This window comes from Babylonia areolata, chromosome 27 (assembly GCF_041734735.1).
Source record: "Babylonia areolata isolate BAREFJ2019XMU chromosome 27, ASM4173473v1, whole genome shotgun sequence".
NCBI lineage: Eukaryota > Metazoa > Mollusca > Gastropoda > Neogastropoda > Buccinidae > Babylonia > Babylonia areolata.
The window spans coordinates 11547604-11615103 of NC_134902.1; the positions used below are offsets into that span (position 1 = coordinate 11547604).

At 45.4% G+C, this 67500-nt stretch overlaps 1 protein-coding gene across 1 annotated transcript; it reads right to left on the minus strand.

Annotated features, from left to right (window-relative positions):
• Nucleotides 1-17127: 17127 nt before the first annotated feature.
• LOC143301496 (uncharacterized) lies at nucleotides 17128-51596 on the minus strand. Its single transcript, XM_076615818.1, has 5 exons — nucleotides 50382-51596; nucleotides 33121-33366; nucleotides 25602-25762; nucleotides 23569-23700; nucleotides 17128-21737 (listed from the first exon to the last, which is right to left on the minus strand). The coding sequence occupies exons 1-5, from the start codon at nucleotides 50935-50937 to the stop codon at nucleotides 21426-21428; spliced, it is 1407 nt and encodes a 468-aa protein (XP_076471933.1). The 5' UTR covers nucleotides 50938-51596; the 3' UTR covers nucleotides 17128-21425.
• Nucleotides 51597-67500: the final 15904 nt, after the last annotated feature.

Genomic DNA, 67500 nt, shown 5'->3' on the forward strand with positions numbered 1-67500 from the left:
GATCACCACTACAACCCTCCCAGGGGAAGATTGCACAAGCTGTAACTTTGGCATTTCTGAAAGGGTTCAACAGCAGATGTGGTCTGGTGTGTGGGGGTCATCCCGCACGCTTTTGACACATCATTGAAAGTGAAACTGACACAATGTTCACAATTCATCAGCAACAAAGCAACTTTAAATGTATGAAGCACAGTGAACCGACTGTGCTCCAAGGAGATGAGAAGTCCCGATCCTGGGTTTTCACCACCCCAGCTACAGGAACTTATTTGCGTTCTGGTCTGTCAAATGATAAACAACGACAGTGGTCTCTGGCAAACATTCTGCTAGAAAACCCCACACTATAAGGAAAACAAACGAACTTGAAAAGAGAATGAAAAAGGAACGGGCAGCATTTGACTGTGCCGACGATCTTCACCCAGGTTTAGCTTCCCGGTCTGCACGTGGAGAACCTGATTATTTTGTCCACAGTTTCTCAGCCTGCGGGACCTCAGTAACGAAAGGCTGGTACCCAGACCACCTCACAAGTTCGAGTGGAGGGGGGGGGGTGGAGAAAAATCTCTGTCCTTGCTAGAATCGAACCCAGGACATTCGCTTCCTCGCCTGGCACTCTGCCAGAGGCCCACCGCTCCACTTGTCAGAAGAAAGAACTACACTCACCACTGGAAGCTGACAGTAAAGACAATAAAGAACGTCCATTGAGACGGCGATCAGGATAGGTGCTCCGTTATTGTCAGCTGTCCACAAGGTTCTGCGAATTGTGACATTCTTACGAATAATATGTGCACCGGCAGAAGCACGATTAACACACACACACACACACACACACACACACACACACACACACACACTTTGCACCGGCAGAAGCGCGATTAAGACACACGCGCGCACACACACACACACACACATGTGCGCCTTTTGTGTTCACAAACAAAATAAGACAACAATAGAAGGGATGGGGACATAGTACTGGAAGATGCACAACCAACCTGTCAACCAACCAACCAGCCTGTCAGCCAACTAACCAACCAGCCACTAACCACTGAACCAGCCTGACCATAGAGTCAAGAACATAACCAGCCAATCTGCCCACACGCTGACCAGTTGATAGAGGCTTTTAACAATCATTCAACAACATACTTGTCGAGACAAAAGAACACAACCTCAAGCCACTGAAGTCATGTACCTTTGTCTCATTGACAGCAACAAAAGGTGTTTGTTCTTTCATGCGTCTCTCTCTCTCTTCCTCTCTCTCTCTCTCTGTATGTGCAGGGATTCTCTCTCTCTCTCTTTCTCCCATTCTCTCTCTATCTCTCACTCTCTCCCTCCCTCTCTCTCTCGCTCTCTCCCTCTCTCTCTCTCTCTCTCTGTATGTGCAGGGATTCGTGAAGGAAATGTGCCCGCTGTGTTGTGTTACTTGCTTGTGTGTATTTAGCTTGATGTATTGCTGTTTTATCTTTAATCGAGCATTTGTCATGTTGCGAGTGTGTTGGACTTGGCTGTTGGTTTAGATATTGTGAATGGTGAGTGACGAGCCTGTGGATGCACAATTTAATTTCCCAATGGATGAATAGAGGTGTATTGTATTGTATTGTATTGTATTGTGTGTGTGTTGATAGTTTCCTGATCAAGCGAGCAAAGCGATCAACAAGTAATGACAAGCAACCCTTGATTTGCAGTCCCTGGTTCGCAGCTGCTTCAAGGAGATAGACTCCGAGGCTCTGAGGTTGTGTACAGAGATGAGGCACCGCCAGTGCTTCCCGCCCTGCAGTCTGCAGGCCGTCAGACCCCTGCCCGTGCCGCTGTCCAGCCGAAGCTCCCCCGGGGCCAGCCCCGTGGACCATCAGCGCTGCTTCACCCCCCACCCTGCCCACTACCCCCGCTACCCGTACCGCCCCCCCACCACTGGCGGTCAGACCCTGCCTCTCCCCACACCACCAGCCTTCTCTATCTCTCTCTCTCCTCTGTATGTGTGTGTGTATATATATATAGGGGAGGGGTATAGGTTTCATAAAGTTTGTCTGTGTCATGTTTGTCAATCTGTCTGCTCGTGATGGAAAGCAGTGCACGCTTGCATTTCAAACTGGACCGAGCTCGGTTCTGACACTCATGACCACTTGAGACGTCTGTAATGTTTCAGTACAGGTCCATTGTTGAATTGATAACTGACAGCAAACAGCAGCCGTGAAGCAGTACTGTTGTTACACAGAAAGACCTCAGCGTCAGGTCAGTGTGTAAACTTCATACAGAAGAGGAGGTGACAGGGGTCAACGGGAAACATTTTCATACTTTTCTGAAACATGGAAGTGAATCTGAATACATCTTGAATTGATGGTAAAGGTCATTTTGGTAACATTCCCACTCTCTGAAACCTGATAATAAACCGAAATGAATTGACAGACATTCTATGTGTTTTATGTCGTCTGAACTGGAAAAACTTGCACAGTTATGTTGTTTTCTTTCCACATCCCATCCGCTTCAACACTCTATATTTTGGAGTTGTTCTTACTTTCCTGACAAAAGAACATGCACTACTATAATATCTATACAGGATCTGTTGATTCTACAGGCTAGGATATCATTTTCACGTAAATTTTGCATCCTTTCTTGTTTACGATATCCATAGATCAAGTTATAACTTTGCTTAAGGATATATCATTCACATAATTGTTGTTACTTCCTGTTTGACATTATCCACAAATCAAAACAAAACAGTTTTTGAGGACAGTTTGTTCAAATAAGAGCCGTATACTGCAAATGGTTTATATACTCGGGTGTCATATGCGATACTCACACATAAAACAGTATTTTTAGGATGATGTGGTCACAAAAGAGCTGTGTAGGTGGAATGGTTGATGTTTGGGTGTCATATCCAATACACACAAATGAAAACACGATATTTTTTTAGGATGGTTTGGTCAGATGAGAGCTGTGCAAGTGGAATGGATGATGTTTGGGTCATGAGCAGTGTGTTGTTTCAGGGTGGCCGTTCCGTGAAAACAAAACCAGCGCTCTTCGTCAGCGGCTGCAGAAGGAGAAAATCGAAGCGTTGACACCGTTGCCTTTTGTCATTTACAGACGGCCCCCGTCTCCTGCCATACTGAAGGAAGGTATGAATTATATGCACATACACACACACACGCGCGCGCGCGCACACACACACACATACACACGAATCGCTTGTTCCCAGCTCGCCTACGCGCACTCAGTTGCTGGTGTGTGTTTGAGAGAGAGAGAGACAGACAGACAGACACAGAGAGGTTGGATTGGCGAAACGGGTAGGCGATACAGGACAAAGAGATAAACTCTCAAGATGCCACTGATGGTAGCAAGACGAGCAAAGAATAGGCGAAACGGGAATATGTGAATCGGACCCGCTCAGGGGTTTGGAATGTGGCCTAAAGAGGACGGAGAGAACACTAGTGAAGATGACCACTTTTGGTCTGGTTCTTTGAAGGCGGCTCTCACGGTTTATGTCTTAAGAGCTGTGCTTTGGGTTTTGAAGAGTGTGGAGTCACTGTGTTGATGTGACACTGAACACCGCTATCATATGTTTCAGTATGCTGGCAGACTGTTCAGTGTTTTGGGAGACGCGTGTATCACTGAACACAGCCATACTGCCATGTCGATGTGCTGGCGCCAGGTCTACCGATTGAGGCACAGACAGATGCTCATCACTCAACAACACCGTGGAGTCAGTCTAGTATGCTGGTAGACAGATATAATTTATATATATGATGGAGTCTTCAGTCGGTCCGACGGATGAGGAGGCAGGCAGGCTTATCTGTCGGTGTGTGTCCTCATATGGGAGAAGAGGCCGATTCTGGATGCGCAGCACTTCCCACAGGTGTTGCAAGGGAAAACGTCTCCAGAAGCTGAGCCCTGCTTCCTCCGCTCACGCTTCTCCTGGCCAGCGTTCTCTTGTTTTCAAATGTCTTTATGCCACTAGAGCATAGCATCCTCCAGTGAGAGCGGTCAAGGGCATCAGTTTCCCAGGAAGCGAATTCTATGTCACAGGCTTTGAGGTTTGTCTTCAAGGTGTCCTTGAAGCGCTTGCAGGGTCTTCCAAGTTCACGGTGGCCTTCCTTCAGCTGGCCATACAAAAGGATCTTCGGGATCCTGCTGTCTGTCATGCGGACAACGTGTCCTGTCCAGCGTAGCTGGCACTGGATCATCAGGCTTTCGATGCTGGGCAGGCTGCTTCTCTATAGGACCTAGAGGTTGGAGACCCTGTCTTGCCACTTTATGCCGAGGATCTTTCGTAGGCATCTCTGGTGAAACTGCTCAAGTTGTTGAATGTGACGGCGATACGTTGTCCATGTTTCACAGCAGTACAACAAAGTGGTCAGCTCTGTAGGTTTTCATCTTGGTGCTGAGCCTGATGCCTTTGTTGTTCCACAGCCTGTTGCTGAGTCTGCCAAAGGCGGAGCTGGCCTTGGCGATGCGCAGCGTCACTTCTGCATCAAGGGCTCCGTTGCCGCATAGGGTGCTGTCAGGTAGCAAAACATGTCGACTGACTTGATCTCTGTGTCAATGATCTTGATTGCAAGTGGCGGGGGAGGGAGCGGGGGGCACTGCCGTTCTGTAAACTAGTACATGGACTCGGTCGTGTTGAGGCTGATGGTGAGTCCAAAGCACCTGCAGGAGGTTGAGAACCTGTCCATAATGAACTGCTTGTCCTCATGGGTGTGTGCAGCAAGCACGCAGTTATCAGCGAAGAGGAACTCTCTCATCAGTGCCTCGAACACCCTGGACCTGGCGTGGAGTCGCCGCAAGTTGAAAAGTTTGCCATCTGTGCGAAACTGAACGTAGATGCCCCGGTCACAGTCTTGGAAAGCGTCAATCAGCATGGCAGAGAAGAGAATGGAGAACAGTGTGAGTGCCAGGACGCAGCCCTGCTTCACTCCATTTACCACAGGGAACGGACCCGACATGTCAGTATTTTCCTGTACTCTCGCCTGCATGCCATCGTGGAAAGACGCAATCAGCTGGATTAGGCTGTGTGGGCAGCCAAACGTTAGGAGGATCTTCCACAGACCATGGCGGTTCACCGTGTCGAAGGCCTTAGTCAGGTCTACAAAGACCATGTGGAGCTCCTTGTTCTGCTTACGGCACTTCTCTTGCATCTGGCGTACGGCAAACACCATGTCACATGTTCCCCTGCCTATATATATATATATATGTATTTATATGCATTTCCACGCGTATTTCATTTTACACAGAAGGACCCACCAGACATTAATATCTAACAACCTGTCTATCCAGTGATACACACACCTGATGTTTACTACTTCTGTTCTCGTCATATTTTGTATTTGTTGTGTGTCATACAGGCAGGTATTGCCTATCATCACCATCATTCTCTTATCATTATTATCATTATCATTATTTTTGTTAATATCATTAAAGGCTATTTCTACAACGCGTAACCACGGAGCTGTACGCGCTTTACATTGACTAAGAAGATTAAACGATACATATATAATCGATAAAAAGAAAAAGCAACGCTTGGCGCGTGCGCGCGCACGCACATACACGCACACACACAAAATCCCGTCTGTACGCACATACATACATACACACACACGCTCGCGCGCGCGCGCGCGCGCACGCACGCACCACATACACAATTCCGTCCCGTCTGCACACACACACACACACACACACACACACACACACACACACAGAACTGCTGCGGTGTTCCGACAGGCCACCCGCCCGTGCAGGAGAACAAGGCGAACAGGCTGAGAGCGGAGATGCTGAGGGCGAAGGTTGAGGGCGTGTCCCCCTCCTCGCCCCCTGGCAACGCCCCTTCACCATCCCCAGCCCTTGGGAAGGAAGACCAGGGCGCCAGGACAGGTAAACACAACGTGGAACGGGATGGATATATTTCTATTTCTCTTTTTTGTCACAACACATTTCTCTGTTTGAAATTCGGGCTGCTCTCCCCAGGGAGAGCGCGTCGCTACACTGAGAGCGCCACCCCTTTTTTTTGTATATATATTTTTTTACTGTGTGCAGTTTTATTAGTTTTTCCGATCGAAGTGGATTTATCTACTGAATTTTGCCAGGGACAACACTTTTGTTGCCGTGGGTTCTTTTACGTGTGCTAAGTGCATGCTGCACACGGGACCTCGGTTTATCGTCTCATCCGAATGACTAGCGTCCAGACCACCACTCAAGGTCTAGTGGACGGGGAGAAAATATTGGCGACTGAGCCGTGATTCAGTATCCAGGAGGCAGAGAAGAAAAAATCTGCCTCGCTACCGGCCTGTACTCCACCAATTACAGAGCCGAAGCAGAAGCCTTGAAAACAGCAGCAGCCCACATCGAGGTCAGCCACAACGTTGTCTTCCTGATCGACGCCCTGTCCATCTTGCAGGCCCTTTGGTCCAACAGAGATCCAGAACTCAACGATCTGTCCTCTCTCGCCTCCCTCTGCACAAGTCACACAGTCACCCTGCGGTGGATTCCCTCCCACTGCAGCGTGCTTGGCAACGAGACTGCTGACTCCCTGGCAAAGGAAGGCACTACGAAAGAGCAGATGGACAGGTCTACCAGCTACTCTGAATCCAGGACCACCATTAACGCCAAGCTGCAGAACAAGTGGAAGCAGCAGCATCCACGCCACAGCAGAGCAGACCCGTACTACCCGCTGACTCGTCGAGAGCAGGTAGCCACAGCCGCCTGAAACACCACCTATACACGAAACTCCGTATCGGCGACACAGAGCATTTCCCCTTCAGAACAGGCAGCCAGACAACAGAACATCTGCTGCAGTCCTGCCCGTTCCACCAAGCGCTCCGAGAGAAAACCTGGCCCGACCCAATCCCAGCGGCCCGGAAGCTCTACGGAGGACTGGAGGACCCGCGACGTACTGCCGCCTTCGTCGAGGAGACGGGGGAATCCATCTGTTAAATGACGAGCGAGACAACAACAGCCGTGATTCGAACTAGCGCACTCAGATTCTCTCGCTTCCAAGGTGGACGCGTTACCTCTGGGCCATCACTCAGGCAGAGTCCTCAAATGTCGTATAAAACCCCTATGGCTTATATATCTTAGAGACTATCTGTTGGTAAAAGGATCTCGTCATGACTACAAAAAAACAAAGGAATTATGTAACATCTCTCCTGCGAGCAGAGAAAAAGAAATACTTTAGAGAATTAATTGATCAAAAGAAAGATAGCAAATCTAATTGGAAAGCTATTAATCAGCTTACAAATAAAAATACGAATACTTCTTCATATCCCATGAATGATATATCTGCTGATACATTAAATTATTATTTCTCTACCGTTGCACATCAGATAATAAGTAATGATAAATCGAAAGACAATGATTTAGAGATTCTAAAATCTTTTTGTAATGAAAAGAATATTGACTCCGAAATGGTAATTACTCCTGTTAGTGTCCACGAAGTATTAATTGCTTTAAAACGATTGAAGCAGACAGCAACGCGTGGTATCGATGGATTAGATGGTAAAATTCTTAAATTAGCTGCTCCTATTATAGCTGAAACCCTCACATACATCTACAATCTTTGCATAACCAAAAACACTTTCCCGGTTAGTTTTAAGCAAGCAAAAATAATACCCTTGTACGAATCAGGAAACCCTGATGAACCTTCTAATTACCGCCCTATTTCTATTCTGTCAGTGCTTTCAAAACCATTAGAGCAACATATCTCTAAATGTCTTCTATCTCATCTAAACAAATACAGTCTCTTACATCCTAATCAATCCGGATTCAGAGCCAAACACTCTTGTCATACGGCATTGGTGAAACTTACTGAGAGATGGCTTTCTAACATGAACAGGAAAAAATTCACTGGAGTTCTTTGTGTCGATTTTGCTAAAGCATTCGACGTTATTGATCATGAGCTTCTCCTCAAGAAACTTGCAGTATATAATCTTATCTTCTGATGCTCTGAAGCTTGTTTCATCATTTCTGTTTAAGAGACAACAAGGGGTATACCTAAATAACAATATGTCTACTTTTTTACCAACCGAATTCGGGGTACCACAAGGATTTGTACTTGGTCCTTTATTTTTCTCATTGTACATCAACGACTTACCTTTATTCACAAAATCATCATGCAAACTGTTTGCCGATGACACTACCATCGATACTTATCAGACAGATCCACTTGTAGTATGCAACAATTTGCAGGAAAATATTAACATTATTATTCACTGGTCACAGTTGAATCATTTGTCCCTTCATCCGAAAAAAACTAAATTAATGATGGTTTGTACCAGACAAAAACGTCAAAATTTAACCACCAATTTACCTCCCATCTATATCAACAATGAAAAAATTGAAGAAGTGTCAAATCATAAGCTACTGGGAGTAACCATTGACAATAACGTATCCTGGTCAGCACACATTCAAACCCTTACAAAAAATATAGCTTCTAAAACTTACCAACTTAAAAAGATTAAGAACTTTTTAAACACACATGCTCGAAAGATCTTCTTTTATTCTTACATTCAATCATCCATTGATTATGCTTCTACTCTTTGGGATTTGGCTAGTTACAATATGATGAAATCTTTAGTTAGTGTCTATAAACGCGCCATCAAGCTTGTCTTAAACAAGTCTACTTCACTAACAGATGCTGACTACAAATCTCTCAACATTCTCCAGTTTAAGTCCAAACTGCCGTTTAATAAAGGAATTTTTATGCATAAAATTTTTCACGGAAATGCTCCAATATCTATTAGAAATATGTTCACTTTCAACGAGTTTAGGCATTCTCACAAAATCGATCTTCCCTTACCAGCAATTACATTATATAAATCAAGTCTTTTGTACTCAGGAAGTTGGTTATGGAACAGACTTCCTCCATATTTAAAACATGAAGCAAATTTTAAAAGATTCAAAACAGTATACCACGAATTTCTGATAAATAACTCAAATCTTATAACATTTTTTCCTGACATGTACTGATTCAACCCGTGTCAAATACCAAGTTTTCCGATTCTCCATATGCTTCTCTGTATTATTTTCAGCATAAATCTTTTTTCTTTTTCTTTTTTAATTATTATTATTACTTTTTTTTTTTTTTTTTAAGCGTATATGCACCGTATATGTAAAATGAACAAATATAGGAACAATCCCGCCTCTCTCTCTCTCTCTCTCTCTCGTCGCTCTCCCTGCCTGTCTATTTGTATGTCTGTCTGTATATCTTTGTCTGCCTCTTTCCATCTAGCTGTGTAACTGTCTTCTTTTCTTCTTCTCGTATTTCCGTGATTTTTCTCTTGCTTTTTCACTTTTCCCTCTTTTTTTCTGTTTTCGTTTTGCTGTTGTTTGTGTATTTGCTTTCGAGGGCTGGATGAAAAAAAGCATGTATGCTTGATCTATTACCCTCAGAAAATAAAAATCATTCATTCATTCAAGGCGATGGACTTTGATTCAGTGTTTACCAGTGATCAGGGTTCGAAGCCCCGTTTTGGCATGGTGCTGCTGTGTCCTTGGCAAAGGCACGTGACTCCGATTTTCCTTCCAGAGTGTGAACGGGCACCTGGCTTTGGTCGGGAAAGGTTAAAACGTCGGAAAGACATGACTCGGGGCCCGCCATCTTGTGCCGAGCTGTAGATACGGTGGATGTTAATTCACTGCCCCGATGGTCGTTACAGTTTATGGGACTTTTGCCGCTAACTGTACCCCTGACTTCTGTTTAGCTGGATGGATATAATCATAATGTGATGTCAGCTTACTGACAAGATCATGTATGCATTTGGGTGGATAGATCTTGCAGATAGTCGATGTAGTAAATTGATTGGATATCATATTCACACACTTATTGAATTCATCAATCAAGATACAATAAGCCGGTCAGTCGGAAAATCGATTACATATTTTACCCACCTCACAGACTGACGTATTGAATGACCGACAGATTGACATGGGACTGACTGACTGTGTGACTGACTGACTGGTGTGTGACTGACTGACTGTGTGACTGACTGTACGACTGTCTGACTGTGTGACTGACAGTGTGACTGTGTGACTGACTGACTGTGTGACTGACTCACTGTGTGACTGACTGACTGACTGTGTGACTGACTCACTGTGTGACTGACTCACTGTGTGACTGACTGACTGACTGTGTGACTGACTGACTGTGTGACTGACTGACTGACTATGCGACTGACTGACTGTGTGACTGACTGACTGAGTGACTGACTATGTGACTTACTGACGGTGTGACTGACTGACTGTGTGACCGACTGGCTGAGTGACTGACTGTGTGACTGACTGACTAACTGTGTGACTGACTGAGTGATTGACTGACTGTGTGACTGACTGACTGCGTGACTGACTGGCTGAGTGACTGACTGTGTGACTGACTGACTGCGTGACTGACTGGCTGAGTGACTGACTGTGTGACTGACTGACTGACTGTGTGACTGACTGATTGACTGTGTGACTGACTGACTGACTGACTGTGTGACTGACTGATTGACTGTGTGACTGACTGACTGCGTGACTGACTGGCTGAGTGACTGACTGTGTGACTGACTGACTAACTGTGTGACTGACTGACTAACTGTGTGACTGACTCATTGACTGTGTGACTGACTGAGTGATTGACTGACTGTGTGACTGACTGACTGCGTGACTGACTGCGTGACTGACTGACTGTGTGACTGACTGACTGACTGTGAGTGACTGTGTGAGTGACTGACCGACTGACTGTGTGACTGTGTGACTGACCTACTGACTGACTGTGTGACTGACTTTGTGAATGACTGTGTAACTTACTGACTGTGTGACTGACTGACTGCGTGACTGACTGTGTGACTGACTGACTGACTGTGTTACTGACTTTGTGAGTGACTGTGTGACTGGCTGACTGTGAATGACTGGCTGTGACTGACTGATTGTGTGACTTACTGACTGTGTGAGTGACTGTGTGAGTGACTGTGTGATTGACTGTGTGATTGAGTGACTAACTGAGTGACTGACTGACTGTGTGACTGACTGACTGCGTGACTGACTGCCTGACTGCGTGACTGACTGTGTGACTGAGTGACTGACTGCGTGACTGACTGTGTGACTGACTGACTGCGTGACTGACTGTGTGACTGACTGACTGTGTGACTGACTGACTCTGTGACTGACTGACTGACTGACTGTGTGACTGACTGTGTGACTGACTGACTGTGTGACTGACTGACTGACTGTGTGAGTGACTGCGTGAGTGACTGTGTGATTGACTGACCGACTGACTGACTGTGTGACCGACTGACCGACTGACTGTGTGACTGCGTGACTGACTGTGTCACTGACCTACTGACTGACTGACTGACTGTGTGACTGACCGAACGACCGACTGACTGACTGTGTGACTGACTTTGTGACTGACTGACCGACTGACTGTGTGACTGACTGCGTGCCTGAGTGACTGACTGACTGACTGCGTGACTGACTGACCGTCTGTGTGAGTGACTGACCGTCTGACCGACTGACTGACCGAACGACCGACTTACCGACTGACTGTCTGACTGACTGACTGACTTTGTGACTGACTGTGTGACTGGCCTACTGACTGACCGACCGACTGACTGACTGTGTGACTGACTTTGTGACTTTGTGACTGACTGACTGTGTGACTGACTGCGTGCCTGAGTGACTGACTGACTGACTGCGTGACTGACTGACTGTGTGAGTGACTGACCGACTGACTGACTGACTGTGTGACTGTCTGACTGACTGACTGACTGACTGACTGACTGTGTGACTGACCGACTGACTGACTGTGTGACTGACCGACTGACTGACTTTGTGAATGACTGAGTGACTGACCTACTGACTGACTGACCGACTGACTGACTATGTGACTGACCGACTGACTGACTGTGTGACTGACTTTGTGACTGACTGACTGACTGACTGTGTGACTGACTGCGTGCCTGAGTGACTGACTGACTGACTGCGTGACTGACTGTGTGAGTGACTGACCGTCTGACCGACTGACTGACCGAACGACCGACTGACTGTGTGACTGTCTGACTGACCGACTGACTGTGTGACTGACCGACTGACTGACTGACTGACTGACTGTGTGACTGACTGTGTGACTGACCGACTGACTGACTGACTGACTGACTGTGTGACTGACTGTGTGACTGACCGACTGACTGACTTTGTGAATGACTGTGTGACTGACTGACTGACTGACTGTGTGACTGACTATAAGACTGACTGACTGTGTGACTGACTGTGTGACTGACTGACTGATTGTGTTACTGACATTGTGAGTGACTGTGTGACTGACTGATTGTGTGACTTACTGACTGTGTGACTGACTGTCTGACCGTGTGACTGACTGACTAAGTGACTGACTGTGTGAGTGACTGACTGTGTGAATTACTGACCGTGTGACTGTGTGACTAACTGACTGTGTGAGTGACTGTGTGAGTGAGTGATTGACTGTGTGACTAACTGACTGTGTGAGTGACTGACTGACTGTGTGACTGACTGTGTGAGTGATTGACTGACTGTGCCACTGACTGTGTGAGTGGTTGACTGACTGTATGAGTGACTGATTGACTGTGTGACTGACTATGTGACTGACTGACTGACTTAATGAATGATGTTCTTTTTCCGGAGGGTAATGGATCAAACATACATCACTTTTTTCATCCTGCCGTCGAAAACAAACAAAAAGAAAGAATACGAAAAGTAGAGAGAGAAAAAAGGAAATAAAAGGAAAATTTATTGATGAGTTGATTGACGACATACTGTACTAGTAAACTGATGGATGAACTAATTTTGTATTGACAACCAGCTGATAGTAAAAATTTACCTTCACAGAAAAACAAGTAGAAATGTACAATGTATAAAGTATGAACTAGTTGATTGAGCTTCAGGTTAAAGTCAGTGTCACGGGTCTTGTTGGTGTAAAAGCTACTTTTTCTTAGAGACTAAAATCGGTATAGGCTTCCAGTAGAATCTCCGTACACCTGAGGTGTCAAAACTGGTTGTGGTGGAGAGTAAACAGTCAGTCAGTGAGACAGACAGACGCACAGACAGACAGACAGACGACGGGGTCCATCAAACAGTCCACATGGAATGCTTGAGTTTCCTGAATGTTCTCTGAATCCTCTGCTATCCACAGAGAACCAAAGCCAGAACCAAAACCAAAGCGCTCTGGTGCCATGCCCCCGTTCCTCTTCCTCACGGACCAGGAGGACTGCCTGCAGGAACCAGATCGTTTTGGACACACTGACCCCCATGCTGCCATCCTCTACCGTTGGAAGTCTACCCCCTCTCTCCTTCGTGCCGCACCGCCCTGGCAAGGCTGGCACGGGCAACAAGCAAACCAACAGGCACGGAACCAAGCAACCGTCAGACTGCAAGTTTATCCTTGCACCCCCGAAAAACAATCGGAATGTGAAAGAGTCGAAGAAGGCGAAGGAAGTTGCTTTCAGGCGTGGCAGTTTGTCTGTACCTGTCGTGCGTTCAGAGGCCGCGGGCAGAAGGGAGGCAGACACCTGCAGGATGAAGACAGAAATAACCAGCAAGGACCTTCACCCGGAGCAGGACGATCAGGACAGGGCCTCTGCCATAAAGGGTGGATCTGAGGCAGCACTGAGCCAGCGTGTCAGGTCACCGACATTGGACAGCAACAGTCCCCCATCAGAGCGCTTGTCCGCCACCTGTGCTCCACCACCAGAACCAGCAAAAGAAGCATGGACAGCTAAAGAGAGCGCGGGTCAGAGTAGATCTGACGCGGACGTGTCCATGGGGCATGGGGTCCAGACTCTGTTCAGCCTGAGCACCTGGAGGTCGTTCAGCCACATGGACTCCCTGTGGACTGCAGGGCGGCACCAGGCTGAAGCCGATGCTGCAGAAGACGCCGTGCCCACGTCACAGGACGACAACCCCTCCAGCTCTGAGATGACCACAGTGATGCTGCACGGGGTCCAAATGGGTGACGACAGCACTGACGTGCTGGACAGTGGCAGCGCCAACTGTGCTGTGGATGAGGTGCCGGTCACAGACAGGTCCCTGAAGGACAGCGATGGTCAATCTGAACAAGCCTGCCCTGGACAGGACACTGACCCCACGTCCTGATGTCCCTGCATCCTCTGGACAGTTTGGTCTTTGGTTATGCATGCTTCTCAGTTCTGCTTGTGACGTTTTACTTTATCCTTGGGGTCCAAGAAACCAGACGAGTGTTAACACAGAAAAAAAGATAAGGAAAATAAAACTAATGAGGGCGGTGTCTGCTGTCTCGTGGCACAGGCTCAGTGTACTGACTGTCCTCAGCACAGACTTTTCTGCCTCACCAGTGACTCACCCACACAGCAGGCAGCATGGAACACGTGAAGCCTGAAACCTTTCAGTGCCCAAGGTTTGTGATGGACCATGCCCGCTCTCAATGTCAGAAACCGGGAAGTCTTTCAGAGCAGTAGTTGACTGGTTCAGTTTCTATTCCTGGAACATTTCATTTGTTCTGGCTGTATTATCGTCCATTCACATACTCATTTTTAAAACCGTGTTTCTACTTCTGGAATCACTTAGCTGTCTTCATCCCGGCCTTCTGCTGGATGATGTCGGTACACCAGCTTGTTTTGCTTTGTGTTTTGTCAGGACTAGATTTCAATCCTATGCCTTCCTTGTTTATCTGTGTGCTTTCTTGTGCAGTATGGCAGCCTCATGACACAGAATGAAAAACCTCATTGACACCTCAGAACAGTACTGGTCTTTCTACCATTACTATATACATCTTCCCGTGAAGATGACGACAATAATGAGCATATGCGTTTGTCCCAAACGGACATATACTAAATATTTGCTATTAATTTAGGAAACGAACATTTCGAACAACCCGAGTGGTGTGGTCACCACAGGTAACGGTGACGGCATGACAAACGACACATGTACAAGAGTGAATCTGTTTCACACCTCTTAATCTGTACCATTGTAAAAGAGCGAAGGTGATCAAGCAATGGCGGCTAAATTTTATCACAGTGTTCTTCATAGCATTTTGTAGTAGACCAAATTCACCAACTGTTGAAAACAGCTCTTGTTATCACCCAGTCGCAAGATGAGCCCGAATGACACAGGCTGCAGCTCCTACTGCACCATGGAAGGCAGGGAAACTCACAAGAGGCCAGACGTGTGCCCCATGGCAGGCGACATTGATAAATGACATTCCCACAAAATGTCAGCATTGACTGCTTGGATGATACAGTCAGAAAATGGCGGAAGGGAAGGCTGGGGCAGGTTGTGAGACAAAAGTGATCTTTGCCTATCAAACTATAGTGAACGCATCACAAAGAAAAAAAGATTCGAAGGGAAATCTTTTTCTTCTTCTTTTTTTATAATTTGCAAACAAGACACACATGAAAACACGCAGTACATTTGACACCAATTCACTATCCAACCTGGGGCAGGTTGAGACACTCCAGACAGGTTAATAAACTGAACGGGGTAGGTTGAGACAGTCCGTGACAGGTTGAGACAGTCCGTGACAGGTTGATAAATTGAACGGGGCAGGTTGAGACAGTCCGTGGCAAGTTGAGACAGTCCGTGACAGGTTGATAAATTAATTGAACGGGGCAGGTTGAGACAGTCCGTGACAGGTTGATAAATTAATTGAACGGGGCAGGTTGAGACAGTCCGTGACAGGTTGATAAATTAATTGAACGGGGCAGGTTGAGACAGTCCGTGGCAGGTTGATAAACTGAACGGGGCAGGTTGAGACAGTCCGTGGCAGGTTGATAAATTGAACGGGGCAGGTTGAGACAGTCCGTGCCAGGTTGATAAATTGAACGGGGCAGGTTGAGACAGTCCGTGGCAGGTTGATAAGTTGAACGGGGCAGGTTGAGACAGTCCGTGGCAGGTTCTCAACCTGCAGTGTCTCACACTCAACGGTGCAGGTTGAGACATGGAATATCGGTCTTCTTCGAACGTTGATATTTAGTGATACTGTCTTAAAAATTGTTTTTAAACAAACTCATCTTTGAAACAAATGTACAGTTAGAGGCCAGAGGAAGTCAACCAGACTGAGGCAGGCTGAGACAGCACCTTGAGGCACGTTGGAACACGGAGAATTTTCAAGATGATTAAGTCAATAACTGACAAAAAAGAGAATGACATTGTAGTGTTCTGGTGAAATACTTTATCATGCAACGAATGATAAGAAAAGATCCAAAACGCAAGCGGTCATCAAAGCAGTGTTGGATATGATGGCTAGCTGCTTTGTTGAGAAGCGTTTCACTGCGCAATCAACACAGCTCAGAGTAACTTAAATCAGTCTTAACTACTCTGACTGAATTAGAATTGTTTCAAACAGAGATTCGGGATTATGAATTAGATTAATCGATGTAGTAAAGAAAAATGTGTCGCATTTAGTGGAATATAATGTCACAAAAACCATGTGTTGGGTAACTAGAATATCAAATAATGAAACATTGTGTGTGGATATCCACGAGAGAGAGTAGATCTTCGATAGTTAGCATACTTTGTTATGGCAAGCCTTTGGATGGATGAACTTTGTGGGAAAATAACACAATAGAGAATGTAGGCCACATTGTTGTTAAAAAAACACCTTCAGACCATTGAAGTACTTGTCTTCAATATGGGAATGTGTGCTGATTGCCTGTTCTCCCTCAGTTTGCTGAACTAAAAATTCTATGTTGAATGGCCGTGCATTATCTTCACAAACGTAACTGAAATTGTTGTTCAGCGGTGTCCAATATTTTCTGTGTGAAACAGATTCACTCTTACACATGACCTGGTTGCAAGAATAGAGAGATTGTGTCAGAAATCGGTGCACTGTTTGTAATCACTGTAATGATGAATCTTTGATGAAGTATCTATATTGCAGCATTCATATACATTGTATTTATAGCAAAATAACAGAGTATATAGTTTGATGTGGGTGCTGGGGATTTCGTTTGCCCTTTTGTAGTTTTTGAACGTTCTATTTTTGGATATTTTATTTTTTTGCATTAAATCTTTTTAATAGAAATGTCCCAGATTCATGGTTTTATAATTTTGTTCGGAAAATTAGCTCTCTCTCTCTCTCTCTCTCGATATGCTTACAGACAAATACAGCACACACACACACACACACACACACACACACACACACACACACAATTATTTGTTTATCAATTGATTTATTTAGCATGGAGACATTTTCCTCCCAGGCAGGAAAGAATCATCGCCCCTGCAAAAAGACAGCTTCTTCCCAACGTGTCGGTTTAGACCACCAATCCACAGTCAGTTACAGCTTACACACACACATACACACAAACATGGATCGATATGTTACCTGTATCTATTACATCAGAGTTTTTATTAGAAAAAAAAGCATCAAGAACAATAAGCGTACACCACATCACAAGTGAAAAGGACCCTCTGAAACATGGAGGAAACACGTTAATAAAACATCAGACCTGCTGTTTGTATATGTCAGAATCTATACAGCTAGGCACTGTGTGTCGTTACAAATCTGGCGAAACAAACCAGGAACAGAGTAGGAAGCTTTTGTCCACATGAACCATTTTCTTCTGCCTCCCCTTCTCTTTATTTCTCCTTGTAACATACCTGTATTTGAAGCAGTATTTTTTGGAGTCCTGCTCTTCTTTTTTTTCTTGTCCAAATGATGAAAACTGTCTTGACAGGGATCTATGACCTGTCTTTTTACCTTTTCTGCCTGTTCAAATCTGTTTTTTTTTTTTTGTTTTTTTTAAGAGATTGTGATTTATCTGTCCTGACCCTCATCCCCGTCTCTCTCTCTCCCTCTCTCCATACTGCATTGTCACCAGGACAGATTTTAGTGACTCTTTTTCTGAAAACGCGTACTACTGGATCGGGACTCCATACTGCTGACAAGAAACTGCCACCTACAAAAAGGACCCCAAACGAATTCAACGAAAGTAAATTCACAGAACTAAAACTGTTGCACCACAGTTTGAGACTCAAATAAAGAATCACGGGCTTTAAATACAATTGGACATCATGTTACTAAATGTGGCAATGATGATACATTGAACATTATAATTCAGCCTCTCTCTCTCTCTCTCCCTCTCTCTCTTCAGTGTGTTTAATGACATAAATGCAACAACACAACCAGAAGAAATTGACAATACAGAAGAGAATGGGGAAGAAACATCTGATGTTCTGTTTAATGATGTGATTTCCAAGCAAGAGATTCTTGCCAGTATTGGTAACCTCAAAGCGAGGAAAAGTGCTGGACCCGACAAAATTGTTGGGGAAATGTTAAAACATGCAGATGGATTGGTTGTAGATTTTCTTGTTGATTACTTCAATAGGGTATTTGATCTAGGTGTTTTTCCTGTAGAATGGTCGAAATCTATAGTAGTGCCACTATATAAGAAAGGAGATGCAAACAAACCAGATAATTACCGAGGTATAGCTTTGACAAGTGTTATTAGTAAGGTATATACACACATTTTAAATAAAAGACTTACAAAATGGGCAGAACACGAGCAAACAATAACTGAAGAGCAAGCAGGTTTCAGAGCAGGGTATAGCACAATAGATCACATTTTTACACTGTATGCCATTGTTAGTAAGTTCCTAGCTAAAACCAAAAAAAAAAAAGTAGCCTTTGTTGATTTCAGAAAGGCTTTTGACTCAGTGAATAGAAATATGCTTTGGGCGATTTTGAGGCAAAACGGTGTTAAAGGCAAACTCTATTATGCGTTAAGAGGTATTTATGATAATGTATTAGCATGTGTACGTGATAGCTGTTGCTATTCTGATTATTTTGACTGCTCACGAGGGGTTAAGCAAGGTTGTTTGTTAAGCCCTCAGTTGTTTTCCTTTTTTTATTAATGAATTGGCTATCGATTTGTCCAGATCAGGAAAGCACGGTATCCAACTTGTTCCTGGCACTATAGAAATATTTTTGTTGTTATTTGCCGATGATGTTATTTTATTGTCTGATTCAGTTGTTGGACTACAAAATCAACTGAACTGTTTAAAAAGGGAATCAGACAGATTGTGCTTGACAGTTAACCTTGAAAAGACAAACATAGTGGTATTTAGAAAGAGGGGTGGGGGTGGGGGGTGGGGGGCACTTGTCCAGCAGGGAAAGGTGGTTCTTTGGGGAGGAAGATGTTAAAGTAATAAACTCTTATAAATATTTAGGAATGATCTTTACAACAAAAATGAGTATCAGTGTTGCTTTGTCTGAGACCTGTAGAAAGGGCAGGAAAGGTGTTATAGAAATAATGAAGTCTCTTCGAAAACTTGGAGCTATAGATCCGAACATGTTTTGGGAGCTGTTCGATTCACAAATTGAACCAGTTTTGACATATGCAGCTGAAGTGTGGGGTATGGAAGATGGATGCAAACAAATTGAAGTCATTCATACATTTGCCTTGAAACATTTTTGAATGTCCCCATGCATGCATCAAACAAGCAGCTTTATGGTGAAACTGGAAGATACCCACTGCACATCAGAACATCAGTGAAATGTATTAGATATTGGCTGAAATTAGTTTCGCTTCCTATGTCCAGACTGTGTAGGCAGGCATACGAAATGCTTTAGTTTGAACACGAATGTGACCATTATAATTGGGTATTGAAGGTTAAAAATTTCCTATCAAAAAATGGCTTTGGGATTGTATGGCTAAGCCAGGGCATCGGATGCTTGTCTAGTTTTATCTTAGAATTTAAAAATAGACTTATTTCATGTAGCAAGCAAAATTGGCATTCGGAGATAGTAATGACAAATACCGATGGTTTAATTCTTTCAAAAGTGTTTTTCAGGCAGAAAAGTATTTGTCATGTGTCACAAATAAGTGGCACAGAGATAACCTTATCAGATTTCGTCTCAGAGTTAGTGGTCTAAAAAGTTGTAAAAGATGGTTCTTAGTTGATAACGAAAATCTGTCAGCTGTTAATTGTCCATCATGTGGAGACGGATTAGAAGATGAAGTTCATTTTTTGTTTCATTGTACTACTTACAGTAACATTAGGAAAAACTGTTCAAAACTGGACTCGTTCACCGGTGTTCCTGATCAAAACAGTGTGGCAAACATTCTTTCATGTAACAACGTATTTTTTCTAAAAGAATTAGCAGGATTCATTGCAAAAGCAATACAAACAAGAGAGGCAAGGCCTTCAAGACTCACTTGTGATAAATTAAGTCCCTTAGCATTAATTACAGAGTAATTTCACTTTTTTACTATCTGCACCAAAACGTTTGCAAAATAAATAAAAATTCCATGCTTAGCAAAAGAAGTTCCTGTTTGAACAAAAAATGATAACAATGACTCCTCTTGTTGTTGTGTCAGAATAAGGGGTCAAAGTGCCAAGTTTAGAGAATACAAAAAATATAAATATAACAGTAAATGCAGTTTGCATATAATTAGGCTTCTTTTTTAATTTTTTTTTGTCCCCATCCCAGAGGTGCAATATTGTTTTAAACAAGATGACTGGAAAGAACTGAATTTTTCCTATTTTCATGCCAGATTTAGTGTCAACTGACAAAGTATTTGCAGAGAAAATGTCAATGTTAAAGTTTACCACGGACACACAGACACACAAACACACGGACACACACACACACACACAGACAACCGAACACCGGGTTAAAACATAGACTCACTTTGTTTACACAAGTGAGTCAATAAGAAAAAAGAAAATGGAAATTATTAATTGTGACAGCATTTAACGTTCTGTGAATTCGTCTCAAGATGATCCTCTGTCCGCGCGTGTGTGTGTGTGTGTGTGTATGATTGTGGGTGAGGTATGTGGGATGTGTGATTGATGTGTGTGTGTGTGACAATCTAGGGTGGGGAGGGGGTGAGGGGGGTTCAGACAGGGATGGTTGCGACTTGGCGCTCGCGACCTTGCGCGAGAGTGAGCGTGCGTGAATGAATTTGTTTCTGTCTGAAAGCGTGCGTGCGCGTCGGTGTTTATAGTTCAAATGACCATGCAAATTTCTTGAGGTGTTCACAAGAATGCGTGTTGTTTCTTGCGCCCTTGTCTGAAGGGCGTTGTAACGCTGAATGGACATTAAAATCTTTGTCTTGTCTTGTCTTGTCTCTCTCTCTCTCATTTTTACACACGCGCGTGCGTACGCCTCGTGACGCAAACACACAAACATACACCGATAAAAAAAATGTTAAAAGGAATATGTTATAATTTACATAGATACCGCATCTCCTCACACACGCTCTCTGTCCGTGGTCCATCCCCTCTCTTTCTGTGTCTTTCTAACAAGGAATGTGTGATCATCATATGTGCTGAAACTGCATTTGCGCGCGCGCGCGCGCGCGCGCGCGCGCACACACACACACACACACACACACACACACACACACACACACACACACACACACACACACACACACCGGATACACACCCACACACACCGGACACACACACATACACACACACACACACACACACCGGACCTAGCTGATCCGTCACTTGTACAGAAACTGCATCTCCACTGCCGCCTCGTGTTCTCGGGCCTTCAGCCTCAGAGCTGTGATGCTGTTTGACCGCATGCCCTCCCCCCTGACCCCCACCCCGGGGCCCCCTTCCCCCTCTCCCCTCACTCCCCCGGGGGCACAGAGGAGGTGGGGGTAGCAGAGGAGGGATGGGAGGCCCAGGTAAGGGGGGTAGAAGGGGTGGTAGTGGACAGGCACGGTGCTCAGGGGGGCACGGGCGGGGGTTGGAGGGAGGAGGCCAGGAGCGTCACTGCTCATCCCGTCTGCTTTCCGCTTGCTGCTTTTCTGAGGACAAAAAACAATTACTGATGATAATAACAGTAATGTTAATGACAGCAACAATAACAACAATCATCATCATCATCATCATGGAAATGCACATAGCGCCTTTCAACACTCAAGGCACTTAAACAACACCACACACACACATACCACAGGGGTGCACGCATGCACAAACACACACATGCACGCGTGCGCGCGCGCCCACACACACACGCACAATGATGCACGCATGCACACACATAGACACATGCACATGCACACACACATACACGCAAACGCACACACACACACACACACACACACGGGCGACCGTGTCCACATTCCCTCTCTCCGTCCTCATCCACACACATCAAAATCAAGTGATCAGTCTGGATGGAAACAACACGTTCTTCGCTGCTAGAGCGGCGATAGGTTAATCATTGTAATGGGTAAAGAGATATGTTTTCATGCCTGACCTGAAAGATTCTATGGACTGAGATTCTATGGACTGTGTCGGAGAGAGTGTGGTAGAGAGTTCCAGAGCTTGGTTGCTGAGAAAGAAAAGGCTCGTTGACCATGCTGTTGGCTTGTGAAAGTAGGCAGCTGAGGAAGCATGGTGGCAGCAGAGGATGGAAGGGGCGTGGAGGGAACGTATGTATGGAGAAGTTTAGATAGATACTGAGGAGCAGAGCCTGTGATAACTTTGAAGCACAAACAGGTGCACTTTTATTTTATTCTTTCTTGAATTGAAAGCCAATGCAGTTTATAAAGAAGAGGAGACCCATGTTGATTTCTGGAAGATTCATAAATAAACTAAGCAGCAGAACTGCAGCAGTCGAGACGAGAAAGGATGCAAGAAGAGATTTCAGTCTTGGTTGCTTCTTCTGAAATAAATGAATGGACTGAAGAGCCAGCTTGAGTTCGAAGTAGGCTAGTTGGCAAGTTTTTGTGACACGCTGCTTCGGGGAAAGATGGCTGGCAAGAAGAACGCCAAGGTCAGGGACAAGAAGAACAAAGAGATTGAATGCAGTTTCTTTGTTATCTTTCTCTTTGCTGTTTTAATTACTGTTGTAGGCGGTGTCCTTGTTCTTGCAGTTTATCTGCTTTTGACTGAAGCTTGTCTAAGTTGAAAAAATATAGACTTTAATTAAAATAAGGACTCTTGTCTTTAACTAAGGAGTCTGTCATTCTGCCTAAATCAAGGATTGTGTCTGAAGTCAAACGAAAGGGGGAATATTGTGTTGCACGGTCTCGGAAGATTGATGGTTTAACACAATTTAGATAAGAACTCTTGTCTTTAGCTAAAGGTTATGACATTCTGCCTAAATCAAGGATTGTGTCTAAAGTGAAAAGTAAGGGAAAAAATGGTGTTCCGCGATCTCGGAAGATTGATGTTTTAACTGACAATTGTGTGGGCGGTGTACAGAGCCGCCGTGACGAAGTATTTAGCGTCACGGACTGACGACAGCGCGGCAAGGATCCGATCCACATCAGTGGTGGTTGTTTTTTTTTGCCAGCTCCCACCCAGGGCTGAGTGTGCTGTGGGCTGAACGGGAAGACCGGGACCACACAGTGGAGGGTTATCCATTTCACTTCACAGATGCGTCACTGGGAGTGATGCTCAAATTTCCTGACCAACACTGCAGGTGACTGTATCTCTCAGCCTGGTTGACGCCGGGATGTATCATGAGAGTATAACATTGTTAAGTTGTCTCCAACATAATGGGCACCCCATAGCAGCACCTTCATCACCCCTATCATTACCCATCATCATGGTATCATTGAAAACAAAATGTCGCACAGTCTTGGGCACAGGGAAAGTGCGACGTGACAGGGGACCGAGTCCCCAGCTGACCTGTTCTCCAGGCACCCTGTACGTGGCTTTGGGCGCGGGGACGAAGTTGACCTCATGCAGGTCTTGCAGGCCCCCGAAGTTGCCCAGCCGTTCGTACTTCCGCCACTTGGCTCGGCGGTTCTGGAACCAGATCTGTGCACACACCGGCAGTGATGTGGCAGGGGGAGGTTCAGGACACAGTTCACGTCACGTCACGTCACGTCACGTCACTACATCTAACGCCTTACACAACCCACAACGATGTAACGCAGTGCAGTGCAGCACAATGTCATGTTCCACTATACTTTTGTTATTGCCCTCGATCTTACCACTGTGCTTTAGTATGTTATATTCTCCTGTACGTTTTGAATGTGGTATGTTTTTAGGAATCTCTCTCTTTACACACACACACACACACACACACACACACACACATATATATATATATATATATATATATATATATATCGCTAATGTACTATGTCATGCTGTCTTGTCACCTTCTCGCCAATTTTCCATATATTTTTTATGAAAACATTATAGTTATTTGATTGACTGATCAACAGTGCAAGTCACTAAGATGTAGTGATTTATAATCATAACAAACACATCAACAGTGCAAGTCACTAAGATGTAGTGATTTATAATCATAACAAACACATCAACAGTGCAAGTCACTAAGATGTAGTGATTTATAATCATAACAAACACATCAACAGTGCAAGTCACTAAGATGTAGTGATTTATAATCATAACAAACACATCAAAAGAAAGTAGCGGAAATAACACCAGGGTCTAATGGATGGAACAAAACCAATACATTTAATATTCACGGGGCACCACGGGGAATGAATCTTCACGTAACAAGCAATATTACAGATGTTACAGATATGAAAAGGACATTTTTTTTTTGGTAGCAAGTCTGCTAATATTACACAGCATAACTGTGTGTAGGTATACATGGCTGGTGATATTACACAGCATAACTGTGTGTAGGTATACATGGCTGCTGATATTACACAGCATAACTGTGTGTAGGTATACATGGCTGCTAATATTACACAGCATAACTGTGTGTAGGTATACATGGCTGGTGATATTACACAGCACAACTGTGTGTAGGTATACATGGCTGGTGATATTACACAGCACAACTGTGTGTAGGTATACATGGCTGCTGATATTACACAGCACAACTGTGTGTAGGTATACATGGCTGCTGATATTACACAGCACAACTGTGTGTAGGTATACATGGCTGCTGATATTACACAGCACAACTGTGTGTAGGTATACATGGCTGCTGATATTACACAGCACAACTGTGTGTAGGTATACATGGCTGGTGATATTACACAGCACAACTGTGTGTAGGTATACATGGCTGCTGATATTACACAGCACAACTGTGTGTAGGTATACATGGCTGGTGATATTACACAGCACAACTGTGTGTAGGTATACATGGCTGCTGATATTACACAGCACAACTGTGTGTAGGTATACATGGCTGCTGATATTTATTACACAGCAAAAGTGTGTGTAGGAAAACATGGCTGCTGATATAACATTATGACTCAAACTAGGAGGCAAATTGCACTGGCTCTTAGTGCTGCAGCCTTGGGGACTAGCTGGCCTTTGGGAACCATCCCAATGCCAACTGTCCTAAAATCCTCTTGGCCGAGAGAGTGGGGATGTAACTTGAGCAAGACACTCTCCATTGTAATGAAATTCTAGCCCAAGTAGTCGGGACATCAGTTGCCTCCTCTGCTGTTGTGATGGTCATCGTCGGATAGGACTGACTATCATACAATATTACACAGCATAACGGCGTGTACCTGGCTTCTAATGTCACACAGCATAACGGCGTGTACCTGGCTTCTAATGTCACACAGCATAACGGCGTGTACCTGGCTTCTAATGTCACACAGCATAACGGCGTGTACCTGGCTTCTAATGTCACACAGCATAACGGCGTGTACCTGGCTGCTAATGTCACACAGCATAACGGCGTGTACCTGGCTGCTAATGTCACACAACATAACGGCGTGTACCTGCACACGTTCCTCCGACAGCCCCGTTTTGTGTGAGAGGCTGTCCCTGGTGTTGATGTCAGGGTAGTGGGTGAGGGTGAACACCTCCTCCAGACACTGCAGCTGCTCCGTGCTGAACGTCGTGCGGAACCTCCGCTTCTTGGGCGTGGCTGTCTCCTTGCCTGCAACACAGGGCACAGTGCGGGACTGAGGCACTGAACTGTTAGTGTATCTGCTATCAGCTGTGAATAGTTCATGCCCACCCTTCCGGGATCCACAGACTGAGGAGCAAGGCCCAAAGCCAGCCAGCCAGCCAGACTTGAAGTGTGGGAGGGACTGTCATTCTCGTATCGGCCTGTCCAGCCAGACACCCGACGCTGTGCCAATCATCATCCAGACCGCAACTCCATTGTTTTCAGAGACTGATGAATGGATGCCTATCAGGATAAAATCTGGCCTGGTACTTTGTATCTGACTGGGGCGACCCCAGTCAACTGGCCACGTTAGCAACCACTTTCGCTGTGAGCGAAATGTTCTCTGTCCAGTATAAATAGATTTAAATAATGTGTTTCGTTCATCCAGTTGTGTTGTGCACACTTACATCTGATTATAAACCATTTTTTCGATAAGAGAAGAGAATGTTTTTCCCATTGATATTCAAAATTCCATTGATTTTTATTGTTGTTGTTGTTGAATTCTGAATCCTCTCCAACATACTGCTGTCAACCAACCTTCACTGGCAGACATCACATCCAAGTGTTCACTACGCGCATTTCCCATTCCGGTTCTCTCCCCCCCCCCCAGCCCCCCCCCCCCCACCCCCTCCACTCTTCCAGTTTCACGCAATATGCTTCAGTGAAGCGAAGTGGCAGAATCGGTTGGGCGTTGGACTTCTGATCCAGTGTTCACCAGTGACCAGGGTTCGAAGCCCCGTTTTGACATGGTGTTGTGTCTTTGACAAAATCGTTTTACTCCGATTTTTCTCATTGCACCCATGTGTGACTGGGATCTTGGTTTCGGCTGGGGACGGTTTGATCGGCGGAAGGAGAGGCTCGGACCCCGCCTTCCTGTCTCAGCCCTAGACACAGTGGACATGAATTCACTGCCTTCCTGTCTCAGCCCTAGACACAGTGGACATGAAATCACTGCCTTCCTGTCTCAGCCCTAGACACAGTGGACATGAAATCACTGCCTTCCTGTCTCAGCCCTAGACACAGTGGACATGAATTCACTGCCTTCCTGTCTCAGCCCTAGACACAGTGGACATGAAATCACTGCCTTCCTGTCTCAGCCCTAGACACAGTGGACATGAAATCACTGCCTTCCTGTCTCAGCCCTAGACACAGTGGACATGCATTCACTGCCTTCCTGTCTCAGCCCTAGACACAGTGGACATGCATTTACTGCCTTCCTGTCTCAGCCCTAGACACAGTGGACATGAATTCACTGCCTTCCTGTCTCAGCCCTAGACACAGTGGACATGAATTCACTGCCTTCCTGTCTCAGCCCTAGACACAGTGGACATGAAATCACTGCCTTCCTGTGGCCAGCCCTAGACACAGTGGACATGAATTCACTGCCTTCCTGTCTCAGCCCTAGACACAGTGGACATGAAAACACTGCCTTCCTGTGCCCAGCCCTAGACACAGTGGACATGAATTCACTGCCTTCCTGTGCCCAGCCCTGAACACAGTGGACATGAAATCAGTGCCTTCCTGTGCCCAGCCCTAGACACAGTGGACATGAAATCACTGCCTTCCTGTGCCCAGCCCTAGACACAGTGGACATGAAATCACTGCCTTCCTGTGCCCAGCCCTGAACACAGTGGACATGAAATCACTGCCTTCCTGTGCCCAGCCCTAGACACAGTGGACATGAAATCACTGCCTTCCTGTGCTCAGCCCTAGACACAGTGGACATGAAAACACTGCCTTCCTGTGCCCAGCCCTAGACACAGTGGGCATGAATTCACTGCCTTCCTGTGCCCAGCCCTAGACACAGTGGGCATGAATTCACTGCCTTCCTGTGCCGAGCCCAGGACACAGTGGACATGAATTCACTACCTTCCTGTGCCCAGCCCTAGACACAGTGGACATGAATTCACTGCCTTCCTGTGCCCAGCCTTAGACACAGTGGACATGAAATCACTGCCTTCCTGTGCCCAGCCCTAGACACAGTGGACACGAAATCGCTGCCTTCCTGTGCCCAGCCCTAGCCACAGTGGACATGAAATCACTGCCTTCCTGTGCCCAGCCCTAGACACAGTGGACACGAAATCGCTGCCTTCCTGTGCCCAGCCCTAGACACAGTGGACATGAATTCACTGCCTTCCTGTGCCCAGCCGTAGACACAGTGGAAATGAATTCACTGCCTTCCTGTGCCCAGCCCTAGACACAGTGGACATGAAATCACTGCCTTCCTGTGCCCAGTGCAGCCCTAGACACAGTGGACATGAAATCACTGCCTTCCTGTGCCCAGCCCTAGACACAGTGGACACGAAATCGCTGCCTTCCTGTGCCCAGCCCTAGACACAGTGGACATGAAATCACTGCCTTCCTGTGCCCAGCCGTAGACACAGTGGAAATGAATTCACTGCCTTCCTGTGCCCAGCCCTAGACACAGTGGACATGAAATCACTGCCTTCCTGTGCCCAGTGCAGCCCTAGACACAGTGGACATGAAATCACTGCCTTCCTGTGCCCAGCCGTAGACACAGTGGAAATGAATTCACTGCCTTCCTGTGCCGAGCCCTAGACACAGTGGACATGAATTCACTGCCTTCCTGTGCCCAGCCCTAGACACAGTGGACATGAATTCACTGCCCTCCTGTGCCCAGCCCTGGACACAGTGGACATGAATTCACTGCCTTCCTGTGCCCAGCCCTAGACACAGTGGACATGAAATCACTGCCTTCCTGTGTCGAGCCCTTGACACAGTGGACATGAAATCACTGCCTTCCTGTGTCGAGCCCTAGACACAGTGGACATGAATTCACTGCCTTCCTGTGCCCAGCCCTTGACACAGTGGACATGAAATCACTGCCTTCCTGTGCCCAGCCCTAGACACAGTGGACATGAAATCACTGCCTTCCTGTGCCCAGCCCTAGACACAGTGGACATGAATTCACTGCCTTCCTGTTCCGAACCCTGAACACAGTGCACATGAATTCACTGCCTTCCTGTGCCAAGCCCTAGACACAGTGGACATGAAATCACTGCCTTCCTGTGCCGAGCCCTAGACACAGTGGACATGAATTCACTGCTTTCCTGTGCCGAGCCTTGAACACAGTGGACATGAATTCAGTGCCGAGCCCTAGACACAATGGACATAAATTCACTGCCTTCCTGTGCCCAGCCCTAGACACAGTGGACATGAATTCACTGCCTTCCTGTGCCGAGCCCTGGACACAGTGGATATGTATTCACTGCCTTCTTGTGCCGAGCCCTGGATACAGTGGACATTAATTCACTGCCTTCCTGTGCCGAGCCCTAGACACAGTGGACATGAATACATTGCCTTCCTGTGCCGAGTCCTGGATACAGTGGACATGAATTCACTGCCTTCCTGTGCCCAGCCCTGGACACAGTGGACATGAAATCACTGCCTTCTTGTGCCGAGCCCTAGACACAGTGGACATGAATTCACTGCCTTCCTGTGCCCAGCCCTAGACACAGTGGACATGAATTCACTGCCTTCCTGTGCCGAGCCCTGGACACAGTGGACATGAATTCACTGCCTTCCTGTGCCGAGCCCTGGACACAGCGGACATGAATTCACTGCCTTCCTGTGCAGGGGGTGTAGGGGCTCTGGATAGAGGTAGTACCTTTGGTGTCTGGCATGCTGCTTCCTACTAGATAGGATGGACGGGTATCACTGGTCCTCATCCACCCCTAAATCTCTCACGTGTTGGCTCCAAGTGACACACCCCGGTAAACCGCTTCAGCTGGCGAACTAAACCACGTGAGGGGGTGGTGTTTACACTGCACCACTGGGCGGAAGAGCGGCGACAGGCGGCCAACGACCAGGGCGCAAGGGTCCCATGATGGACTCAACGGCTAAGTGTACATGACCGAGGGCGTACCACACCATAATCGTGGACTACGGCTTGCGGTCTTGGCTTGGAGAGGAGACGGGCGCCGCCAAGCTTTATCAAGCCCAGTGAAAGGACATGAGGAGGAAGAATCAGTTTTCCAAGTCGGATCGGCTGGGGCCCGGATTAACAACGACCGTGCGTCCCATTGACTCACTTCAGGGTGGGAGCGATAAGGTGTCTAGTGGAGTGAGAAATACCATCAAACTACCCACGCAATGTACAACCATCGGAACGTGGAATGTTCGTACCCTGTATGCCTATGGTAAGCTCCATGAACTGATTCACGAACTGAAGGGCTACCGCTGGGATGTCATAGGACTGTCAGAAGTCAGATGGACTAGTTTCGGCGAAACGACAACAGATGAGGGACACAAGATCTGGTTCTCTGGGGAAGAAAAGAAACACGAGTACGGGGTGGCCTTCATTGTACGGAAGGAAATTGCAGGCAGTGTCATCAGCTGTACACCCGTCTCAAGCAGACTTATTACCATCCGCATTTCTGCCAAACCCCACAACCTGACAATCATCCAGGTCTATGCTCCAACGACAGACCATGACGATGAGGAAACGGAGGAGTTTTACGAACAGATTGACTCCATCATAGCAACAGTCCCAAAGAAAGACATGCTGATAGTCCAGGGAGACTGGAATGCCAAGGCTGGTCCAGATGCATACCAGAATTGGGCAGGAACAACTGGTAAATTCGGCATTGGGGAAACCAACGACAGAGGCCTTAGACTGCTGGAGTTTGCCAAAAGCCATCGCCTTACCCTAGCCAATACTCTCCACCCACATAAGCTGTCCAGAACCGCAACCTGGCACTCACCAAATGGGCAAGTCCACAACCAGATAGATTTCATCCTGACCCCACAACGCTACAAGTCCAGTATCAATAAAGCCAACACAAGGACGTTCCCAGGAGCTGATATAGGCAGCGATCATGATCTTGTCTTGGCAACCTTCAAGCTCAAGCTGAAGTGCAAGCGTTGTCCAAGGAATCCCCGTATCCGCTTTGACCTAGAAAATCTGAAGGACCCCGAAATCGCGGATGTGTTCCAGGCTCAAGTAGGCGGGAAGTTCGCAGCCCTCAACTTAATGGACATCGACGTAGACACCCTTGCTAACAACATCAAAGAGGTGCTAACTACAACAGCTGAACAAGTTGTGGGGAAAAAAGCGAAAAAGGATCCAACCATGGGTGACAAATGAGGTCCTAGATCTGTGTGACAAGCGGCGAGAACTGAGGAAAAAGAAACACTCTAGTAATGAAGCCAGGACGAAGCACCAACAGGTGAACAGAGAAGTCAGGACGAAGATGAAGGCAGCCAAAGAAAACTGGATAGAGGAGCAATGCGAAGAAGTTGAGAAAGGCATGGAAGCAGGGAACAGCAAAAGAGCCTATAGCACCCTCAAGACCCTCACCAAGACTAGCCAGCTAAGATCAGCTGTCATCGAAGATAAGGATGGCAAGCTACTGACAGATAGCGAAGAAGTCCTGAAGAGGTGGACAGAATACTGTGACGGCCTCTACAACTACCAGCTCAATCCAGACTCATCCATATTGCAGGACAACCCACGATCCACAGACAGTGAGGAAAATCTCCAAGTATTGAAGGAGGAGGTTGAGGCTGCAATACAGAGTCTGAAGCCAGAGAAATCCCCAGGAGTGGACAACGTCCCATCTGAGCTTTTGAAGTACGGAGGGAAGGAGACCACAGAAGCACTAACAATGCTATGTCAGAAGATCTGGACAGAAAAGAAGTGGCCAACAGAATGGACCCAATCGCTGGTGATTCCTCTACCCAAGAAGGGCAACCTCAAGCAGTGTCAAAATTACAGGACTATAAGTCTGATTAGCCACCCAAGCAAAGTCATGCTCCACATCATCCTCAACCGATTGAAATCTAAGGCTGAGGAGCTGCTATCAGAAGAACAAGCAGGCTTTAGAAAAGGGCGGAGCACTGTCGAACAAATATTCAACTGTCGAGTCCTCATTGAAAAACATCTATAACACCAAAAGGACATCTTTCACAACTTCATTGACTTCAAGAAGGCATTCGATCGGGTGTGGCACAGCGGCCTCTGGCAAGTACTGAGAGGCTTCAACATTGATGAAGGGCTCATTCAAGTCATCCAGGCCCTCTACGAACATTCCAGCAGTGCAGTGCTCCTCAACAATCAACAAGGACAGTTCTTTCGGACCACAGTCGGAGTCAGGCAAGGATGCCTATTATCCCCAGTACTTTTCAACATCTTTCTGGAGAGAATCATGCAAGAGGCCCTCGAAGACCACCACACCTCCATCACCATTGGCGGCAGGCCAGTCTGCAATCTTCGATTCGCAGACGACATCGACCTCATGGGGGGCACTAACACTGAGCACCAGGATCTAACAAACAGACTCACTACAAGAGCAAGTGCTTACGGCATGGAGGTCAGCAAAGAGAAGTCAAAGGTCATGGTCAACAGCACAACTAACATCAGTGCCAACATAACCATGAATGGTGAGCCCTTGGAAGAAGTGACCAGCTTCAAGTACCTGGGAGCAACCCTGTCCAAAGACGGCACCTGCACAGCAGAAATCCGAAATAGGATTAATTCTGCAACGGCAGCGATGGCCAGACTGAACAGGGTATGGAAGAGCAACATCAGATTCCACACAAAATTCCTGCTCTACAAGTCACTGGTGGTCTCCATCCTCATATGGATGTGAGACATGGACACTGATGGCAGAAACAGAAAGAAGAATCCAAGCAGTCGAAACCAAGTGCTTGAGGAAACTACTACACATCTCCTACAAGGAGCACAAGACCAACGACTATGTGCGGAACCTGGTCAGCAACCTTGTGGGCCCCAAGACCCACTGCTGGCGACTGTCAAACGACGGAAGATGGCATGGTTTGGTCACGTCATACGACATAACACCCTCTCCAAAACCATCCTGCAAGGGACTGTAGAGGGAGGGCGCAGACGGGGGCGGCAGAGAAAGAGCTGGTCCGACAACGTCAAGGAATGGACCAAAATGACGATGCCAGATCTCCTCACGACAGCTGCCAACAGAACGGCGTGGCGAGCTATGACATCTTCCTCATGTTCCCCCAACGACCCCAGCGGTCGAGGGAATGAGTGAGTGAGTGAGTGAGTGAACCATTTAAACATGCGATGCTTTCATTCGGAAAAAAAAAAAGCTTGCCAGAACTGTAAGGACACAACCCAACAACATTAAAACTTCAGCCAAAATGGCCGTACAATAAATATTATTGTGATCCCTTATTTGGAAATGACCTCCGTAAGTTCAATTCAAGAAAGAAAATTAAAGCCCATAATTGCAAGTGACCTCGGTAAGGCAAATCAAAGACCAAAAAGAAAAAACAAGAAAAGTGTTGAATGAAGGAAAAACGCTCCGATGAGAAGACACCTGAGTACCCATTCTTCCAAGATGGCTCACCGGAGAGAGTAGACGGTCTCTTCAGATTGTGGTGTTCACTGTCCCGAAACGCCGGGCCCTCGCCGTCAGCCGTGACAGGAGGAGGAGGAGTGTGGGGGTGGGTGGTGAGGTCACAGGGCACTGACTGGGGGCACGGCACCGAGGTCAGGGACGCCGGGAGGTCAGGAGGTCGGCTTGTGGTATTGATGATGGAGTTGTCGTCCGCGTCTGGTGGTGGTGGTGGTGGTGGCACCTCTTTTGTTTCATCTGTTCGGAAAGATGCCGACAGTAAGTGTTGTGGATAAACAGTTCTGTATGGCAAGATCTGTTAGCGGATACCAGAAATAGAATATGAAAACGAACTAATCTTATATCTTACTGAAAACAGAAAATTAAAAACAAAGGAAAAACAAACCCAGAAAGTTAAATGAAGTTACTGAACGTTTCAGGGGTTTCATAAACCACATGGACATCTGAAATCTGTACAAGTTAAGATACGTATGTTAAAATTGAGAAAAAAAGCGTTGCACTTTATAGGAAGAATGCACACGCACACCTAGGAACACACGCATTAATGTGTACCCCCCCCCCTCCTCCACACACACAACACATTTACACAGACACACACACACACACACACACACACACACACACACACACACACACACACGCACTACAATGCCCTGATCCTGACCAAGTGGTTTTCGTCTCTGTCAGTTTCTCACTGTCACTGTGTCTGTCTCTGTCTGTTTCTCACTGTCACTGTGTCTGTCTCTGTCTCTCACTGTCACTGTGTCTGTCTCTGTTTCTCACTGTCACTGTGTCTGTCTCTGTTTCTCACTGTGTCTGTCTCTGTCTGTTTCTCACTGTCACTGTGTCTGTCTCTGTCTGTTTCTCACTGTCACTGTGTCTGTCTCTGTCTGTTTCTCACTGTCACTGTGTCTGTCTCTGTCTGTTTCTCACTGTGTCTGTCTCTGTTTCTCACTGTCACTGTGTCTGTCTCTGTCTGTTTCTCACTGTCACTGTGTCTGTCTCTGTGTCTCACTGTCACTGTGTCTGTCTCTGTCTGTTTCTCACTGTCACTGTGTCTGTCTCTGTCTGTTTCTCACTGTGTCTGTCTCTGTCTGTTTCTCACTGTGTCTGTCTCTGTCTGTTTCTCACTGTCACTGTGTCTGTCTCTGTGTCTCACTGTCACTGTGTCTGTCTCTGTCTGTGTCTCACTGTCACTGTGTCTGTCTCTGTCTGTTTTCACTGTGTCTGTCTCTGTCTGTTCTCACTGTGTCTGTCTCTGTCTGTTTCTCACTGTCACTGTGTCTGTCTCTGTTCTCTTCTCACTGTGTCTGTCTCTGTCTGTGTCTCACTGTCACTGTGTCTGTCTCTGTCTGTGTCTCACTGTCACTGTGTCTGTCTCTGTTTCTCACTGTCACTGTGTCTGTCTCTGTCTGTTTCTCACTGTGTCTGTCTCTGTCTGTTTCTCACTGTCACTGTGTCTGTCTCTGTCTGTGTCTCACTGTCACTGTGTCTGTCTCTGTTTCTCACTGTCACTGTGTCTGTCTCTGTCTGTTTCTCACTGTCACTGTGTCTGTCTCTGTCTGTTTCTCACTGTGTCTGTCTCTGTCTGTTTCTCACTGTCACTGTGTCTGTCTCTGTCTGTTTCTCACTGTGTCTGTCTCTGTCTGTTTCTCACTGTCACTGTGTCTGTCTCTGTCTGTTTCTCACTGTGTCTGTCTCTGTCTGTTTCTCACTGTCACTGTGTCTGTCTCTGTCTGTTTCTCACTGTGTCTGTCTCTGTCTGTTTCTCACTGTCACTGTGTCTGTCTCTGTCTGTTTCTCACTGTGTCTGTCTCTGTCTGTTTCTCACTGTGTCTGTCTCTGTCTGTTTCTCACTGTGTCTGTCTCTGTCTGTTTCTCACTGTCACTGTGTCTGTCTCTGTCTGTGTCTCACTGTCACTGTGTCTGTCTCTGTCTGTTTCTCACTGTCACTGTCTCTGTCTGTTTCTCACTGTCACTGTGTCTGTCTCTGTTTCTCACTGTCACTGTGTCTGTCTCTGTTTCTCACTGTCACTGTGTCTGTCTCTGTTTCTCACTGTCACTGTGTCTGTCTCTGTATCTCACTGTCACTATTATTCTCCCATTACTTCTGATCACTTTCTCCTCTCCTTTGTTTTAATGTCAGGTCTACAATAACTACGGGCCAAGGGCCATAAAGGTCTACAATAACTACGGGCCAAGGGCCATAAAGGTCTACAATAACTACGGGCCAAGGGTCATAAAGGTCTACAATAACTACAGGCCAAGGGCCATAAAGGTCTACAATAACTACGGGCCAAGGGCCATAAAGGTCTACAATAACTACGGGCCAAGGGTCATAAAGGTCTACGATAACTACGGGCCAAGGGCCATAAAGGTCTACAATAACTACGGGCCAAGGGCCATAAAGGTCTACAATAACTACAGGCCAATGGCCATAAAGGTCTACAATAACTACGGGCCAAGGGCCATAAAGGTCTACAATAACTACGGGCCAAGGGCCATAAAGGTCTACAATAACTACGGGCCAAGGGCCATAAAGGTCTACAATAACTACGGGCCAAGGGCCATAAAAGTATTTCTTCATGTTTTACCATGTAATGAAGTCCACCTCTCTCTTCTTTAACTGCTTCTGTTATTAACAAAAGAAACCACTGTAAAAACAACAACAACAACAACAAAAACCAAACAAACTTTCGCTGTTGTCCCGCATAACGCAATTAAATTCACAGTTTAATATGTATTTAGTGTCATTTGGTGTGTATTGTATTTAGTGTCATTTGGTGTGTATTGCTAAGTTTGTAATTGTCTCCTGTTATACATTGTCCCGAACAAACACGACAACTCGTATTGCAGTGTGTGTTTATTGCATTCCCTTCATGAGGGGTAACAGTTTTTGCTGAATAGGGAATGCCCGTGTCCGTGTCCGTGTGTCTCTCCGAAAGGGGAAAGGAAAACAGTGACGAGTGAATCCAGTGTTCCCCAGCATGATGATGACTGGCCTGACCCACGCGGGGCTGACAGCCAGTGACATACGACGTAATGGCGACACCACAGGCCGGCACTGTCCCACACCCACCCGCCCCTCTCCCCACGCCTCCTGATTACTCTCTTATCAGCTCTCTGCTGACATCAAACGGCGATCAGCCCGCACCTTACCTCCCGGCCCGGCGTTAACTGCAGGCTAAATCAGTTAGGATTAGGCCGAGAGCGTTCACTGCGAGCTAAATCAATCAGGATTATGATAAGAGCGCTAATGGGAGTGGAGTCAGCGGGTGTGGATGGCTGCAGATCCCAGACGTCAATCTAAAGCACACCATGCTGCAGCATGAACCCAGCACTTCAAGGAGCCCGCCACGTAGCGCCTCGCCAAGGGAAGAGTTATGTGTCAAGGAGATTGAGGTTTGGTACGAGTGGTGTTTTAAGGCATTCTCATTGCTAAGTGAAGGCCCAAGTGTCTGCGACCGGTAAAGAGATAGCAGGCAGACCCACCACACAGACGTTTTTGGGTCTTATTTTATGAGCGCTTTTAGGTTCAAACCTGTGTGTATGTTCATGGCTGTACTAGTGGCATGTTTGCGTGATCCGCAAGCATGCAGCATTAAACAATCATGACATATGTCCTCTCCAAGGCTTGCTGAGGGCATCTAACAGCGAGTGGTGGTGGCTTGTGTAAACTTGCCAAGCTTGAAATTCCCAGTTTGTCTGCGTTTTGCAATGTCATGTGATTGCTCAAGACTTTCGTGAACTGTGTTTTGAAGAAGCTAGCTCCCCAGATCATTGTTGACAGCATAAGCGTTGCCTCGGGTGTAGAGAATCAGCTGCGGAACGCCATTCTGTTTTCACTTTACAAAGTATCAAATCATTTTAACGCACTGTTACATTACTTTTAGACAGCATGAAGCACCATTTCAGGTTTGTCTGATCTAAAAGGGACATTCCTCCGGACAGAAAAACTTCCTAGCGCACTAGAACTGAACAAAGGAAAAGAAAAAGAACGCTTTCAATATCACCACCCTCACCGTCGTCGTTGACGTCACCGATATAGTTGATACTACGACTTCGACCACGACTACTACTACTACTACAGTGTTACTGTTGTTTTCATGATCAACATCGCCATCATCATCATGTCATTATCACCACTGTTAGCAGTAACAGTAAAAGTAGTACTCGCAGCAGTGTTAGCATTGTCCAAGCTTCAGTTCACCAGAGAATACTTCAAGCTTCTTGAGGACTGTCATCTTTCCAATTCCAGCAAAGGAAGAAACTGTCACAACCAGTCAGTGCATGAGCTGCCAGCAGATTAGGCATTATGGTTGCATGCTGTCTGATAACGTCGTTGACGCTTATGACATTATGTATGGATGTGCACGACTCGATGAACAGAGTCATATTTTGGGACAGTCCTTTGGTCTTCATGTGGAGATGATGTGCCAAGATGATGAGTACATCGGTGTCATCAGAAACAACCCTGATGTTCCTCTGTCCTAATGACGATTCGTTGATGACATGAAACGCCATCAGCACATCAGCTTCTTCATGATACAGAGGGTCTTGCTGAAGTCCAGACCCCATGTGTATGGGGTGTGGGTCTGGCCCAGTGATGACAACATCTCTTCCTGGTGGAGGCTGCATGCTGCAAAGCCGATGTACGATCATTTGTATCAGTTGTTCCTTGTTGGCTGTGACTTTCAGCATGACACTTTGCTGTGGCAGAGGCGACTCTTCAGTCAGGTTGTACACACGACTAGTCCCCTTCTGACGGGCGGTTCGACAGCATGATTTTGTGCTCAGTTTGTAGTATCTGTCGAAGACCACATGTGACACTGGTGCTGCCTGAACTCGTCGCAAAATGGTGGCAACTGCGGCTGTGATGAAAGCCGAGACTTTAACTGGAGCTGCAGGCCAAGGTACTGTCCACAAAATTGCACAGCCATCCAGGATGACAACAGTGGGAGGTTCTTGGTTGCGAACACCAGACAGAATCTGTATTTTGTTCTTCAGAGCAGCCTTGCTGGTTGTCCTCATGTCACCATTCTCATCAAAAAGGGCTGTAGATTGAAGAGCTAGTTCATGGGAAAACAAAGTCTCAATGGAAATGGATTCCCTGGAAGTTGCCATAATGGCAAGAACGCGTGCATATATGAACTCAGTGTCAATAGCAGTGTCCACTTTAGCATGTTTTGCAGTCACTTTCATGACTGCAGCCATGTTCTTCACTTTCTTTGTGAGCTTGAGATGGAAACTGGCAGGCCATCCGCCCTCAAACGCCTGTTGTTCTGCAGCACCAATCTCTACTGCCTCATGGACATTGACAGTTGGGTCATCAATGACACAGCCAGAAAACACGTTGATGAGGCCTGTGTCAGGATGTTTGCTGGTGTCCAGGATGTCAATGCAGGTAGACAATGTCTCTCGAAACTTTGCTCGGTCAGCAGCATCCTCCTTGATGCGTGTGTGACGCTCTTCTTTGTGTGTGTTGACAACTGTCTGAACATCCCCTTCTTTGATTTCCTGGAGGTCGTTCAATAGCTGGGTCAGCGTACTTTGTGAAAAGGCCCAGATGGCAAGGGTGGATTCATTGAGAGTGGAGCCTATGATTCCTGAAGGCCCATGGCCATAGCGCATGTAGGTCGTCTCAATGAAGAGATCTGACCAAACTCTATTCCACAGGCCGTCTTGATGGTGCATGACATGTTCCCCAGCCATGAATCTCTTCAGGACGGCTGGATGTAGGCGCTGCATGGATCGGAGGTAGTACAGACCGTAGCGAGCATAGTTGACGTGTCCAGAGGCAAAGAAGTAGGGGAGCATCTTTTCCACAGCAAACAAGTGAAGAGTCCAGTCAGCTTCTCTCTCAGCCCGAACAAAGGCCATCATAATGAACACTGGGTCAATGAGGCACTCAACCCAAAGTCTTGCGTTTTTACTCTGGGTGCTTTTGGTCATGAGACGTTGCGTAAGTTCAGCCATGGTGTGCACGTCAGTGTTGGAGAGAATGGGTCGTAGTAACTCCTCAACAAGAAGTCTCAGTGCTCTCACATTTTGTGGGTATTTTTTCCCTGTCAACATTTTTGGCACCCCCACAAATGCTGAGCCAAGTATGTCTTCAATGCCGCTTCCTCCCATCAGGTACCCCACAGCACCAACAAAACTCATCAGCATGTGCATACCACCAAGTCTTGGGATGAACTTCTGAAACTGTTCTTTGCCAACCCATGTGATGTGGACAAGTTCTTTGTACAACTGCTGGTCACTGGTGAATATTGTCCATTCCTGGCCAGTGAGCTGTGTCAGACACTGGGCTTCAGCCATGGCTGTCTTCATGGTGTCTGGCTCAGATGGGATCATGTCCAGGAATGGGCTGTACACCACATCTGTCTTAGGTTGGGGTTGTTGTCCTGCACTGCGGGCACGTTGTGTGTTATAACCTCCATACTCGGGTCCCGCATCTTCTCCGAGTACCTGTTTGAAAAATGACAGATCTTCAGTTGCAATTCTGTTGAGAGAAACCTGTCGTGTGGCAAGAAAGACCAGAGATGGACATGTCGCAGGCAGTGGTCTTCTGGCATAAGTGGTTTCTTGTTTCCCGTGTACCGTTGAACTGCAACATCACCAAGTGTCAGATGATCGGACTTGGTTTCTGTTTTGCTGAGACGCCTGATGGTGGGAATATCCTGTATTTCACACACCTGCTCTGACATCGTGCGACCTTCCGTGATGATGTATTTTGACGCTCAACTCTTTTGTTTTTAGTACATGGAGGTGTGTTGTGGCGAAGCATCGTCTGCTAGCGCGCGCGTTCCTTAACCAGCGGAGCCCATATATCACGAAGGGGGGAAGCAGGCCGCGCTGTGCAGATTTCTGTGCCTGTGACATCACTGCGAGAGAAGCTGATAGCATTAGCACCCCTGCACGAATCTAGGTCGACTCATCCATGAGTCGCTCGGTCATCATTCTTGCATGAGAGGGGTTGGTGTATTTCAACCAGCAGAAAAAATTATGCCCATAAGATACAAGTTGGCCCCCGACTGATATGAAGTCTAGAGACCCTGAGGAAGCAGAATCACCAAAGAAAAAAACTTTATGATGGAAAACAACGTTCTAGTACTTGTACATAGACTCGGCTCTCGGACTATACTGGTTGTGGTTGTAACTGAAGTAGTAATAATAGTATGCGGTGGTCATGGTAGTGCTAACAGCTGTTGAAATGACCGCAGTATCAATAGTTTCAGCCGTTTAAAAACTGAGGCCAGAGAATATATTTTAAAAAAAAGGTTACTCAGATAGCTAGAGGAGTTTCCAGGCAGACTGTGTGAAAGGGCTGCAGAACAAAGGGAAGAGATGTCACGTGATTGGGCGTTGGAGATAAATGTCTCAAACAGGATAGTAGAGGGAAAGAGTAATTATGATGTTCATGATGATAAAGACAACAGTTTAAAAAGAGAATAATCGTACTTGGTAAACGTACTCACACACACACACACACAGACACACACACACAGACACACAGACACACACACACACACACACACACACAAGCAACGAAAGGGGTTAAAAACAAACAAACAAAAAACAACAACAAAAAATAAAAACACTACGATGAGAAATAGTTTGCTTTTACTGCTTTAAAGATCACCGAATTACTTGTTCAGACACACGGAGCAGTCCACTTTATTTGCAAAAAGGTGTTTTTCATTTAATTCATCTATTTCGGCACCCTCTGCGTTAAAACGCCTACTCCAGTGGAACACAAGGTGGCTTGTGAGAGAGGAAAGAAAAGGGAATGGTTCAGCTACAAAAAGAGAAAAACGAACGGAGACAGATGGAAGAAAAAGTTACAGGAACAAACAACGAAAGCATTCAGGAAGAGAGAAGGGATGAATCAACGACAGAAGACAACAGGAAGAGAGAAGGGATGAATCAACGACAGAAGACAACAGGAAGAGAGAAGGGATGAATCAACGACAGAAGACAACAGGAAGAGAGAAGGGATGAATCAACGACAGAAGACAACAGGAAGAGAGAAGAGATGAATCAACGACAGAAGACAACAGGAAGAGAGAAGGGATGAATCAACGACAGAAGACGACAGGAAGAGAGAAGGGATGAATCAACGACAGAAGACAACAGGAAGAGAGGGAAGGGGTTACTACACAGGGTCACATCAAAGTACGATGTATGGAATGAACAAACAGTATGGCGGGTTACTACACAGGGTCACATCAAAGTACGATGTATGGAATGAACAAACAGTATGGCGGGTTACTACACAGGGTCACATCAAAGTACAATGTATGGAATGAACAAACAGTATGGCGGGTTACTACACAGGGTCACATCAAAGTACGATGTATGGAATGAACAAACAGTATGGCGGGTTGGAATATCGTATCGTATTGTAATGCATTGTATTGTATTGCGTTGTATTGTATTGTATTGTATCATTTTTTCATCACAACAGATTTCTTTGTGTGAAATTCGGGCTGCTCTCTCCAGGGAGAGCGCGTCGCTACATTACAGCGTCACCCATTCTTTTTGTATTTTTTCCTGCATGCAGTTTTTGTTTGTTTTCTTCCTATTGAAGTGGATTTTTCTACAGAATTTTGCCAAGAACAACCCTTTTGTTGCCGTGGGTTCTTTTACATGCGCTAAGTGCATGCTGCACACGGGACCTCGGTTCATCGTCTCATCCAATGACTAGCGTCCAGACCACCACTCAAGGTCTAGTGGAGGGGGAGAAAATATCGGCGGCTGAGCCGTGATTCGAACCAGCACACTCAGATTCTCTCACTTCCTAAGCGGACGCGTTACCTCTAGGCCATCACTCCAATTATTATTATTATCATGAGCATTTACGTCTAATCTTGAATATAAGCCCTTGGTGTTTGGAAAAAGAACACATACATGAATATCAAAAAGGAAAACAATTGAACACAAGATACCAAACACTATTAAATATTGTTCGTCCCCTCCCACACACACCCACAACACACACACACAAGCACACGCGCACGCACACACACACAAGTCATAGCACATAATCATAAATAGTACACAATGAAAAATAAAACCAACAAATTATGGAACCATCCAAACTCACTCACTCACTAATGGTCATTTTAGTTCATACTGGAAAGGGTTGAGCTGTAGAGAATTATTCAGGAGGGGGAAAGGTGGGTTTTCAGACTGGATTTGAAAGATTGCAGCGAAGTTGAGTGACGGAGAGGCTGAGGAAGTTGATTCCAAAGAGTGGAGGCTTGCTTTGAAAAACTGCGTTGGCCATACGTTTTGGTTCGAGTAGGTGGGATCCGAAGCATACGGGTGTCAGAAGAAGAGCGGAGTTGGTGTGAGGGCATGTTAGGATGAATGAGGTCAGAAAAACACTGTGGGATGTAAGGATTGTGCTGTTTTTTGTCACACAGTTTCTCTGTGCGAAGTTCGGGTTGCTCTCCCCAAGGAAAGCGTGTCGCCACAGTAAAGCGACACCTATAGTTTTGCCTGTCTGTAAGTTGGTTTTCCGATCAAAGTTAATTTTTCTTCAGAATTTTCCCAGGAACAACCTTTATTGCTGTGGGTTCTTTCATGTGCACTGAGTGAATGCTGCTTATAGGACCTTGGTTTATTATGGTCTCATTCAAAAGACTAGGACCCACATCACCAATCAAGGTCTCGTGGCGGTTTGAAGTAAAAAAAAAAAAAAAAAAAAAAATCCCAGCCGTATGTGGGACTCAAATATTTGGACATTCGCTTTCTAGTCGGCCGCATTTCTACAAGTTAAACATGACAGTAGACTGTTTTATTCAACAAATACATTCGTCGTCACTGAGTTTCAGTTTCGCAAAGCGTCACTGCGTTCGGACAAATCCATATACGCTACACCACATCTGCTAGGCAGATGCCTGACAGCAGCATAACCCAACACGCTTGTCAGGCCTTGAGTGCATGCTTATATATTTGTGTACCTATCAGAGTGGATTTCTTCAGTTTTACATAATTTTGCCAGAGGACAACACTCTCGTTGCCATGGGTTCGTTTTCAGTGCATCGTTAGTGAATGAAATGGGATAATGGGTGGGAGTGGGAGTGTACAAGAACTGTGCATGAAAGAGGTGAGCGAGCAGGGAGCAGCTGAACGAGGATGACACACAGGAAGAGGCCCAAGAAGTGAGAAAAATCTCACCCGACAAAAAGCAGTTCTCGCATACAGCCAGCTGGTGGGCTAGCAGGTGCATGTCAAGTGATCAAGTGCGGAATGCCAGCAAGGCAGCCAGATTGGCCTACGTGTATCCATGGCTGCAGTGACGACGGTAGTTGTTCCGAACCTCCACGGAAAAGATAAATGAAGACAACACTGATCACTGAAATGTTAGCTGTTCTAGTGAGACAGTAGGTACAAATGAGAACAAAAATGGTGCAAAACAAATAAAATGGAACAGAAAGGAAAAACATGATCAAAGCGAACTAAACTACTAAGGGATAAGCGGCACTTTGGTACTTTTGTCATTTGCTTCAAAAGTCCACGTGGCAGGTGGGCACTGTGCCTTTTTCCCTCCAGTCGTTCGTCTCCAAGGTTTGAACAGTACACAGGAAACAAAAAAACCCAGAACAGATAAATGAAGAGAGAGAAAGAGAGAGAGACAGAGATCTTTATTTCCGAGAATAATAGTTAAGCATTAGTGTGCCTTTTATTTTAATCCGATCCCCGCCCTGCACAGGGTGTACACAACACAACAATGAAAAGTAAAGACATAAGCATAACTGTAATAATACATAATGAAAAAAAACGCACAAAAAGACAACAACACACACACACACACACACACACACACACACACACACACACACACACACTCCATAAATGTGAACAGTTAAAACCATGGTTACCCATGTCATTTACAAAATCTGCAGTTCCATACCCATGTCATTTACAAAATCTGCAGTTCCATCTGCTTCCGTTAGAAATATCTTATATGATAATCAACACGTGTTTGAAACAGTTCAGAATTTCATTTGGAGCCCAACTGGCTCTTTGTTGTAAGTATACTGGTTGCCTAGTTAGTTTGTTTTATTTCGTTAATTATATTCTTCTTTATTTTTCTTTTTTCTTTTTAATGCTAATTGAGGAGAGAGGAACAGGGTAAGCAGTGATGATTTAAGGCATGGGTGGGGTGGGGGAGATGATGGATTTTCGTCTAAAATCACAAATGTGGAGAGACGTTAAGCAAAAGAAGGAACGAACACACTCGTAAGAACAGTGTTGTTGGACTGGGGAGGAAGAAGAAAAGGAGAGGGGGAAGAAAAGGGGGTGGTGAGGGGGGGAAGTAGGGGGGGTGGAGGGGCGGGGCAGGGACGGAAAGAGATAAACAGAGATGGAAGGGGGCACAAGTAAATGAGCTATCAACATGCGAACATCATATATTGTACGACACGGGAAGTCTGAATGGTTTATTTTTTAGGCCTTTCTGCCCGTGACAACAGGGGTAAGGGGGGGGGGGGGGGCTTCCGTGTTAACATCCTTTATAAAGAACAGCGTCAATACATGAAAAGCAAACAAAGGGAAAGAAAAGAGAGAGAGGAGACAGACGGAGAAAGAGACAGTGACAGAGAGAACAGGAAAGACAAAAAGACAGATTGGAGTGTAACCATGTATCACTAACTAAATATAGACTTGTTTCTATGGGTGAAGGCTTTGGACAAGAGACAGAGGGATAGACAGAAACAGAGACAGAGACAGAGAGATAAAGAGAGGAGGGGAATGATCGAAACGAAATTCTATGTACCAGGGTATTGAGATAAGCACATTAACGTTTTTCACACAGAGACACAGAGTTCGGTAGTAAAATATGAAGAATTTATTTTGTGGCCACGGCCCTCATCTTTAGGACAGTTTACACGCAGTTTCCTTAACAGACACTCCAACTGGAAGAGCACATAAAAAGGAGGCACCAAAAAAAGTGTAATACCAACATCCACAGCAGCAGCTTGGTGGAGAGAGAGAGAGAGAGAGAGAGAGAGAGAGAGAGAGAGAGAGCAAAAAGGGGGAAATGAGAGAGAACTGGGGGGAGACAAAAAAAGACAGAGGGAGTTAGATAGATAGATTACATATGTAGATATGTCTCTAAATATATAGAAAGATAAACAAACAGACAGACAGACAGACGGACAGACAGATTCGGATTCGGACGGTTTGTTCAAAAATAGGCCATAGCCTCTCATGAAGGGGTAACCCCCCCCCCACACACACACACACACACAGACAGACAGAGAGAGAGAGAGGGGGGGGGGGACATCGGTGCATATCAGTGAAGGAGGATATCAGCATTTGAAGCAGTTTACATTACTTCTTTGTCATCAAGTTTAGGTCGGGTACTCGTGTTGGTGTGACTCCGGAGTACACGGCGTGTCACACTGTGACATTACTCCTGTTGGTGTGACTCCGGAGTACACGGCGTGTCACACTGTGACATTACTCCTGTTGGTGTGACTCCGGAGTATACGGCGTGTCACACTGTAACATTACTCCTGTTGGTGTGACTCCGGAGTACACGGCGTGTCACACTGTGACATTACTCCTGTTGGTGTGACTCCGGAGTATACGGCGTGTCACACAGTGACATTACTCCTGTTGGTGTGACTCCGGAGTACACGGCGTGTCACACTGTGACATTACTCCTGTTGGTGTGACTCCGGAGTATACGGCGTGTCACACTGTGACATTACTCCTGTTGGTGTGACTCCGGAGTATACGGCGTGTCACACTGTGACATTACTCCTGTTGGTGTGACTCCGGAGTATACGGCGTGTCACACTGTGACATTACTCCTGTTGGTGTGACTCCGGAGTACACGGCGTGTCACACTGTGACATTACTCCTGTTGGTGTGACTCCGGAGTACACGGCGTGTCACACAGTGACATTACTCCTGTTGGTGTGACTCCGGAGTACACGGCGTGTCACACAGTGACATTACTCCTGTTGGTGTGACTCCGGAGTACACGGCGTGTCACACTGTGACATTACTCCTGTTGGTGTGACTCCGGAGTATACGGCGTGTCACACTGTAACATTACTCCTGTTGGTGTGACTCCGGAGTATACGGCGTGTCACACTGTAACATTACTCCTGTTGGTGTGACTCCGGAGTATACGGCGTGTCACACTGTAACATTACTCCTGTTGGTGTGACTCCGGAGTACACGGCGTGTCACACTGTGACATTATTCCTGTTGGTGTGACTCCGGAGTACACGGCGTGTCACACTGTGACATTACTCCTGTTGGTGTGACTCCGGAGTACACGGCGTGTCACACTGTGACATTACTCCTGTTGGTGTGACTCCGGAGTACACGGCGTGTCACACTGTGACATTACTCCTGTTGGTGTGACTCCGGAGTACACGGCGTGTCACACTGTGACATTACTCCTGCCCCCAGCCACGATCCTCCACCTCTGTCACAATTCGCGCGCAAGCGGTATGATGTGTGTTCAAACAAAGGATTCATCATTTTCTGTTCTAGCCTTTTGGACATGGTGGCTTTTTATGATGGCACTACTTTTAAGCAAACGCAGGGCAAGATTTACAATGCCTCCACCCCCCGTGCCCCAAGCGGTTATGACTCTAAAGCCCCACTCCACACAGGTCAGCAGGCCTGGCTTTCCGGGTCATGGGCGGAAGGCTTTAAGTGTGCGGGCCAAGTGAATTCTTTCTGATTTAGGGGTCGGCAATTAAAGATGACTCTAAAAAAAAACCCAGTGGTTTGGGCGTGTCTCTTTGTTCTTTTCTCCCACGGGCTGGAAAGGGTAGGGGTCGGGGGATGGGGGAAGTTGACGACACGACTGAAACGTAACCTGGGATGTTTTCAGAAAAACAGGAGACTTAGGTTTCATACAACTTCCCCACACACACCCTCACAACCCTACTAACAACATACTCTCTCTCTTTCTCCCTCCCCCCCCCCCCCCACACCCACAAACAAACAGAAACACAGACACACAGACAGGCAAGCGTTTTCTGTTCATTAGTTTATTTGGAAAATCGGTGGTTGAAACGGGCATGGTGTGTTGGAAGGGTAAAAATAGCGCAGCAGAGACAGAATTAAAAAAAAAGTGTAGAACACTGCTGGTAAAAAACATAAAAAAAGAAACCTTTCAGAATGGTCTTGGTGTCATGTGTTTCTTTTGCAGCCTCTCATTCTCTCTTTCCATTTCGAGTACAGTCGTTTTTTAATCTCTTCTATAACAGAATCTCAACTTTATTAAACAAGTATTACATATTACGATCATTATTTTGATACAAAGTTTGTGCCGAAGGATAACCGGACAGAAAAAGAAAAGTATTCCTTTTTTTCCATAGTCAGGTCGACCACACTGGACCAAATAAGGGGTGGAATCATATCATCAACATAAAAAAAAAACACACGACAAATAAAAAAAAAAAATCACCCAAACCTGAAAAAATGAAAGAAAAAAACAACAACAACAACCTAGACACAAATACAACTGCATGACACAAACACAAGTGCATGACACAAACACAAGTGCACGACAGTACCCAAACCCATAACACGCCTGTGGCGTTGGCAGTTCCGTCAGTTCATCACTGAGGATAAAAGACAACACAAAACGACTACAACAAACAAAACAAGAGAGGCAAGGCCTTCAAGACTCACTTGTGATAAATTAAGTCCCCTAGCATTAATTACAGAGTAATTTCCCTTTTTTACTATCTGCACCAAAACGTTTGCAAAATAAATAAAAAATTCCATGCTTAGCAAAAGAAGTTCCTGTTTGAACAAAAAATGATAATAATGACTCCTCTTGTTGTTGTGTCAGAATAAGAGGTCAAAGTGCCAGGTTTAGAGAATACAAAAAATATAAATATAACAGTAAATTCAGTTTGTATATAATTTGGCTTCTTTTTAATTTTTGTGTGTGTGCCCATCCCAGAGGTGCAATATTATTTTAAACAAGATGACTGGAAAGAACTGAATTTTTCCTATTTTTATGCCAAATTTGGTGTCAACTGACAAAGTATTTGCAGAGAAAATGTCAATGTTAAAGTTTACCACGACACACAGACACACGGACACACACACACACACACACACACACACACACACACACACACAACCGAACACCGGGTTAAAACATAGACTCACTTTGTTTACACAAGTGAGTCAAAAAGGGAAAAAATAATAAGAAGAAGAAGAAATTACAAACAAACAAACAAAAACACAGAACACAAATACAGCAGTACAGCCATACCACTTGATAACAGTAAACAGAATAACAAGGCCACATACACCCTAACAATGCACAACATTTTTTGCAATACATATCGACGAATGAACAGTTAAGGCAGAAATAATAAACAAAGATAAGTCAGAAATGAAAGAAGGTACCCATGAACAGAGAGCAGTAGAAAAGAAGGTACCCATGAACAGAGAGCAGTAGAAAAGAAGGTACCCATGAACACAGAGCAGTAGAAAAGAAGGTACCTATGAACAGAGAGCAGTAGAAAAGAAGGTACCCATGAACAGAGAGCAGTAGAAAAGAAGGTACCCATGAACAGAGAGCAGTAGAAAAGAAGAAGGTACCCATGAACAGAGAGCAGTAGAAAAGAAGGTACCCATGAACAGAGAGCAGTAGAAAAGAAGAAGGTACCCATGAACAGAGAGCAGTAGAAAAGAAGGTACCCATGAACACAGAGCAGTAGAAAAGAAGGTACCCATGAACAGAGAGCAGTAGAAAAGAAGGTACCCATGAACACAGAGCAGTAGAAAAGAGGGTACCCATGAACAGAAAGCAGTAGAAAAGAAGGTACCCATGAACACAGAGCAGTAGAAAAGAAGAAGATAGCCATGAACACAGAGCAGTAGAAAAGAGGGTACCCATGAACAGAAAGCAGTAGAAAAGAAGGTACCCATGAACACAGAGCAGTAGAAAAGAAGATACCCATGGACACAGAGCAGTAGAAAAGAAGGTACCCATGAACACAGAGCAGTAGAAAAGAAGGTACCCATGAACACAGAGCAGTAGAAAAGAAGGTACCCATGAACAGAGAGCAGTAGAAAAGAAGGTACCCATGAACAGAGAGCAGTAGAAACGAAGAAGATAGCCATGAACACAGAGCAGTAGAAAAGAAGATAGCCATGAACACAGAGCAGTAGAAAAGAAGGTACCCATGAACACAGAGCAGTAGAAAAGAAGGTACCCATGAACAGAGAGCAGTAGAAAAGAAGGTACCCATGAACAGAGAGCAGTAGAAACGAAGAAGATACCAGGAACACAGAGCAGTAGAAAAGAAGGTACCCATGAACAGAGAGCAGTAGAAAAGAAGGTACCCATGAACAGAAAGCAGTAGAAAAGAAGGTACCCATGAACACAGAGCAGTAGAAAAGAAGGTACCCATGAACAGAGAGCAGTAGAAAAGAAGGTACCCATGAACAGAAAGCAGTAGAAAAGAAGGTACCCATGAACACAGAGCAGTAGAAAAGAAGGTACCCATGAACACAGAGCAGTAGAAAAGAGGGTACCCATGAACAGAAAGCAGTAGAAAAGAAGGTACCCATGAACACAGAGCAGTAGAAAAGAAGGTACCCATGAACAGAGAGCAGTAGAAAAGAAGGTACCCATGAACAGAGAGCAGTAGAAAAGAAGGTACCCATGAACACAGAGCAGTAGAAAAGAAGGTACCCATGAACACAGAGCGGTAGAAAAGAAGAAGATAGCCAGGAACACAGAGCGGTAGAAAAGAAGAAGATACCAGGAACACACAGCAGTAGAAAAGAAGAAGATACCAGGAACACACAGCAGTAGAAAAGAAGAAGATACCAGGAACACACAGCAGTAGAAAAGAAGAAGATAGCCAGGAACACAGAGCAGTAGAAAAGAAGAAGATACCAGGAACACACAGCAGTAGAAAAGAAGAAGATACCAGGAACACAGAGCAGTAGAAAAGAAGGTACCCATGAACAGAGAGCAGTAGAAAAGAAGGTACCCATGAACAGAGAGCAGTAGAAAAGAAGAATATTCAGCTCGGAATTCCCAGGAAGTGGGGATACGATTTGCAACTGAAAGAGCCCTGTCATTTACATGGGGAAAGAAGGTGAGGATTATGATGATGGTGATGCACAAATAAAGGGAGAAGAAAAAGAAGTAGAAGAAGAAGAAGCTGATGATGATGATGATGATGATGATGATGGAGATGATGTGTGCTGATGATCATCCATTGGAAGTCCTGACCTACCTGACTCATCGTCCGACTTGGTCCCCTCAACATCCACGTCAGTGGCCTGCCCACTGTCTTCTGACGACACGGTGACGTCACAGGCTCTCTGGACAGCGCACGTTAAAGATTCTGCGTCATGTGTCAGGTCTTCAGGCGCCGTGTCCTGGTCCGGTTCAGAGAGGGCACCTGTCGTGGAGGACACGGCGCGGGGCATCACTTCTGACGGTTGCGGGTTTGCGCAATCCACTGAATCAGTCGTCTTCTCTTTGCTTTGATTTAGGTCACACCGGTTGTCGCCCTTATCAAGGCTGTGGCCATGCAGGTGGAAGAGAGGTTGTCGCTGCTGCTGCTGCTGCAGGCAATACTGGTGCCAGAGCATCTGTTTGTGGTACTGGTACTGGAGATGAGATTGATACAGACGCCAGCCACGCTCCAGGGAGGAGGAAGAGGAGGGGGTGGCGGCGCGGCTCAGAATGCTGTCGATGGAATACTTGAAGCCCCGGCTGTCTGCTGCTTGGTGATCGCTCTCGGTCATCTCTCGGTTTCGGGATGACTTTGGAAGAGTCAGGTCCATTTTGGGTTTGGGGGGTTTGGTTGTCTCTAAATATTTATGCAGAAATTATTTCATAGAAGGGCCGTGTTTCTTTCTGTCTTTTTTTTTCTTTTAAAATGTTTCCCTTTTCAGTCTTCACAAAAGTGACCTTGTAGGGGTTTTCTTTTGTTGTGTTTTATTCTTCCAGTGTGATTATTGTTAGAACACAGAATATGATTCCTAGTTCAACATCCAACAAATTTTACGAAACAGGAATGATTACAAACAGTAACATTTCAAACAATTCTTTCTATGCTGTGCACACAGTCAACGAAGCCTTTCTCACGTGGATTGCTTGTCACTCAGTGATAAACACATTACACGGAGAGGTTCTAAGCTGGAGACGAAGTGCTCGTCTCTCTCTCTCACAAGCGGCTATCGCTGATTCAGTAACCGATCCTCGTAATCTACTTCACGCAGCCAACATTGTTGACGCTCAATTGGGAGACTGGAGCAACGCCTCCACAGCCTGTGGTCCCGATGAGTCAGGCAAGTGGGTTTAATCGGGTGGTCCTCCACCCGGCCTTGTCACCCCTGTCCTCCCGATCCTGGCTCCTCCCACCCTGTGGCTGACGGCCCACCCCGTGCCTACCACCCCGTCAACCGGGGGTACCCACCCCGTGCCTACCACCCCGTCACCCGGGGGTACCCACCACGGGCCGCTGTTTGCTCCCGATAAAGCGGGCCCCATAAAACAGGCAGTGATCGCACTGTCCCCTGGACTATTGGCGAGACCCTGGTCCTCGGCCCCGCCCCCCCCCACCCCCCGCCCCCCCCTCCCCCAACCCCCACCACCCTTCCCCAAACTTCAAAGAGTCAATGGACGACCGTTTCACAGCGAACGGTGAATTATTCAAAGGAGGCGGTGTCGTTCTCAGCTGAGATACAGTAGTCCACACACCGAGGATTGCCGGGAGACGGTAGTCAAGTAGCCGGGAAGATGGTTTCATTCAGAACAGGAAACAATGGTAGCGATGGCGTTTGTCGGGGAGGTGGGGGTGGTGATGGTGAAGGAAACGGGAAAAAGTTGACTCCTGAGTCTGATGTGTTGTTATTGGTCAGGACTGACATTTGAAATGCTGTAGTTCAGGTGACCTCATGGGGCCATATCAGGATTGATAAACAAACAAAAAACAAAACAAAAAACAAACAAACAAAAAAAACAACAACCCCAAACAAAAAAACTACAACAACAAAAAACCACCACCACCACCACCACCACCACCAACAACAACAACAACACCACACACACACACACACAACAACAACAACAAAATGAAAACAACAACAAACAAACCGCGTTAAACACAAAACCCTGTCGAATTTGAGAAAACACCGAAAAGAAGTTTCAGATCAACAGTTTGTGACATGTTCTCTAAACCATTAAATTAATGAAAGTAAAACAGCATAATCGTCAAAACAAAATAGTACAGACAGTACATCATAGATTGTGGAAAAAAGGGAAAAAAAAGTACCAAGGCCTGCTGGAAAAAGCAGACAGTGAAAGAAGAAAAAGGACAAAAGCAAAGAGAGCAACAGAAAAGAGGGAATTTCTGGCACATATTTTCCAGAAGGCGGGGGCGTTATTTATACTGAAAGACCCCCCCGTCATCCCACGGGGATGCGTTTGTCAGGTTATTCCCGTTATTGACTTAGAACGATGCTGTCAGCTGCTGCATTTAGTCGCTGTTCGTGTGACCTGGTCCCACTTGTTGCCGGACTTGTGAATTTGGTTTGGTATCCGGTGCAGTCCTGGTTCCGATGAAGCAGGCAGTTGTCATTCACCATGTAAAAAGCCGAATGTTGGTGTTAACGATGTCAAATGAAAGCCTACTCTATTCGTGGATGCTGTTTAAAAAGCCCGCAGTTGACGAAAACAAATGTTAAAACGCCTATTTTGTGACGTAAACGACTGTGTGTGGGGGAAAAGCAAGGGCGAGCGGAGGCGGTGGGGGGAGTGAAGCATACGGCTGATGTAAACGATGTTAAAAGAACTTGCATTTGATGTAAACGATGTTAAAAGAACCTCCGTTTGATGTAAACGATGTTAAAAGAACCTCCGTTTGATGTAAACGATGCTAAAAGAACCTCCGTTTGATGTAAACGATGTTAAAAGAACCTGCGTTTGATGTAAAGGTTACCTAAAAAAAAAAAATCCATTGACGAAAACAATGTTAAACACCTATATCCTGTGTCTGATATCCTTCTTCTGCCAAAAAGAAGTCTGGAGAAGTAGTTCCAAAGTCAACAACACCAACGACAACCCCCCCCCCCCCCCCCCTCCCCCCAAAAAAAGTCAAGACTAGAAATTTTTACGTTTCATCAGTTCAAGGGTATTAACTCTTAACTATCATGGTTTATTATTTTTAACTGTGAATTTCGACTGATTCTGTGGATATTTTTATGGCAGTTTGGGGCATAATCCAGTAAGTGATGAGGCGTTCACAAATCTTTCTCTGAATGAATATTTAACGGTCTCCTTCTCCAACTTTCCATCACATGTTATCGTGTATTGTCGATTGAATATAGGATTGAACGTGCAGGTCAACAACTTGAAATAAAATGGCGTCGTTCGCGTTCGCGAAGAATATGAGCACGCGCTTTGAATATGTATAAATATGTGTACGCAATTGATTTTTGCCCATGACCTTCAGGGCTCAGCCAATAGATCTATCAAGTCCACTCGTCGATTTGATTTCAGTATTTTCCGAAAAAGACCACTTGGGCGAATGAACATGGTGAAAGCTCAGTACACTGAGAGTAAAACACACAAGCTTTTTATGTATTGAGTATAATTTCAAAATGTAATGTTTAAGATGAGAAAAATCAGTTTAAAGCAAATTAAGCCCCAAGCATTAATTACAATTTAATTTCCCTTTTTTACTATATGCACCAAAGACATGCAAAATAAATATAACTTCCATGCTTAGCAAAAGAAGTTCCTATCTGAACAAAAAATGATAAAAATTACTGCTCTTGTTGTTGTGTCAGAATATCAGATCAAAGTGCCAAGTTTAGAGAATAAAAAAAATATAAATATAACAGTAATTTCAGTTTGTATATAATTTGGCTTCTTTTTAATTTTTTTGTGTGTGCCCATCCCAGAGGTGCAATATTGTTTTAAACAAGATGACTGGAAAGAACTGAATTTTTCCTATTTTTATGCCAAATTTGGTGTCAACCGACAAAGTATTTGCAGAGAAAATGGCAGTGTTAAAGTTTACCACGGACACACACACACACACACACACACACAGACAACCGAACACCGGGTTAAAACATAGACTCACTTTGTTTACACAAGTGAGTCAACAACAACAACAACAACAAAAACAAAAACAAAACAAAACAAACAAAAAAACACACCAAAAAAAACAAAACAAACAAACCCACCAGTCTGCTTTCTAAAAGGAACTGAATTACTGAAATTGATGCTCTCTTTGTCTGAGTTGGCTTGTTTCACAAAGCGGATGAAATTTGGTGTAAGTGATGGGTCTTGTGGACCAAAGAGCTAGGTCCAGTCAATGCGTTTTGACCATCCCACCCTTCTCACAGACTGAGCCTTTGTTGTGGACTGTGTGGGACAGGGCAGGGCTGGTTCCCTCTCAGCCTCATTCTGCTGCAACTTGTTGGGGTTTTTTCTGCTTTTTTTAACCACTGTGACTTTCGTATGAAACTGATGATGACGATACAGAACCGTCTGACAATGTTCTGTAGCTGCTGCAACAAATGTCAGGACTGTGTGCGTGATGTTCTGCCTGGATGAAGAGCAACGTTTGTTCACAAGCTGTTCATGACGTCCCCCGGAAAGCCTTATGATTCACAAGCTGTTCATAACGTCCCGGAAAGCCTTATGATTCACAAGCTGTTCATAACGTCCCCCGGAAAGCCTTATGATTCACAAGCTGTTCATAACGTCCCGGAAAGCCTTATGATTCACAAGCTGTTCATAACGTCCCCCGGAAAGCCTTATGATTCACAAGCTGGTCATGACGTCCCCCGGAAAGCCTTGTGATTCACAAGCTGTTCATAACGTCCCGGAAAGCCTTGTGATTCACAAGCTGTTCATAACGTCCCCCGGAAAGCTTTATGATTCACAAGCTGTTCACGACGTCCCGGAAAGCCTTATGATTCACAAGCTGTTCACGACGTCCCGGAAAGCCTTATGATTCACAAGCTGTTCATAACGTCCCCCGGAAAGCCTTGTGATTCACAAGCTGTTCATAACGTCCCGGAAAGCCTTATGATTCACAAGCTGTTCATAACGTCCCCCGGAAAGCCTTATGATTCACAAGCTGTTCATGACGTCCCGGAAAGTCTTATGATTCACAAGCTGTTCATAACGTCCCCCGGAAAGCCTTATGATTCACAAGCTGTTCACGACGTCCCGGAAAGCCTTATGATTCACAAGCTGTTCATAACGTCCCGGAAAGCCTTGTGATTCACAAGCTGTTCATAACGTCCCCCGGAAAGCCTTATGATTCACAAGCTGTTCATAACGTCCCGGAAAGCCTTGTGATTCACAAGCTGTTCATAACGTTCCCCGGAAATCTCGATCTGCGTTTCAGAAGTTCGGGATATGCTGCTGCTACAACTACCCCTTTTTCCCGAGTGTGTGTGTGTGTGTGTGTGTGTGTGTGTGTGTGTGTGTGTGTGTGTGTGTGTGTCTGTCTGTCTCCATGTGTGGGTGGGTGTGCGCGCAGGCATGCGTGTTCGTGCCAGTATGTGTGCGTGTCTACGCGCGTGTGTGTATGTGTTTAACATTCCTGCGAAAGCTCTGTTTCACAAACTGTCATAGAGAGAGAGAGGGAAGGAGGGGAGGAGAGGGGTGCGTGGGGGGTTTGGGGGGGGGGGGGAGCGTGGGGAGGGGAGTAGAGAGAGAGAGTGCAAGTGTGTACATGCGCGCGCGCGTGTGTGTCTGTGTGTGTGTCTGTGTGCGCGCGCGCACTTGTGTACGTGCATGCTTGCGTACCCTGATGACTCAAGGTGGAAGACACGCTAAGTTGTGTTGACAACAGCAGGATTATTTAGATAAACTACAAATTCTGGTTTTTCCAAAACTCGTGGCGTCGATAATAAAGTGAAGTTCTAGACAAGGAGGCTTCAGACAGACCTGAAGAGACCTCTTCTCACGAACTATTTTGAATTCCCTGCCGCGTTCTCTTTTTCTTCTATATTTCTATTTTCAAACGCCCACAACTATGCTGCGAGGGTCAAAGGTGAACGGGCCACTTTCTGTGTGATTCTCCACTGAATCATTGAAGGGAAAACTTTGCGGTCGGAACACACACACACACACACACACACACACACACACACACACACACACATACATGCTTGCACGCACTCACTCACACACACACACACACACACACACACACACACACACACACACACACACACACACACACACACACACACGCATGCATGCAAGCACGCACGCAAACAAACAAACTCACACACACACATATACAATCAGACGCTTGCTTGTTTGTTTGAATTTACACATGTACTGTGTTCACTATCTTAGGGCACTGAAACTAAGGGCACTCTCACTAACTTAGGGCACTAAAACTAACTTAGGGCACTAAAACTTACTAAAACTATCTTAGGACACTAAAACTAACTCAGGGCACTGAAACTAACTCAGGGCACTAAAACTAACTTAGGGCACTGAAACTAACTTACTAAAACTAACTTGGGGCACTAAAACTAACTTAGGGCACTGAAACTAACTCAGAGCACTAAAACTAACTTAGGGCACTGAAACTAACTTACTAAAACTAACTTAGGGCACTAAAACTAACTTAGGTCACTAAAACTAACTTACTAAAACTAACTTAGGACACTAAAACTAACTTAGGACACTAAAACTAACTTAGGGCACTGAAACTAACTTACTAAAACTAACTTAGGGCACTAAAACTAACTTAGGGCACTGAAACTAACTCAGAGCACTAAAACTAACTTAGGGCACTGAAACTAACTTACTAAAACTAACTTAGGGCACTGAAACTAACTTACTAAAACTAACTTAGGACACTAAAACTAACTCAGGGCACTGAAACTAACTTACTAAAACTAACTTAGGGCACTGAAACTAACTCAGGGCACTAAAACTAACTTCCTAAAACTAACTCAGGGCACTAAAACTAACTTCCTAAAACTAACTCAGGGCACTAAAACTAACTTCCTAAAACTAACTTAGGGCACTAAAACTAACGTACTAAAACTAACTTAGGGCACTGAAACAACTGACCCGAAAAAATCATGATTTTACATAACAGATAAAAGTATGTGTCATAACAGGCACACAAGACCAAAAATTGGCAAATGACAAACCGCATGTCCAGGGCTAAAAAAATGGAAAAAAAATGAACAACATAGTCAATGTGCCCTAGGCCCTCCTATCAAGTCCGGAAAAAAGACAGAAAATAATGAAGGCATCACAGAAAAACAACAACAAAAAAAACCCCAAAAAACAACAACAACAACAACAAAAACACACACACACACACAAAACCCAAAAAAACCCAACAACTATAGACGAATGGACCAGCAAAGAAGAACATAGCAAAGAAAGAGACGACGGAAGAGAAAACGGAAATGCCAGAAACGATGAGAGCGAGAGAAAAGAGGAAATGCTACGGCCCAGAATTCCCAGGAGAAGGGGCTGGTGAAGAGCCCCCGGCACCCCCCACAGGGGAGCTGTGCTGCCTGGACAGTCCTTCCGGGTCCACATGGCCACAGCTTGAAGTTTCTCCATTGATGTGGGAGAACATTGTTCGTCACGCGGGAAAATGACTTATTGATATATATTTGCTTGTTTCCTTGGTGAGTTTTCCTGTTTCTTGTTTCGTTCAGTTTTTACATTATTTTGTGTTTGTCTGAGAAGTGTGCGTGAAAGATACATGTGTGTAATGTTTCACTGTTCCCAATGGGTACATGAACTAAACTTTATGCCTTGCCTTCATGCCATGCCTTGCCTTGATTCCTTGCCTTACCTTGATTCCATGCCTTGATATCTTGCATTGATGCCTTGCCTTGCCTTGATTCCATGCCTTGATGCCTTGCCTTGCCTTGATGCCTTGCCTTGCCTTGCCTTGATGCCTTGCATTGATGCCTTGCCTTGCCTAGATGCCTTGCCTTGCCTTGATGCCTTGCCTTACCTTGATTCCATGCCTTGATGCCTTGCATTGATGCCTTGCCTTGCCTTCCATTGATGCCTTGCCTTGCCTTATGCCTTGTCCTTCATGCCTTGCCTTGCCTTCATGCCTTGCCTTCTGCCTTGCTATGCTGCTTGAGCCTTGCCTTGCCTTGCCTTTGCCTTGCCTTGCCTTGCCTTGATGCCTTGCAAGTGCCTTGCCTTCATGCCTTGCCTTGCATGCCTTGCCTTCCTTATGCCTTGCCTTGCCTTGATGCCTTGCCTTGCTGCCTTGCCTTGCCTTCATGCCTTGCCTTGCATGCCTTGCCTTGCCTTCATGCCTTGCCTTGCATGCCTTGCTTCATGCCTTGCATGCTTGCCTTGCCTTCATTGCCTTGCCTTATGCCTTGCCTTCATGCCTTCTGCCTTGCCTTGCCTTCATGCCTTGCCTTCATGTCTTGCCTTCATGCTGCCTTGCCTTGATGCCTTGCCTTGCCTTGATGCCTTGCCTTCATGCCTTGCCTTGCCTTCATGCCTTGCCTTCATGCCTTGCCTTGCCTTCATGCCTTGCCTTGCCTTCATGCCTTGCCTTGCCTTCATGCCTTGCCTTCATGCCTTGCCTTGCCTTCATGTCTTGCCTTCATGCCTTGTCTTCATGCCTTGTCTTCATGCCTTCATGCCTTGCCTTGCCTTCATGCCTTGCCTTCATGCCTTGCCTTGCCTTCATGTCTTGCCTTGCCTTCATGCCTTGCCTTCATGCCTTGCCTTCATGCCTTGCCTTGCCTTCATGCCTTGCCTTGCCTTGCCTTCATGCCTTGCCTTGCCTTCATGCCTTGCCTTGCCTTGATGCCTTGCCTTGCCTTCATGCCTTGCCTTCATGCCTTCATGCCTTGCCTTCATGCCTTGCCTTCATGCCTTCATGCCTTGCCTTCATGCCACGTCTTGCCTTCATGCCTTGCCTTCATGCCTTGCCTTGCCTTCATGCCTTGCCTTCATGCCTTGCCTTGCGTTCATGCCTTGCCTTCATGCCATGTCTTGCCTTCATGCCTTGCCTTGCCTTGATGCCTTGCCTTCATACTTGCCTGCATGCCCTGCTTTGCCTTCTTGCAGTGTCATCATGGCTTGCCTTGCCTTGTCTTGCCTTGTTGCCTCGTAAGACAACGTACCTCATTGGTTGAGGGCCTGGCCAGAAGTCGCATGGGCACTGTCTTTAGTGTCACATTATGTTATATGTCTCTCTTATCAACTTAGGGTTTTTGCCACTGGTCAGACAAGACCAACAACACGGACCCGTGGAAGGAGAGGCAACATCTGTCTGCTGAAAGCGACACTGGAAGATGGGGATGGATCGGGCAGACGCTAAGAAAACCAGCGTCAAGAATCACCAGACATGTCCTGACGTGGAACCCCAGAAGGAAGAGAAAGACAGGCCAATCAAGGAGGGGTTCACTTATCACCATGCACACATCAATTATGTAAAAAGAAAAACATGTGGATAAGATCTTATTACATTATGATTTAGAGTGTAACAACTGTGTGTGTGTTGCGTGTGTGTCCGTGCGTGCGCATGCATCGTTTTGTGCGTGCGCAAGCGTGTGTGTGCCTGCGTATTGAGTGCGTGCGCGCGCGTATGTGTCCGTTTCAATCATTATAAAAAGGAGAATATTCAGTAAGATAATTATAACATTTAAAAAGACAAATGCTCATCAACAGATAAAACCGAAAAACGATTGAGCAACTGGCACACCCTTCCTAGATTGGCCTCTCTTTCTCTTCCCTGAATTGAATTGAAAAAACACCTGGCAAAGAAACTTGCAGGCAGACACCAGGAAGACGGGCCTCACCTGGAGTCACACTGACACAGAGACAAAGGCACATGACAGGGGACTGTGGAGGTCTCTTTGTTGACGGCCTATACCCCAGGAGTTGAAGGCCCAAGTAAGTTAGTATGTGAATTTCCATCAAACCAAACGTGGTCCTGTCAACGTATCCATGCACGTTTACTCCTTGGTTATATACACTACACCCTGCTGTGGATACTGCATGATGAAGAAATGCTTCCAAACATGAACCATTCCAAATTGTATCTAAGGTCTAAATATGAAACTGGAAATACAGTCACGTTAAAAAAAATCATATGACAGATTCATGGCCGACTGGCTTTGTTACAAATCTCTTGAAGAAATGGAACATGGAACAGATACTTGCAGAAATATTGAGATTATATATTCCAGTTTATTCATTTGTATGTGTCAATTGAGAAACAATCTTTCAAGTATAGTTTTCATTAATGTGATTTTCTCTTTTCGGGCTTCATGTCCCTTTTGTTATTCATTAAGTGTGAAACGTTGTGACATAATATGAAACGTTTCCAATTAAACCGGCACTTCGTCCGAACAATTTTTTGCCAAGTCGAACACGACAGTCAGTGTTCTTGACCAAGCTGCATTCGTATCTGGATTTATAGACTGACGTAAGCAGTTGAGAGTTCGCGCAACAGACTCTGAAACTTTGCAGGAGATATGCTTCTATTCTTGAGTTTGGCAGACACAGAAAAGAGCTACCAATTAGAAAAGAATCTTCCTCTATCCCTGCCATGTATGCTCCTTGTGGTATGCCTCATTCATTTCTTGTGCAACTCTGATCAACGTTTGGTGTCGTCCCCCCAAAATGACGTAAATCTTCACAGACACTTGTCTGTTTCCGTCATTTTTTGTGACAGGTGAATAGAATGTGCTGCATCCGAGCATGCAACGTTTGTGGACAGTGGGAGGGAAGGGGGAAGCGGGAGGCATGGTGGAAGGAAGGGACCATGACTGTTTCATAGGTATCCTTCAGGAAATTGTGTGATGAGTCAACATTCCGGAAGGGGGAAGAAGGCAAGGATAAGAAAGATCAAAACAAAAAGCGCTAAAAAAAAGGAAAAAAAAAAGAAGAAGAAGAATGAAAAGAGGAACAGAAAGAACAGTAGCCTATAGCGTCCGACAAAGTAGCGAGTGTCCATGGATTGGAGTCCCACATAGCCTACTGACCGACAAAACACCAAAACAGGCGTGGCAAAAGAGGTGGGAAAAGATTGTGCTTAAGTAGCAGAATGACAAAAGCAGAACGGCTGTCAAAGAAATTCTTTGGAATCGGCAGTTGGAATTGTTCCAGCGCGAGAATGAGAATCTCAACAATTGAGAAATTGGCATATGATTTTGACATTTTATGTCTCCAAGAGACCAGGACAAGTGCAGACAGACCAATACATTTTGAGAATTTCACAGTCTTTCAAAGGAATGAAGGAAGAGGAGTAGCAATCATACTGAACAAAAACCTAAAAAACAATGTTTCCAACATAAATCTAGAGAAATGGTGTAGCAACTCATGTGAACTAGTGGGTGTGCGTCTTGAAAAAACCTGACGGAATTCACAAAAGCATCGTGCTAATCAATGCCTATGTTCACCCTGGAACCTGCACAACAAAAGAGGACTGGGCCTTTTTAAAGGAAATAGAGAACGAATTTGGAGACTCAGTCATTATCTGTGGAGACCTTAATGCAAGATCGAAGTTATGGGACCAGCGGAACACCAACCCACAAGGACTCGCACTTGAAGGAATGATAGGGGAAATTCTTCTTAGCCCATTAACAAGCACATCACCAACTCGCCTTGGAACAAGACAAGGGGACATTGACAGTGTGATAACATCTCCAAAATTCAGAGCAGGAATGAATGCAGAGACGCTTCCACACCAAGGCAGTGACCACCTCCCGGTAGTTTTCAGTCTACAGAAACTATCAGATAAACCCTGTATGAAACAGCGTGATCCATTCCAGTATAAAACCAGAGTCAACCATCATCGAAAAATTAAGACGCAGAAGAAACAAAAGAACGGCACCGAACCGGATGCAAACTATTCAGCCCCCATGGTGGAATACCGACACAGAGAGAGCCTGGATAGAAAAAACATGCGGCTGTCAAACTTTGGCAAAAGGAAAGAACAACACCTTCTCCGGACAAAGATACTGAAACAAAACTGAAAGAAAAAACTAAACAATTTGAAGTCATTGCTCAAGAGGCCAAAAATGACAAGTGGAAACAGTTTTGCGAGGCACTCAGTTATGACACAACATTGACAGAGTTCTGGCAATTTTATCGTCGCATGGAAGGGAAAACGAGCACAACAACAACCCCAGACATGTTAGACACTGACGGAACCAAGCTTAAGACAAACGAAGAAAAAGGATCCGCCCTGCTCAAACATTTCATACAACAGAGTGATCAAAGAAACTTAGATGAAAAAAAGAAATATGTTGAGAAGTTAAACCAAACCCTTATGCAGACTGGACCCGATGATGACTTGACAATAGATGATCTAAACGAAGCTATAGCTAAATGCAAGAAAGAATCGGCTCCTGGCCCAGACAAAGTTCGCTATTCGGACATCAAGGAGCTATCGGAAGAAGACAGAAGCAAGCTTTTCAATGTGTATCAAAACAGTTTCCACAATGGACATGCCGGAGGACTGGACACACAGCTTCTTAAAACCCATATCAAAACCAGGAAAGGACTATCGTCAGGTAAGCGGCTACCGAATCCTAACCATGCAAAACATTGCTGGAAAGCTCATGGAACGCATGATAGCCAGGAAAGGCACATTCTCCCTTCAAATCAAGGTGGTTACAGAACAGGCAAGTCCACATGGGAAAATGCAGCTGCTTTTGCATATGAGGTGTATGAAGGATTTCAAAGAAAAGAAGAAACACTAGCAGTAGCAATCGACCTTGAAGATGCCTACAATAAAGTCCAGTTTGCGCACCTCATGGAGCTGCTACTAAGGTATGGAGTAAGATTGACACTGACAAGATGGATAGCAGCAGCGCTTCAGGAAAGAACCGTCGTCCTACGCCTCGGAGATTGGATGTCTGCACCTTCTAAACTATCCATGGGACTGCCACAAGGGTCTCCGCTCTCTCCTGTCCTCTACAACGTCTACACGAAGGGCCTTGCAGACTTAAACAACAATGGAATAGCTCGGGTGCTTACTCTTGCGGACGATGGCCTGGTCTTCAAAACTTCGAAAGATGCTCAGGAAAGAACTAAAGCCGTCCAGAAACAACTAAACAATATTGCTCAATGGTGCAAAGACACAGGATCTTCCATCAATCCAGCGAAAGCCCAAACGTTGCTGTGCACCCTCAACAACAGAACCGCGAGCAAATCACCACCACTTGTGTCATTCGACGGGATTCAGATCGAAAAAACCGAATGCCTACGCTACCTAGGAATACAGTTCGACAGGATGCTGACCTTCAGAAAACATACGGGAAATACTGTTCTCAAATGCAAAAAGTCTTAAAAGCAATGGCAACCAAAGGTATTGAACAACCCCACCTCTTCCTGCTATACCAATCACTCGTCCTCAGTGTGATCGACTTCGGACTTAGGCTAATAACACCATCTCAAAGCAACCTCCTAAAATTAGAAAGAGTTCAAAATAAAACTATGAGGCTGATCCTTGGAACAACAAAAGACACGCCCACGGAAACCATGCGATACCTGCTTGACCTTCCTTCAGTGCAGGCCAGAAACAAGTTAGAACAGGTTAAGACCTACTTCAAAGCATTAGAAAACCCTCAAAACCCACTGCAAGACACAGTCAAAGAACCAAAAGGCAGCCGTCTAGGACGAGGAAGAGCATGGATGGGGCATGCAGAAGACACAATCCAGCTAGTATGCCAACTACAAGACCTGAAAGAAACAAAAGAATGGGAGAAAAACCCCGAAAACCTCAACCATCTATTCAACACAGCCATCTCACCCCCTCTAGGAAGACATTGTCGGGAATGGCCAGAGGGCAAAACTGATGCGGAAGTGAAGCTACTCATAGAATAAAACAGTAAAGAAGAGGACATATCATATACACAGATGGCTCAGTCACCAAAGACCAATCCGGTTGGGGATTCACTGCAAAACAAAATGGAAAAACAATTAGGGAAGAGAATTCTGCCTACAAAGTCACAACCTCCAGCCTAACGATGGAAGTTGAAGCTGTGACACATGCCCTCCAGTGGCTATCGTCCATCCATATGCCCGGAAACCAACATGCCATGATTCTAACCGACTCAATGAACCTCATACAGAAAATTGAAAATGGAATGGGAAGCCCAGAGTGGCATAAGGCAATGCGCAACTTTCAGATTAAAAAAACTTACATGGTCATACTGCCCGGGACTTGCAGGTGTTAAGGGAAATGAGCGAGCTGACAGACTTGCTGGTAACGCAACAACAACGAGCGGCCTACATCTAGGAAAATCGGAAATGCTCAGAAAAGTCAAAGAATACAAAAAAGAACAGGTACAAGCCCATCACAACATCGATCGCCTCAAAGAAATAAAGGCGGAGAGAGGAGCGGCCGTAAGTCTAGCATGAAAGGTACAGCACGATGCTTTGCAAATCAAACAAATATCGGCATCATTTCCAAACCAACATTGCGCAATTTTTTTCAAAACGGAACAGTCTCTGTGGGCTTTTCCAAACACAATAGACTGAGCAACACACTAGACGCCACGTTCTTGGTATCAGAGATCTTTTCCCATCCCTCTTGCGGCCAATCAGTGGCAGCCTCTGTGCGTGTGTGTATGTGTGGGTCTGTGTTTGTGTGCGTTTGTGCATGCGCGAGGGTGTAAGTGTACACAAGTGTCAGGAGAGTTCTGTGCACGTGCGTATGTGTGTGTGTGTGTGTGTGTGTGTGTGTGTGTGTGTGTGTGTGTGTGTGTGTGGAGGGGTGGGAGGGAGGGGGTGGAGGATGAGGTATGTGTGTGTATGCATGCCTACACTGTGGGAGCAACGGAATATTGGAACGTGCGGGTGTGCACATATATATCTTTGTATTTATGTGTTTGGGGGTGGGGGATATGGGCTTGTACAAGTAAATGTGCGTTTGTGTGTGTGTGTGTGTGTGTGTGTGTGTGTGTGTGTGTGCCGTGGAAGCTGCGATACGTAGCCTAGAAATGCGTGTGTGGAGGGGGGTAGAGGGGGTGCAGGGTAATGTGTGTGTGTGTGTGTTAGGGCTCATGTGTGTTTGTGTATTTGACTGTGCTTTCATATCTGTGAAACTGCATGTTTGGTGCATATCTGTTATGCATGTGTGTGTGTGTGTGTGTGTGTGTGTGTGTGTGTGTGTGTGTGAATGTGTGTCTGCATTTTTTACATTTATTTGCTTATTTATCATCATTGTTGTCTTTTTTTAATTTTTTTTTTTCCATTATTACTATTATTATTATTATCATTATTGTTATTATTATTTATTCATTTATTTATTTTATTATTTTATTCTTTTTTTCCAATTTTTTTTTTTTTAAATTTGTACGCTTACAGTTGACTTCATCAAGTTTTTGCGCCTTATACATATTACTGTTATTAGTAGTAGTTCTTTTTTTATGGTTTTTTTTTTTTTTTTTTTTTAATTTTTTTCTCAAGGCCTGACTAAGCGCGTTGGGTTATGCTGCTGGTCAGGCATCTGCTTGGCAGATGTGGTGTAGCGTATATGGATTTGTCCGAACGCAGTGACGCCTCTTTGAGCTATTGAAACTGAAACTACTGACCGATATGTTTTCTCATCCCTTCGCTAGATGTTGAGTGGTGTCGGTCATTCGGTTGAGGCGATAAAGAGAGGCTCCTTAAGCAGCATGCACTTAACGCACGTAAAAGAACCCACAACAACAAGACTGACTTATACCTGGCAAAATTCTGTTAAAAAAAATCAACTTTGAGAGTAAAACAAACACACCTGCAGACAGGAAAAAAAGGTGGCGCTGTACTGTGATGACGCGCTCTCCCCGCCGTGGAGAACAGCTTGGATTTTACACAGCGGAATCTGTCGTCACAAAAAGCAAGCTTAATAATAAAAAAAGAAAAAAAAAAGTACAGTACAATACAGTACAACTGCCTACAATGCAATAGGATACAAAGTAAGAAATGTAAAATAGCCTGAAAACAGTAACGTCCTACATTGTGTAACGAGTGTAGGTAGACCTAACAATAACGTGTTCCAGTTTCTTGGAAACAACAGAACAAACTAACACGGTGGCAAATAAGAGAAGACAGCGTGGTAACAAGCCAAGGTCAACGTGGTGACGAACACCAGCGGGCTGGCTGACACTGCATGAGCATCGGACATCGGACGCTGGACCGCCGGACAGCTCCTGAAAATGGCCGAAACGTTTTCAATCAAATCGGCAACTCGTCCGGACGATTTTTCGCCAAGCCGGACATGGCATTCGGTGTTTATGACTAATTTCATTTTCATTCAATGAATTTACAAGCACTGCTGAGTTGATTTGAAGCCAGTGTGTATGCAGCTTTTCCCATAATCTGTCAGTTTGCTTCGGCACTGAAGCTTCCCGTTCAAGGGAATTAACTCTTATGGTATTTTACCGTACCGCTGAAAAAACAACATCAAAAAACGAAAACAAAACAAAAACAAGTTGTTGCGGTGGGACTGTATGCTGTTTTTGAAAACAAAGGCCACACAAAATAACTCTTTAAGTTAAAATATACTGCATCTGTAGAACGTGCCAGTAATAATCTTTATTGGTGATGTTTTTAAAAAAAGCATCCTTTTTTTTCCATTTCTAACGAGTGTAGCCTACCAATAGAAGCTTAAAAAAAGAAAGAAAAAATAAGAACATAACAACATATTTTTGTTCTCAACGTTTGAACAATTTGGTTTTTTACACTGCCAAAATGTCCTGTTGATTTTTCTTGAGTTAGGACATGTGTCGTAAACTTCTAAACTTTCAGATTTCGCCCCGCTGATATCAATCATTTCCCTGTTTTTAGAGGGCTGCAGCAATTGGGTGACACAGTCCAGGCTGGGGATTTCCACCATCCACTGCCACAAGTGTGTGTGGAGAGACAGCCCGCTACTCTCCCTTCAGCACACTGTTTATTTATCCCTTGTCTTCCTGCAAAGGGCTCGTTTTGTTTGTTTGCACAGTGAAGGAGAGGAGGCATTGTTACAGTGAAAAAAGGTCTACTGTGGATGCTCTACTCACTGTCTGTCTGTCTCTCATTCTCTGTCTGTCTCGCTCTCATTCTCTGTCTCTCATTCTCTGTCTGTCTCTCTCTCTCATTCTCTGTCTGCCTCTCACTCTCTGTCTGTCTCTCATTGTCTGTCTCTCTCTCATTCTCTGTCTGTCTCAAATTCTCTGTCTGTCTCTCATTCTCTGTCTCTCTCTCATTCTCTGTCTCTCATTCTCTGTCTGTCTGTCTCATTCTCTGTCTCTCTCTCATTCTCTGTCTGTCTCTCATTCTCTGTCTCTCTCATTCTCTGTCTGTCCGTCTCTCATTCTTTGTCTGTCTCTCACTCTCTGTCTGTCTCTCTCTCATTCTCTCTCTCTCATTCTCTGTCT

Excerpts from the sequence above, each read along its gene's own strand:
- LOC143301496 (XM_076615818.1), bottom strand. The coding sequence starts at position 50,937 with ATGGACCTGACTCTTCCAAAGTCATCCCGAAACCGAGAGATGACCGAG. Across the intron at positions 33,367-50,381 it reads CAAGTCGGACGATGAGTCAG|ATGAAACAAAAGAGGTGCCA; the intron begins GTAGGTCAGGAC and ends CTTTCCGAACAG. Across the intron at positions 21,738-23,568 it reads ACAGGGTGCCTGGAGAACAG|AAAAGCAGCAAGCGGAAAGC; the intron begins GTCAGCTGGGGA and ends TTTTGTCCTCAG.